Here is a 71,377-nt window from a genome sequence, read left to right as displayed (position 1 = left end):
CCTTATTTAACAGTGTAAGATCATAGGGAAGACAGCTAGTCATCATCACCCACCGTCAACTCTTAGGCTACTCTTTTACCAAAGAATAGAGGGATTGATCATGAATTTATAACACCCCTACGGCTGAAAAAGCGAGCATATTTGGTGTGACAAGGATTGGAATCTGCGACCCTCGGATTACAAGTCCTGGCCATGCCAGGCCTCTCTTCCGTAAGTATTATTATTTCATTCTAGACCCCTGGTGGCCACAAATTTAAGAATAAACTTTTCCATCATTTATTTTTTATCGCACATTTGGCAATCAGCAACTTCACTGTCACACGTCATCGCTAATGTCGTACGCTTCATCAATGCCACATACTCCACCCATTTTGTAACGTCAGCTTGGTTTGGCTTCGCATGGCCAGGTGGGTTAAGGCGTTCGACTCGTAATCCGAGGGTCGCGGGTTCGAATCCCGGTCGTACCAAACATGCTTGCCCTTTCAGCTGTAGGGGCGTCATAATGTGACGGTCAATCTCACTACTCGTTGGCAAAAGAGTAGCCCAAGAGTTGGTGGGGGGTGGTGATGACTAGCTGCCTTCCCTCTAGTTTTACACTGCTAAATTAGGGACGGCTAGCGCAGATAGCTCTCGTGTAGCTTTGCGTGAAATTCAAAAACAAAGAAACAAACAGTCTGGTTTAGATGTTTGTTATCGAGTGTGCGTTATTTTGCATGTGCTTGCAAACATATTTTTATCGTGCAACTTTCAAGTGTTTAAATATATTTTGTCTTTAATACAATAATATGAATAAGTGGATAATTTGAAAACCAAAGAATCCAGATAATGGTGAACACTCAGAAAATAAAGAGAATTTAGTTGTTTCTGGCATTACTGCTGAAAAGAGAATGGTGCGTGACTGGAAAAACGTGAAACGAGAACTTAATGAAAGTTGGGAGTTGAAATTTCCAGTGATTGAAGTAAAGAATAAACCAGTGTGTCTTTTGTGTAACAAAGATTTTAGGAATAATAAATCATACAACCTTAAGCAACACTAACAATTTTTACAACGAATTTGATGTAGAATTTCCAGTTGATAGCAAAAATCGTATGAATGAAATTAGCCATCTGAAAGCACAACTTCATGAACAAAAGAGAGGCCTAAAAAGACTTTTATCATCGATAGTACTAGTTATGTTAGCTAGTTATAAAGTAGTTTGAATTCTAGCTCAAAAAAAGAAATTATTTTTCTGATACTGAACATGTGAAAGAAATATTGATTGTGGTCATTAAAACCCTATTCGAGAATTATGATTCAAAAATAAAAGATGATATTCTTCAAAAGGCAAATAATTTGCAATTAAGTCGAAGAACAATTGTCCACAGAATGCTAGAGTTAGCGAAAGACAGAAAATCAGTTGCTTGAACAATTAAAAGACTGTTTATATTTTCTTTAGCACTAGATGAGTCAACAGATGTCAGTGAAACTACACAATTGATATTTTGGGTTAGATATGTAACTTGAGATCTTCAAGTGAGGGAAGAAGTGCTTGGCCTTTGTGGATTACGAAATCGAACATGTAGAAAGCACAAACTTGAAAAATTTCTTGAAATGTCAAAAAAATTCAACCTGGATTTTAAAACCTGGTTTCTGTCACAACAGACTGTGCTCCCGCCATGACTGGAGCGAAATTAGTATTTATTTCTCTTTTTAAGCAGCATTTAAATGAAAATAATGTAAAGTCCACGTTGCCATCTTTCCATTGCATCAGAAAAATTTATGTGCTCAGATGTTTAGAAGTGATGAATTGAAAAATCTGATGGGCACTGTCGTAAAAGTTGTGAATTATATTAGAAGTGGAAGCTCTCTCATCCATCGACAGTTTGTTCAGTCTTTCAAAAAAAAGCATGGCCAGGTGGTTAAGGCACTTGACTCATAATCCGAGGGTCGAGGTTTCGAATCCCCGTCACACCAAACATGCTCGCCCTTTCATCTGTGAAAGCGTATAATATGACAATCAGTCCCACTATTCGTTGGTAAAGGAGCAGCCAGAGGGTTGGCGGTGATGACTAGCTGCCTTACCTCTAGTATTAAACTGCTAAATTAGGGACGGCTAGCGCAGACAGCCATCGAGTAGATTTGTGCGAAATTCAAAAACAAACCAAAACTTGTCTACATTAAAAGTGCAATCTCTTGAAATTTGTTTTAGGAACTTCGTATAGCAAATGACACATAATAATAATTGATTAAATAAAATAGAGATAAGTTAAATTATAAATAATTAAAAGTGTTGATGAATCACAACTGGATGTTGTCGATGGGTTACCTTCCTTCAGTTTCAGTGGTTCGAAATTAGGAACGCTGTCAAAACTGCCATGACTGAAGACTGACAAACGTGACGCGAAAGGACTCCATAATTGTGGAAAATAGACCCTGTTTTGACGTTATTAAAGGGCCCGACATGGCCAGGTGGTTAAGGCACTCGACTCGTAAACCTATAGTCGCAGGTTCGAATCCTCGTCGCACTAAACATGCTCGCTCATTCAGCCGTGAGGGCGTTATAATGTTACAGTCAATCCCACTATTCGTTGGTAAAAGAGTAGCCCAAAAGTTGGCGGTGGGTGGTGATTACTAGCTGCCTTCCCTATAGTCTTGCACTGCTAATATCGAGATGGTTAGTGCAGATAGCCCTCATGTAGCTTTGCGCGCATTCAAAACAAACAAATTATGATCAAACTTATAAACATGATTAAGTCTTCTACCTGACCCGTTACTTAATTGTTATTTTATCGAGAGTTCACGTTCAGCAATTTAATTCTGAGATGATGAATTACAATTCATTTAGTAGGAGGTAGCTAGCCCTGCGTTCTTCGTTGACCAAATGCGAGTTTTTCACAGCTGAAGTTATATAATGAATTCGTAAGAATAATAATACCTAATGTCAATTCGCTAAAGTTAAATGGTTTGTGACATTTGAAAGATATAAATGTTTCCGGTCAAATGTCTTAAGTTCCCGATTAATAAGCGCTAATCACAGTTACAGCTGTAGAGGTTTATAGTATACCAACTATAGAAAACCAATTATATATAGTCTCTTGGTCCGTCGCATTGGTTGGATTTATAGATGTAAGGAGAGTTTCTAGCAATTTCAGCCTAATGGATAGGCAGGAATTTCGAAATACAGATTTAACAGTATAAGTAATGTAGATTTCTAAATATAAATTTAATTTAAACATCGACATTAAAAAAGATATATAATAGTAAATCCTTCACAATTTAGAGAAACCTCCATATTTAAGGATATAAACTAGCACAAACACAACCTATCCATATTGTAATGGTTCTTTTCGTATAAATGACAGCCAGAAAACATTCTATTGTCATTATATTAAATGCTGTATTCTCTTATTTGTTCCTCATGTATATTAAAGCTACATCTGCCTTTTCTTTAATAACCATACTTTGGTATCAGACACATACAAAGCTTTCTTTCTGGTTGGTTAAAAAACGAGTCAGAGGCTGGTTAAATGTTAAAGCCCAGAACTTAAAACTACACAATGCTATTAATACTGTTCCCCGAAAGGAACTGACAGTTCAGTTCGAACACATACACATATTTATTGATTTTGTGAATAATCGTTAATGCACATCTGAGTTATCCGTTCTGCTGCTACTAAAATCAAGCAGATACTATATGTGTATGTATAGATACTTTCCACTGTATTTATGCAGGTTAATACTGAATAATGCATACCACCATCTACCTTAATTGTACCTTGAAGTATTATCACAGAATAACTTGAGAACAGTATTAGTATATTTGAACATTTTTTCCTGAACATGTGTTTTCCATGCATTCAGCTGGTCTGCTAGCGCATTTTGCCTGTCTTTAAATATTTTATTACATGGATACTGTTGTCTAAAATGCAGTATATATATTTATTTCAGAGATCCCTACATTAGTGTGCTGTATGTGCTAAACATATAAATTTTATAAATGTACACAAATACTCACGAAATAAGTGAACTTCTATACAAACCCTATATCAGCGCTATGTAAATAATAGTAAATCGAATTTTAATGAGATATTACAAAAAAACTGCAAGTCTTAAATAAATTACGGTCCACTCTAGTTTGCTAAATTTGCAGTTCATTTTCTACCATCAGGGAATACGTAAAACGCTGTAAAAATACCAAAATCTTCAATTTAGTAAGATAAGAAAAATGGTAAAAGACCTCATGCACACCTAAACATTTATCTTTGTGAAGTAACTATTACTATGACGTAATTTATGTAGTTGCACATATTATTATATATTTGTTAAAAATCCAATATTATCAAAATACCGATGCGTATCATTAGCAAAAACAGTTTGTTTTATGCCATTATAGAAGTCACGAGAAGTTTACCGTTGCGATAAATCCGCTTATGACATTCACAAATATGCCACAAACTCCTTAATGCAAACACTTCTTTCAATACCACTGATGAGGGCACCATGCAAAAAGAAACCATAGGTTCTATATTACACCAAATTCTTATGAGCATTCTAGTAATCCAATGTAATGTTTAAACGTTTTCATTCTCTACGTTGGAGAAACTTTCAAAACTGGCAATTTAAGCTTCGTTACCGAAACATGCAAGTGAATAAACATTTCTGCAGCTATTAAAGGTCAAGTGAAATAAAACTGAACAACGTTTTGATCACATCTGTTTTAAAACCAATAATGTCATTGTAGTAAATAGACTTCGCAAGAATAGACTTGAATTAAAAGGTATTTCTGTCTATATGCATATAAATATAATGTGAAAGTACTAATAAAATAAAACAAACACTATTTTAGTTTCTCGTTGAAATTAAGCGCAATATTATTGTGCTTCCTGCATCCACACACACAGACATATTTTAGAATTACAGATTATCCTTTCTTACGTTTAAGCTGATATACTAGTTTGTTTTTATTGTGAAGCACAAAATTACACACTAGGTAACTTGTGCTCTAATACCGCAGCTATCAAAACCCGAATTTTCACATAATAACCCTTGAAACTTACCACTGAGATACCGTGAAGGGAGTACTAAATGAAAGGCAACTATAGCTAACATTTGCAACAACCTCTTGGACTACTCTTCTTTAATAATAGGATTTAACCGTCACTACTATAGCATATCTATTATTCAAAGGATTGAAGCGCATTTTTGATACAACGAGCGCAAAACGTGAAACTTCGAATTCACCGTCCGGGCATACTAAGTATACGTCACGTCCGACCCAAAAGTATTAATAAAAGAAAACGAAACAAAAAGCTCACAAACTCGAGGGTGAACGCCGTTTACTAATTATTTTCTGGAAATACTATTTTTCACACTCCTACCTGCAATACTTATCTGCCTTGGATAGTGGTTGGGTGATCCTACACTGTCCACTCATTATTTTCTACGAGTCTAACCCTGGATTTAAAAAACAAAACTAACATATTTTGGCTTCGCGTTAAAGCCACAAACAATCCTGTACTAAACTATCACGAAATATTTGTGGTGTTCATCTGAAACCTAACATTAAGTCAAGGTTTCTTGCAAACCAAACAATCATGTCAAAATGTGGCTTTTCCTTCTTTATGTTTCGTACTTGTCACCAAAGGAGGCTTTTTTGTCTTTTTCAGACGAAAGTTTTCCCGGCTGGTAAAATAACATTCAATGATTCAGAACTCACATTAAACGACAGTTTTAAATGCATATGCATTTAACTTATTATAATAAAATATAATGTGCGATTCTTAATATCTGCCGCATCAACAAACGAAAAAAACGTGAAGGTAACATTACATTAACCATTCCTACTCTTCCGAGTAACCTGCATATACGTTAGTAACGATTAGCGTAATGTCATTACAGTATACAACAATAGTAGTCACTTCCTAACAGATACGTTTACCGCACACTTTTATTATAAAAGTTATTACTTATTCATTAAATAATAACAATTATTTGTTAAATACACATAATTGACTTCAGATTTAAAAAGAACATGACTGCACCCATCATAAATCTAACTACTATCTGTTGTACAAAAATACATCTCTTATTGTTTGTTTATTAAGGAATAACGTATGATATTCTTAGTACACAAGTACGCAGCTTGTAACTACCTACTTATAAAGATGGCCACAAGTATAAACTAACGCTCATTCCCTATCTACAGTAAAGCTGATTGACCTCGCAAACTATTCAGTGCAAAATTACAAAAACTATTTTACATATATTATTTACACTTAATATAAAACAATAACCTACCAGTTTACAATATAGCTTACCACATGTCATAACTCATTTTGTTTAATAATTATATGTTTGTGAAGAAGTTGAACTTTAAATATAATTAGCACCTACACACACACACTCTCTCTCTCAATATATAGTTGTGTGTGTCTATGTGTTATATGTAAGTGTTCCACTTTATGTATTATTCTTGACGGCAATTAATGACGTCCGAAACCAAAACAAGCTAATACTAATAAATAATTCATTAACATCCAATACTTTATGTGAAACTTCATAATGCATGACAATCTGTTATGGATGGTGAAGTGTGCGGTTATACATAGAATTAAGAAAGAACATCCTTTGTAAAGGAAAGATACCTTTCATGCGCTTATCTGTAAATTGAAAACCGATACCCGTTTCTTATTACTACATGAAATAACTTATTACATGTAAAATAAAGTTTAAAAATAGATTATGTTTTGAAGAATGCTAATTAGCTCATGAAAATTAATATTTTACTATTTGAAAAGTATACGAATATGTTTCTTAGTTTCAAACACATCGCCTTCTCCAGGTGATCCATCATAAAATATGAACGTCAACAAAACTTTGGGAGTAAGTTTTCAACCAACATATCTCATAATATGATTCATGGGTAATATTTTCTACATTTTGTTTTTCAAACTATTGATATTTTCAAATACTACTTATTTCATAATCTGAATTTTATTGGCAAAAAAAATTATGTATAATGCAATTTAGCAGAAAATGGGATTCCAGCCATTAACTCTGAAGTGTGAATATTATTCCTACATTATATACCCTAATGTGCAATATTAGAATTTTATTTCGGGTATAGCAAGTTGGTCCGAAATTCTAACATCAGCTTTTAAGAATCGTGCAGCGTTAACGTTTTACAGTGTTCACACAAGTGTTTATTTCTTTATTTTTATTATTCGAGTTTTATGTTTAGCCATACCTTATTCTTGCGGTTAGACGTCAAGTAAAACATAAAAAAAATGTGTCAGTTAGAATTTCATGACTCTTGTCGTATGTAATAGATGTCGGAAATGTTCAATTCAGTGTAGACGATTTAGGTTTATTTTTTATTCTTTCGCTAATACTTTCACAAACCTCTTTGAGGACAAATATTTGAACGAACAAGGTGAGGAGCTGATAGGATAAAATCAGTTATCACAATATATTACTTCGTCTTCCTTAGTTTATACATAATGAACAACATACAGATATGCTTGCTGTTTATTTTTCTATTTTACTTATCAGTTTTATTATCTTAATAATCATGAACCGAAAATACTTATTCAAACACAAAGAAACAAATCCGTATTAATATAAGTGTATAATTCACTGTTTTTTCCTCATCTGCTTTTAATCGCGAACTGTGAAACTGGGAAAATATTTTGTGCATTTGAAAATTCACCAACATTAGTAAGTTCAGGTGGATAAACATAAAAAAACAACATATTTATGTTTATAAAATTCCATTCCGGAATTGATAAATAAATGCATTTATTAAAATATTCTTCATTTTTTATATTATTTGTTGCTAGGTCTATACACACACATACACACACACGAGGTGCAATAAGACGTTATGTTGAAACTCTGTAAAATGGACGGCAACTGCCTGTTGTGGAGAGACAAGTTTAGAGGACGACGTTTCGAAAGTCTTCCGCCTTTCGTCTTCATGTCAGTGTATGTGCAAAACGCAAATGAACTTGGCAGAGGTTTAGTTTAAAGAGAGAGAAGTCTGAGAAATTCTCTCCCCAACAGGGATGGTCAGGAACGTTGTGGATTATAAACAAAAGACCAGAAAACATTTCCAATAAGACATCCATCGAAGCAGAACGTCAAAAGATCGTAAAGAATTTTAAACAGAATGGTTACACCTCCTCCTCCATCAAAAACTTCTTGAAGAAAACCACGACAGAAAGAAAAGATCAGAAAGTCACCATCATTTACCTACTATACCTACAACATTTCAGTGAAAGCTCAAATGCATAGCCAAAAAAATTCAATATAGAAATCCGGTAGAAATCCTACAATACTTTAAGGTCCATTCTGGTAAAAACTAACAGCGACCTACCGAAGAGAATCTCCAAAACGTCATCTATGAAATTCCGTGTTCCTGCAATGAAACATACATTGAATCTATAGGAAATTTCTCCTCCGTACAGAAACAGTGATAATCCAACCAATCACAACACGCTCTCCAAAATCCACCAGGACACTATAAAAGAACTTCAACACCTACACACACACTAAATTGAAGACGAAAGGCGGAAGACTTTCGAAAAGTCGTCTTGTACACTTGTCTCCACAACAGACAGTTGCCGTCCATTCTACAAAGTTTCATCATGAATACTCTGCCTAAACAATCTATCAAACAAAAACGTTATGTATTAAAAAATAATGAAGTTAAAATACAATTTGCAGTTGAAGAAAATCTTTAGGAAGAACCGTGGAATAATTGTTCACTTAAAGGCTTGCGATTGAAATCATTTCGTCACGAAGGAGACTGGCGAAAATTAGGAGCACTAGCGTAAAAACAAATATAAAGTATGTACATCTTAAAGGAAAGCTTTTGGCTAAATACACTGGCCTATTGTTCTTCTGACTGTACAATCTCTACCTTTAAGAAAATGCTCCCCTTTTAAAAAGTCCCCCATTGGCACAACGGTATCTCTGCGGACTTACAAGGCTAGAAACAGAGTTTCGATACTCTTGGTGCGCAGAGCACAGATAGCCCTTTGATTAACTTTGTACTCAACTACAAACAAACGATCCCATTTTTAAAAAGTTACCATTATTGTTTCCTTGTAGCTAAGCACAATGCCACATAATGGAGTATGTCATGCCTTCCAGGGGTATAAAACCGGGTTTACAGTGTTACAATCCTTCTTACCCTAGAGCCACTGGGGGCGTTACAATATTTAAACTTTACTTTTTATTTTATTGTTTATAAGTTTATCTTTCGCGTTAATGCATGCTTATTAAAAAAACAAATAAAGATTGATTTTTTTACCATTCAATCAAAACTGCTAATTTCAAATTTGTATAACCTAAAAATGAACGTATCCCAAAAAGCATTGTCAAAAGTGACGTCAGATGAAGTTGAAAAAAGCATTAACACGAGTATCGAAACGACAACAAGACTACTGAGTCACAGTTATGCGCAGAACTTACCATTAGCTTATATATAAGAAACAATTTCTATAAAAAGAACCGGTTATCATGGTAGATATATCCTATTCAGAAAACTTTAATAACATTAACAAATACAAGAGCTTAAGCAAAGACGTCAGAAGTATCACATTTTACACTGTTCCCATCAAATAAACATTTCTATGTGGCGTGCAAATCGAAATCCAATTTAGCCAATTGCACTTGGATATGAAGGCTAAAAGGAAGAACGTCTGTCCAAAACGAGTATAGCCCACCTAGTAGGGAAGACACAATCTCAGGTGTGATGCTATGGTAAGGATCGAAGTCTAGTAGCATACTGCAAAGAATGTTGCAAATGGTAGAGATGGAGAGGAGGTTTGTGGGATCGGAGAAATGCAGAAAGCCCCTGTGCAGAGCCCTCTGCAGCTCCAGATGATGAATGGCGTCCAGTATTTTTGAGACCTAAGTCCTGGTAGAGCCATAGACCAGAGACCCATAGTTCAGTTTGGGTCAAATATGGGCGTGATACATCTTGAACGTAGGCCATTGATATTCTCCTCAAAAGGTAGAAGAGAGGACACGGAGGACGTTCAATACCCTCGGTACACTTAACACATAGCTACTTGATCTAAGGAAAGAACGTAATTTTACCGTCAAAGATAACCTCTACAAACTTTGCCATAGAGACCACGGTAAGAACATCACCAAGATAGAGCTTGTGATCAAGATGTAAACCTCACTGATGACAAAGACGCATGCAAATGGTTTGGGAGAAAGAAAACGTAAAACCGTTTGCGGTGGTCCACTTCAACAAATGATTGAGGGCAGTCTGAAGTCACAATAAATCTCATGTTCGATGACCGACGCAATATGTGGAAGTCGTTAACATAGACCCAATTTTCAACAGTAGGAGAACTGATTGTGATACTGAAAAGTGTGACACTCAAGACACAGCTCTGAGGAAATCTAAGTTCCTGTGTGAAAGAACGGGAAAAAATTGAACACATACGGACTTGGAATCGCCTGTCAAGTAGAAATTAGGAATGAAAATTCCACAAAACGCCATATCTCATGTAGTCTCATAAGAGTTCTCAAGATTGAAAAAGAGGGAAACAAAATGTTCTTTCTTGAAAAAGGTTTCCCTGATCAACGTTTCAAATCGAATCAGGTCGGCCATGGTGGAACACTGTCAATGGAACCCACACTGGGTAAGCGAGAGGAGGTTGTTTAATTCAAGGAACGAAACAAGACAAGCATTAAGTATTCTCTTTTATATTTTAGACAGCTAGTCAAAGTAATTGGACGATAATTAGGAGGAATCTTGAGATCAGATCTAGCATGGCCACGTGGTTAGGACACCCAAATCAGAAACTGAATTTCGCTTGTTCGAATCCCCGTCACACCAAACATGCTCGCCTTTTCAGCCGTGGGGGCATTATAAAGTTACAGTCAATCTCACTGTTCGTTGATAAAAGAGTAGCTCAAGAGTTGGCGGTAGGTGGTGATAACTAGCTGCTTTTTCTCTAGTCTTACACAGCTAAATTAGGAATGGCTAGATAGTCCTTGTGTACTTTTGCGCGAAGTTCAAAACAAACCAATTTTGGGATCCGTTGCAGGTTTAGAAAAAAAATAGCACAATAGTCTTGTCCCAAACATCAGGAAAAACATTCTCCTGCCAGATCTGGTTAAAAATAACCAGAAGAAGAGCGAGAGAGGCAAGAAAAAGATGGCGTAGCATCTCATAGTGAACATCATCAGATCTGATCAATGCACTGCCTAACTGATGAAAAGTGAACTGGTAGTATAAACGAACTAAAAGAAAATACGTGGTTGCTCTGCAAAGGAAGGGACAAAAGCGCTGGAAACATAAGCATGGTTCTCGCCAAGAATATCAATAATGCTCTGAGCATCAGTTACTTACTAACCATTGGAGAGTAAGGTGGAAAGAAGATGGTAAGCGTATTACCCTTTCGAATCTTATCCCACATTACTTTAGAACTGGTTTCAAAAGAGATTCTAGTAGTAAATTTAATTCAAGATTCATTTTGGCTTTGACGTCTGAACTACCAAATACGAGTATGGGCCTGCTGGAAAGCAATGCAGTTAGAAAGAGTGGGATATCTGTGAAAGGTATCATAGGCTCGTTTCTGAGCCTTCCATTCCTGCTGGCAGTTGGATACCACCATAGACGAGGATACCGTGAAAAATGTAACAGAATTTTAGATATAGATTGAATAGCTGTTTGAAAGATGCAACAAGTTACTGCTTCTATTCAATAATTAATAGATGACAAATGAGAGAGAGGTGAAAGAAAGCCAGTCGTCCTGGTCCATCTTGCACTGTGACACTCGGATCGGGTGGCACTGACCACAGACAATCTCCCTCAAAACGATAGGAAAATGATTACTACCCCATGGGTTATAGTCAACCATTCAAGAAAGTCGAGGGAAAAATAAAGGGAACAGACAGATAGATCAATAGCAGTAAAAGACCGACAAGTTGCATGAAAATATGTAAAATAACAAGTACTAACGAAAAACTGGTCGTTAAATGAAAGTGTGCTCCACAGAATGATCCCTCCCATTAATATCAGCACCACCACAAAGAATATTACGTCATTAAAGTCTTCTAAAATCAAAAAGGAAAATGACAACTGTTCTATGGGATCATCATGTCCGACTAATCATAAGTCTCTCCAAGAGAAAGGTGAAGAGAAAAAATAGTAATGATATGACCCAAGGAGAAACAGATGGCTACAGCCTCCAAGGGTGTATCGAGTGAGAGTGACAAGGTGAGCATGTGCTGCTCGACCAGTAGTGTCACCCCACAATGAACTCGTACATCACACAACCTGTAATTCTAGTGTAAAGAAAACTACCAAAAGGTAACAGTATCAGATGGTTTCGGGAAAGTTTTATGCAAGGAGAGAGACACACAGGATGATAGGAATCAACCGTTCTACATCTTGGAGTCGAAGATGATAGCAAGCACTAAAAGTCCAGGCCGAATGAGATGGATCTGTGCTATCAATGGAAGCAACGGTGGGGATTGAAACAAGAGTAGGAGTTGACATGTCAACTAGTTCATCCACAAAGGGTAAGAGATTATTCACATGCTGTGAACAAGACTCTGGTGGAGGGACAGAGAGATGCGTTTGCATACCTTCAGTAGCACAGTCCATGATACAGCAGGAGCCAATGATTTCCGAGTCTCGAGGTGTGAAATATTATTGCCAGTTTTCAAGCATTGTACCTCTTTCCTCTCTACTCACTTAAGACGAGAACAAAAGGGATGGAAACCATTAGAGTTAACATGGTAAGGGTCCAGTTGACACTCATAGGCGTTATTGTCTTTACCACCACAGCGAGTACAAATCACAGAAACACGTCAAGATGTCTCTGAATGACCGAACCACCGACAATAAAAACACCAAAGAGGATTAAGAATATATAGCCGTACCTTACAATTAAGATAACGTATTTTGATAGAGAGCATATGGACGAGGAGATTTAACATCAAAATAAGAACACTGGTAGATTGGCATAATCCCATTATTATGAATACATTGTAGTGCAGAAATACTTTGACAGGAGTAACCTGCAAGGATTTCCGACTCAGGTATGTTTTTAAAATTCCTATGAATAATTCAGAGTAGCACTGAAAGTAACGTCAATGGATATATTTTCCACGGTCTGTGAATTCGTTAGTTTAGTGTGTTTTAGTGTAAATGTTTCCACCAAGATGTCTCCAGAACATAACTCCTGTAATCTCTTTTAAATAAATAGGGATACATTTATCCTCAAGGTTTTTCAGACAAGAAATGCAAAACCAAAAAACAAGGTACACGACCAAAAAAAAAAAAGAGTTGATATTTGCTGGTCAGAATCTTCAAGTTTACCAATGAACTGCTTTCTTAACTATTTTGTTTTCTGAAGATTTGGAGGATCCATAATAAATGGAAAATGGTTCAATGCCCACTGACTCCACCCATCGTGATGTCCTATGAGAATACGCACTAAACTGCCAAATAAGGGTAATGTAGCAATGCCAGGTCTTTGTAAGCACTATAGCCAAACAACAGCAGAAATACAATGTTCACAACACCCGTTCATAACGCCCAACACTGGTACGACCAGCCTACTGACTCCAAGGCCATTTGTCTCTAGATATTGAAGGCCAATGTAGTGTATTGTGGTGCCCCAAACATCACTCAACAACACTATCCTCTCCTCCCCTTCACAGATCACCACGCATAGAAAACACAAGCGGATGTTTAGATGCAAGAAGAGATAAGCTCTTTTGAACATTTTTGGGGGCCCCTCACCTCGTACAGGAATTCACCTCGAGGGGATAATTTTAAATATCACAGTACACGACATACAGAAAAGGGGTTTTGTTTATTTTGGATTTTTTCCACAAAGCTACACGAGGACTATCTGCACTAGCCCTCTCTTTTTTATCAGCGTATGACTGGGGGGAGACAGCCAGTCATCACTATCTTCCCTCAGCTTTTGGGTTACACTATTTTACCAACAAAAAGTGGTATTGATCATCACATTTAATACCCCTCCGGCTGAAAGGGCGAGCATATTTAGTGTGACAGGAATTCGAATCTTCGACCCTCAGATTGCGAGTCGAGCGCCCTAACCAGCTGCATTCGACAAGAATATACTATAAGCGCAACTTTATCATTATCATGGCCATAATGAAATCTGTAAACACTGATGTGATACAAAGTACATTCTTTATAAATATAGTCGGTGTTCGGAGTATATTTTTAGAAACAACAGATAGGCATTACGAAAGGATACCACTTCCACAGAAAGCTTTTACGTACAATGTTACAAGTCATATTTTATATCAAAATATTAACATACTGAACAATAGAAACATAAATCAAGAAATACAGATGATCCCATGAGTATAAAAAGTCACAAAATGTTTTAATATATCCCCACTGTTTACCCAACCTTGAAAAACGTACAGACACACAAATATATATATATATATATATATATAGTTTAAAATATCAGGTCACTACGATAACAAAGCACTAATATACATAAAATAATTTCGTCAAATACACAGCTTCTATAATATCATTTAATTCCACAAAAGAAAGTGTCAATGGTTTATTAATACCTTTTCTGATAAAAAAAACCTAAAGAAGTCTTCAAATTTCTACGTGAAGACTGAGGAACAGCTGTTGTGTTAGGCAGCATTATCTCTCTTTATTAACTTAAACCTTTTGTTTTGGTGCATGAATAAAAACAAAATATTGTACATATTAAGTATTTGCCTATTCTACACACACACACACACACACACACACATATATATATATATATTGCACATTAAGTTTTCATAACTAAAGGTTAAGACAGACACAGATTGCAATTTTCCAAAAATATCAGCGAAATGTTTTACATTTTACTAACTGGCTAGGTATTGTCATATTATACTCACATCTCATGAATTTTATTCTAATTCGCAAACTCCTGTGTTATATGTTATTCTAAGTTAGTTTTAAAATAAAGAAAAATTCAGTAACTCATACGTTTTCTGTGACAGACATTACGCACATTCAAATTCAGCTTAAAACTTTCGGTTACTTCTCTGTTGTCTGGCACATAGTAACACGTTTCACTTTCATGCTTATCTCTTCATCTTACAGATGTATATCCCCTAAAACCTTTTCATGTTTATTTCTTATTTGAGCGTTAAGTTACACAATGGACTATTTGCGATGTCCCCACAGCGAGTGTCACACCTCAGTTATTAGCATTAGTTCTCGAGCTTACCGCTAAGCCACCAGGGTTTGGTTTGTTTTGAATTTCGCGCAAAGTTACACGAGGGCTATCTGCGCTAACCGTTCCTGTGTTTAGCAGTGTAAGACTAGAGGGATGGCAGCTAGTCATCACCACCCACTGCCAACTCTTGGACAACTCTTTTACGAATGAATAGTGAGATTGACCGTACATATAACGCCCCCACGACTGAAAGGGTGAGCATGTTTTGTGTGACGGAGATTCGAAGCCACCAGCGAAAGAATGGGATTTTTCAAGGTTTGAATATTAACGTGTCCATTTAAACCATGTAAGTGTATACAGTGAATATATTTATTCATCACCATGAAATAATCTTTGGCACGTATGGTCAATATATAATTTTTACTATTTTACAGCCCGCATGAAGGCTTATAACGCTAAAACAGGGTTTCGATAACCGTGATTGGCACAATACACATAGCCCATTGTGTAATTTGTACTTAACAAAAAAAAACAAACAAAACATATCTATTTGGTTTCTTAGGTAAGCTTTAAAGCTAATTTCCGCACCTTGGTACACAGCATGTCTAGGGGTGTTGAAAATACTCATTACAAAACTCACTGAATCATGTCATTCACTTTCAATTACTGTTGATGTGCAATGACATTAGATAAGATGCAGCTAAACATACTAAATGTAAATATGTCTGCAACCCATTTTGAAATAATATTAACAAAAACTCAGGTTTAATGTCCGTGAAGGCGCCGTAATGCTCGTAACTGGTATAAACATTATCCATATTACCAGACTTATGACATACTTTTATCTTTTCTCCATCCAAATATACCTTTCGCTTTTCTATTTTTGTCGATTTCTGCTAGTTCGCTTGTACGTTATTTATACTCGACATGATGTTCTTTACACCATAACGTGTTTTACCGTGTTTTATTATATTTTTGCATAGGAAATGGAAGTTCAATAACATTCATAATTTAGTGTGTATACAATACCATTAAATCAAATATAATTTCCTGTATGTGTTATGTAGTGGCTCAGCGTTAAACTCCAGAACTTATAACACTGGAATTAGTGTTCGATCCACACAATAACCATAGCGCAGCCAGCCCATTTTGTAACTTCTTGTGGGTAAAAAAGAAACAAAAAAGATACGTATTTTAATTCTATTGTTTGAAAAAAAGAAAAATATTAAAAGAACGAAACATCAACTCTGTGTCACAACACTTCAGTGAACATGAAATATATGCGACAACACTTCATTGAATCCTTCACAAATGACTGAGAATCAAACTTTTAAATCAAGTGGAAATTCCGGTTAAAGTTCTACAGCAAATAAAGAAAACTTAACAAAAGTCATATATAAAAAAAGTTAAATATACAGCAGTAGATGGCATAGATGCAAGACTTCTCACTACTTGCCGACATGAATAGGTAAACGTGCACACAACATAGCTAATTTACTTAAAATAAAAGAAGCGTAAATTAGGAAGTATTATATATAACTAGCTCACTAAAACTGATGGATCGATGAAACAGTTCCTAAAGTCAACATGAACTACATCACGTGCACACTAAAACAAACTCGATCGTTCTGTATAATAGATCTTGGAAGATCTAATCAGTACTAACAATTTTTTTTTAAATACAAAAAGCATTTTCAATTATGGAAGGAAAATAAAACCTTTATTACTGACCATATCTGTTCAAATGATATACTACAACAGTATACGTAAAGAAATTTCAAGATTACTTTTTTACTACAGAAAAAAGCAAGCATAAGACATTGTAGACAGACTACAAAATACTCTCTCAATATTCTTCTAAATGTTTAACATATTAATAAAAATTTAATTTCCGTACAAAAGGATGTAAGGTTGAAATATAGCAAAATAATACTAAAACAAAAATAAAAATCTAAAGGGCAGATTTTTGAAAACAGAATATTGACACCATGGAAGTTAATACAGAAACGAAAACCCATTATTTCCTTTTTGAAAAAAATATTTGAACTGTCATAACAATAAAAAAGTTGAAAATATTAGTAAAGTAAAAAAAAAAACGAGAAAAACAAAAGGCAGTAGTGAATTAAAGAGAGGGAATCCCATTACACTAGTCTATATAAAAACAAGATATCGGTTGAAACCACAATTCGTATTTATGTTCACTGCGCTTTTTGGTGGCAAATTTCACGTTTTTAGTTTCCACAATGTACTTTAAAAAGTGTGTATTTTCTTCTCCGTAATCTCTGTGTAAATAGTAACTACCAACGAATCCGCTTGAAATTTGGAAACGAAAGTTTACAAACATTTTCAATATACCATTAAATTTTCTTAAAAGTAGTATAAACACGTAAATTGTCAGAGACCGACAAAACATTAAAAAAATCTTAGATAATTATGACCTCTCACGTGATTGTTTGTTTAGAATTAAGCACAAAGCTACACAACAGGCTATCTGTGCTCTGCCCACAATGGTTATCGAAATCCAGTTTTTAGCGGTGCGAGTCCGCAGACATACCGTTGTGCCACTGTAGGTCACCTCTCACTTGACTTTTATTACTTAACCTTTTCAAAGGCTTAGCTCATACAATTGCCACTAGATTGAATAAGTTTTTATAAGGCAGTGAAAGCTGTACTGCCATCCTCTGAAAAGGACATAAATAAAATATAAAAGAATGCCAATTATGTCTTTGTTGTTTTTTGTTTCTGGTGGTATTTACCCATAACTACTTAGTTCAGTTTTTTCAATCGGCTTTACTGTCCGTTAAATATTTTAAATAATTTTTTCTCAAAACTGGATTTAAAAGTAGGCCATTATATAACAAATGGTTATTTTTCCATAACACTCGAAACTAGCGTAATACATATTTCCACGTTCTCAACTAATGCCCAGAACGATCTAGAATTATAGACATTCTTTTCATAAAAGTTTCCAATGTTACTCTATATAATTTTGTTACAAGTTGAAGTAACACGAGTTTATAAACTTTATTCAGATAAACAACATACTTTAGTCTTCTCCCTTTTCTCTCTCTTATGAACATACTTTCGTACAAATACAGAATATTCCAATGAAGCGTGGAGGATAAAACAGTAAAAGTATCTGATATTTACTCACACACGAACCATAATTACACGCGCTAAAACGCATTTTTAAAAAAAAAAACGTTTTCCAGATGACATACTGTGATTACGCGTTATTCTAAGTTTCTTTTCAGAGGCTTCAAAGAAGAAATCTACTAGTAAATAATACATATATTTCTCAGCCTAAAGATTGCATTAATCTTCATATGACTACAACTCATCATCTGTTATTTTCGAATAGAAATCAAAGTTTGGTTTAACAAAGTGAACCATCCTATAAAGTGTTCTAAGGTTTTATTTTTACAGGCTAAAAATTATTTTGTTTTGTTTGTTTTTGAATTTCGCGCAAAGCTACTAGAGGGCTATCTGCGCTAGCCGTCCCTAATTTAGCAGTGTAAGACTTGAAGGAAGGCAGCTAGTCATCACCACCCACCGCCAACTTTTGGGCTACTCTTTTACCAACGAATAGTGGGATTGACCGTGACATTATAACGCCCCCACGGCTGAAAAGGTGAGCATGTTTGGTGCGCGGGGATGTGAACCCGCGATCCTCAGGTTACGAGTCGAACGCCTTAAGTATACGATTATACACGGACTGATTTTTGTACTCTTTAGGGATATGTTTTTACAGATTTGAGCTTCAGTTCATTTAGTACTCTAGATATTTGCTCATTGAAATGGTCAAAGTGAATCATTTTCGATCAGCAGTTTACTATAACTTTAAAATTTTCATTTCTGAACTTTTTTCACAAAAGTCAATGGCAGTACCAACTCGTCCATCTCCCACCTTATTTCGTGGTGATCTAATACTTATATCCCAGGTAGTATCCTTATTCTATATATAATACCGGGATTTAATCTTATCCTGTAACCTTTGACCAGTGTGATTATCCTTTCACTAATTTAACATTCTGCATAACTACTTTTTCATTAGTATATATTGTTCCTGACAACTGATAATTTACAAATTTTCAGATATAAATAACCTGCACACTTGCTGTGTGGTAGATCAAAGATACAATTATCTTTCAGTTTTCTTCCCTTCAATTCGTTTAATATTCACGAACTTACACATAAATCTAAAATAAAGTAATAATTAAGAGCACGCAAAACTGTTATCAGTTTGATATCGAACTTTTAAGCAAGTTTCGTTATTTATTCAAAATTACACAAAGTATATATTAAAGAAGATGGATTATATTTCTATCGTATACGGATATTTTTTATTTAATGGTCGTCTTATAATTTACTGGGTTTCTTATAAATTACGATTTAATATTCGTATACACACTTTATCAATAGTATAAAACCATTGATGTTTTTATAAAGCACACATGCTTAAATTCAGGTTTTCTCGCACTTATGTAACAGTCGAGCGTTGACTTAAATATTTGTGTAGTGGTATTGCATTACGATGAATGTATCTTCCCATTAAAATAACCTGTCCCGAAATGATGAATTTTAATACACGTTACCCAGGCCGAAGTTGGATTCGTTTAGTTTCAATTATTATACATCATACGGTTATATAAGTATTAAATACATACGTGACAAAAACAACAAAAACAACAGCAGCTCATTCGCTGAGTCACGCTAAAAATTACAGATGAAACTGATTATTTAACAACAAGTGTTGGAATAATCACTTATGCATTTTACCTGAGTTACGTAAGTTAATTTAATTACAAAAGTGGGTTCAATGTGTCACACTCCTCAATTATTAGTTAAGACAGCATCAGTAAAGACTTAACATTTCCAACTAAAACACAATATTCTATAGGAATTAAAAATATAAATTAGTGAAGTGACTAAAAAAACTGAATTATCTCACCTCTAGCTCGTGCAATCTCGTATTTTTAAACGTGAAAAAACAAACGACAATAACGTGGAATTAAATGTTACAAAAATATATAATTATGTACTTAAGTTTTGATAGTCTAATTCCTTTAGAGTTGATCGAAATTAGAGAATACAATTATACATGTTGCTCAGCTGATCGTGCTCGAAAACAAACTGTTTAATACACACTGAACAGATATATATTTGATATTATTGTTTGCTTGCAGGTAAATGTTTTTCCAAAAAGTTAATGGTGATCCCTCACTTTTTAAGATGAAGAACAGTATTACCATCAAATTTGATTCTGTACTACTGGTATAACTAGTTAGCATTATGCTCATCATCATAAATTTTATTGAAATATACTACGTTATGAAATACAAAATTTAAAGAAAGAAAGTAGACTCTCCTTTATATAACGTGGGGTCGTTGCTTTATGTCTGTCAAACTTAAGGCAGGCTTCCATGTATTAAACGATAGTACATTCATCACATCGTGAAGGTGCGTTGAACTGGTTATTCAGTGACATAAGTTCATCTGTTATTTAAAGCATATAAACAGCTTTTCGACTTCGATGTTGTTTCTTGTATTTCCAGCCAACCTGGTAAGTTCTGGTAAACAAAACGAAATATTTCGTCGATGCAATGGTATGCAACTTGTGCGTTCGAGATGTTATCATTCGTTGTTTTTAAATTTCGCGTAAAGCTACTCGAGGGCTATCTGTTCTAGCCCTCCCTAATTTAGCAGTGTGAGACAAGAAGGAAGGCAGCTAGTTATCACCACCCACCATCAACTCTCAGGCTACTCTTTTACCAACAAATAGTGGTATTGAGTGTCACATTACAACGCCTCCACGGCTGAAAGGGGGGAATGTTTGGTGTGACTGGGATTCAAACCCGTGACCTTTACATTACGAGTACAGCAGCCTGACCACCTGGCCATGCCGGTCCCCTATTAAGTTATTAAAAAAAGATTTGTAGAAAAATATTCTCTATCTTTTCCTTATGTAATGTCAAACAAAATACCTTTCAATACATGACTCTTTGTCAGCATATCGCCTTATTAGAGTGTACTACAAGATTTAAAAATCACCACCAGTTTAAGTTTGCTTAATATAAAACTGGTATTGAAAGTAATCTTCTGACATGTACAACTTTTTTTGTGATATAATTCACTGCTTTAGAAACATGTACTTCTTAATTGTGTGTTTGTATTCATAGATCAGTAACCTTACATTCAGTGAATACGACAACAGCTTATAATAATCCGCCTCCCAGTGGTGCATTGTTTGTCTGAAGACTTGTTACGCTAAAAACCAGGTTTTGATGTCTATGATGGGCACATTACAAACAGCTCATTGTTTAGCTTTGTTCTTAACAATAAACACATTTCCTGTCTTTGCATTTCACTTTAAACCATTCCTTTCTCGTGTACTTATATTGTGATTAACAAACCCGACTAACTTGAAGGTGAGGTAAGTATTACATTAATTACGTTCATAATTACCTTACGTAATTGTTATTCTAATCGTTTTAGTACTGGTCTACTGTCACGACAAGTTTGGCTACATTCTCTGTACAAATGTAATGTCAGAGTCAATAGATATATGTATATATATATATATATAAATAGACAGTTAAAAACACAGAGGGCTGGTAATCAAATAAACTGGGTTGAATTATTGATAAATAATATTGGAATACCTTTTCACTGATTACTTAAACGTGTGTGTGTGTGTGTGCGTGTTTGGTGCCCAATTGCATGCTAATATTTTATTTGCGGAATTTTTTTTAATCCAACCTCCAGAATAAGTAGTAACAGTATAAGAAACATACCGTGTTTTTTTTCTCAATTCCAGAGAACACTAAAATAAAAACTTACCTCAGTTTTAGGATGAATAAAATATGCTAATGTCGAGTTTCTATTCAGATTATCCTAAACCCGTTTCTTCCACGTAAGAGTTATTTTTTGACACAAACTTACATAATAGACTACCTGCATTTAGTCTATCGTGAGGAATTAAACCCCATATGTTAGCATTGTAAGTCCGTAAACTTACAATTGAACTAAAGGGAAGAGTATATTTATTGTCAAAATACGCGAAAAAAAACTGATATTCAGTGCAAAATATTTATTTAGTATTTCAGATCAGAGACGATGCTAATAAATATCAAATATACAGCTCATATAAACTGATAAGTTATATACAAAGTACTGTGATAAATCGTGTATTTTAACTTCAGTGAAACAACAGTTTCGTAAATATTGAAATACATTAGTCAGAAGCTCTTTAATCTACACCAATGTTTTATTTAATAGTGGGCCCGGCATGGCCTAGCGCGTTAAGGCGTGCGCTTCGTAATCTGAGGGTCGCGGGTTCGCGCCCGAGTCGCGCCAAACATGCTCGCCCTCCCAGCCGTGGGGGCGTTATAATGTTACGGTCAATCCCACTATTCGTTGGTAAAAGAGTAGCCCAAGAGCTGCCTTCCCTCTAGTCTTACACTACTAAATTAGGGACGGCTAGCACAGATAGCCCTCGAGTAGCTTTGTGCGAAATTCCAAAACAAATATTTAATGGCACAGAAAACCTACAGTTACAATATAACTTCTTACGAATACGGGAGAAGCTTGACCACATCAGACGTATACAAGTATGTGCTCTTACTAACTGTTTTACAAACCCACCGTTACTGTAATACGAGATATGTTATTCTTGCTCATTTTATGCTGTATATGTGCAACAAACAACTGATATAAACACATAACTATTATACACTTTCACCCATGAAAAGCATTAAAAAACTGTATAACTGCGCATAGCACTACAACACCATTACCAAAGTATACGAAGTGGTAATCTGATATTTTTGTAAATAAGTATGTGAGAATTAACGTAACGTATTTGCGTGCCATGAAAATAAAATTAATATATTTACAGGGTAAATACTTGGATTACTTAAACCGACATCTAACTTTAGTTTCAGGTTTAGTAATCGTTTACTCTGAATACTTAGTTGAAAACAAATGTTAAAAGCTTTAAAAAATCATGATATATAATTGAACAAACAATGCAACGAAGTTTAACTGAAGAGACCCCATTAATTTCGTTTGCTATGGAAACACAAATTTTAAGCAAATTCATTTTACTAATGTTATATTTCCTGTACAGATCGAAAACACGCTAGACACATATAGTAGTAGGTCTCAAACTATGGTACACGTATCACTTGCGGTACATAGAGCTAGTGTCAGTGATACACATAGGAAATAATATAAAATTACAGAATTTGTAATACGCCTAATCTGAGCTTTCCGTGTATATACACAAAGTATATCTCGCTTCTTATTTGCCTAGATTCGGCAGTGATTTATTCCCTTCAGATTGGCAAAAATTGCAAGATGTATTTTTAATTGTGCCATGGAAAAATAATCACATCATTTTACCTAATGTGTAAATGCTAAAATATCAATTTTTTTCCATTAGATTTTCTCTGTCATTTTTCTTAACACTAGGCCTGGACTTGTACTCCAAAAACACTTAAACCAAACGTGCTGGAAAGTTTAAGAACCACTAATCTCTTATATTTTACTCTTTCCGACGTTTCACGTTATATAGAGCTGTTTAAAGATTTTGTTTCTTGCTTCTTTTAACAATATAAACTGTATACTTACTTTTCCTTGTCTTCTTTCGATAATACTTCCACGTGAGTGTTTAATGTTAGGTATAGGTATCATCACAGAAAAAGGAATGTTAATTCCAGCCCTCCATTCACTACTGATGGAGATTCTTTCGAATTACTATAACTGCTAGTAATGGTGTTTGAACACATAATAGGCTTGAATTCAAGAGTTATATTTTCATCGTGAATAGACAGAGAGGTTCTTACGGATTTCCAGTCTTTGTCTTTGGAACGCTGTCTAGACTTTTGAATATCAGTTTTGATCTCTCGATTGGGAAGATTGGCTGACATCGAATCACAAGCCTCGGCAGGTGGTGAAACCAACAAGTTCAAAGGGTGGATAGTCCCACTTTCAAAGTCGTTTGAATTCTTAGATCTTGAAGCAAGTCCAATTTTTTCAACTTCTGTCTGAGAAAGAGACACATTACTTTGAAATAACTTGTCCTTGTAGAGTTCTTTCCAGTGTTCGTCAACTACTTTACGTTCACTAAAGGTACGTACTGAAGCATCTTGAGCTGTGCCATCTGGAGTAACACTATTAATATTTTCATTGTGAGATTCGCACTCGATACCATAAGGGTTTGTATCAATTTCCCCTTTAATACTAACATCTAAACGTGAGTTTGTTGAAACCTGATCTGGGGTTGATTCTTTTAAATCATCTCGTGGGCGTTGTTCCTCTTTGACTCTGTGTTCTGTAAAAGAGTCGTCGACATCGATCCATTCGTCACGTTTATTCAAAATCCTTGATACGTGTTCACAACTGTTGTTAAGGTCTTTACTCACAATCAAATTATCTGCATGTTTATCAGATTCTGTGTCAGCATCACAATTGTGCTTCAAAATAACATCCTGGTGATTTTCTTCATTTTTAAGAAATTCATGAGATGTTACAGAAACTGACGACTTAGCCCTGAAGCTATCAGGATGATCATAAGGAATGGTTCTGTAAGATATTTTAGGACTAGTTACTACTTGTGGAACCGTTATTAACTTCTCGTTTCTCTTCGCTTCAACTAAATCACCGCTAGAATTTTCTGTCACACGTGGGTAAACACTTATCTTTGAAGACTGTGAATCACATGAGGTATTTATTTTGTCAGATGATGAAAGTGTATCCATTTCAGATCTACTGTTTTTATCAAACTTTCTGTTTCCCTGAATATCGGAATTTTTCAAGTGTTTACACTCTCGAGATTTAACTGTAATTTTGCAAGTAATGTTTTCAATACCTACTCTTCCATTTTCATTGCTATAACTATTTGTTTTCTCGAAATTGCTGGTCGATTCTTCTTGTGTAAGGTGTTGGAACTGTGTTTTGTTCTTGTTTAACTCCTCATAATCAGATGTATCAGCGTCAAAGTGGTTTTGAATTATGATACATTCCACATGACTTTCTTTGGAAACAAAGGTTTTAAGATTATTAACTTGTCCACCAACAGAACGAACACTTTCTTTTATGCCAACATTGTGCCCGTCAAACAGTGTGGGTGAAAATGAGTCATCGGCCTTGTTTTCCTGTACTAAAAATCTCGGTGCACCAGAATATCTTGCATTTTCTGTGTACGAACCCTTAGAATATTCGTCATCACAAGATGAATACAAATTTTGTGACGACACAACTCTGCTTGAGAAAGGAATTGACTGAATATTTAATTTTCTTGTAACGATTTCAGCACTTTCATCACCTTGACTTATGATCTTACTTTGAGGTTTGCAGTTCAAAAATTGTTTGTTATAAGATACTGATGCGGGAATGTATTGTTCTTTATCAGTAGCGAAATAGGAATCTACATCATTTTCTGCGCAGTTTTCCACATTACAGGAGATATTAACAGATTCACTTACTGGCGGAGATGAATAACACAATTCAACTTCCTCTTGATTGCAAAGAAAATTATTTATATCTCTAGATAAAGTTTTATTATTTTCTTGCAACGAACATTTTGTACTAAAGCAACTAACTTCTGAAGCACTTTTAATATCAAACTTAACTACTTCTGATGAAACTACTCGAATAGTGTTGCTGTTTATATTTCTTACCTGAAGAACGGTATTTTCTTCTGTCGAATCGTTACGTTCAACTGAGCATGGGCCCATATGGCCACAATCAGATAAAGATCCACTGCATAAAACAGCATGGTTATTTCTGAATTCGAAAGAAGGCCCATTCACATGTTGTTCGTCTGTTGGTAGTCCAGTAGCACTGGGTGGCAAGATACTGACTGTCAAATCCTCGTCATGGACTGTGCATGGACGGTTTCTTAGAGGAAATCTATCAGCTGAGGTTTGTATATGCAGTTTCCTTGTGTTATGTGAAGAAGGCAAGAACACGAGAGCGCCTGTTCCACTTTCTCTTGTGTCGGCATCACTCACTGTTTGTTCTAAATGTCTGTCAGATGTCGGTTTTGTACAAGTGGCGCCATCTGTTGGCGTTACGTGAAAAGTTTTATCAGGACAACCGCAGCCTCTCGAGGAAGGAGAAATCTTGTAGCGACTCTTACATAATGATTTAACTTTGGATGGATTGTTGGACGGAACTTCACAAAAAGAAATGACCTGATTGCTACAAACAGCTGTTGAATTAATACGATGTCGGTCGTTTCGGCCAAACACTAAATGCTCAATATTAGTATAAGCAGGATCATAGGTGAAATCGTGTACCTTTTTTTTGCTCGACTTCTTCCTGCTTTTAATACCTTCTGCAAGTCGCATCAACTTGTTCCGATTCCTAGTGAAACTGGCCAATGTAGCTGCATCCACTCTGTTGGAAGCCATCATAAATGGGGTGGACTACAGTCACACTCATTGGTAACTAAACGAAAAAATGAAAGTCGTATTTGATTATGGACGCTATATAACCTGTATACACGAAAAGCGTGAAAGCTAGTAACTATATATATGTTATGAAAAGTATTAGAAAAAGAAACTGTGGATATTTTGCTGTCTTAAAAAAACTGGTATGTTTATTTTTAAAAATTCCCAATTTGTTTCGTGTTTCTCTACAATCGTGTATCGGTGTTTATACTTCTATAGATGGCCTTATAAATTGTTAACATGAAGTGCTGATAACCTTCGCTTTGATATCGAAGGCATTGTGCCAATTTAGATGAAACAACAACGTGTACTATAGGTTATAACAAACATTGCAACTCCAAAAAACAAAAAGGGGGGTGGAGTATCCAAATTGTGTGCTGTATTCAGCACATTCGGGTACTGAGTAATACAACTAAAGTCCATTTTTCATCCATTTATTCACATAAGTTAGGTACACCTCAACCACCAAACACCTCAATATGTTATAAAATGGAAAGTATAACTAATAAAATGTTTTTCACTTTTCTATACCAACTGACTTTCTTAAAGGAGTATGAACAAGTACTTAACTTTAGTCGGATTAAGTACACAAAGTAACTGATTAGTCTGTGCTTAAACTAAATATGTTCCTCTGTGAGCGGAGTGTTTGCAACTTCTTTGCATGTATATATCAAAACGCATCAAAACGTTCATTACGACTGTCTTATACCATCTTCAAACAATGATCAAAAGCAGAACTCGTAACAGGTATAATGTTGGTTCAATAACGTCTTGTGATATTAGCAGTTTCTGAAGAAGTTTAGATCATGCAGGATTTGAGCCCGATATTTTGTTATAAGAGCAAGTGGTTTAGCCAACTAACTTGTCGCTGCTCAAAGGCTAGAGCCCTCATTTTTTACCTCACTTATATTATTAAAGGCATAATTTGGCATGCCACTTGAGTCACGTGAGTTGTCTTGTTAAGCTCACAATATGTTTACTGTCTCAACAAGTACTCCGAATGATAACATCTTATTCTAGTGGATTAGAAAACATACATTAACCTCTCTTGTACAATTTTAATAAAAAGCACTTTTCTAACACAGTTACTTCGTATTTCTAAAGACAAGTTCTTGCAATTCAAACAGCCACACCTATATTTCTCAATCTAACATAAATTGAGCTGGAGTGCTTTTCTTTTTAATTCTGCGTAAAGCTACACGAGGGCAACCTACGCTAACCGTTCCTAATTTAGCAGTGCAAGACAAGAATGAAAGCACCTATTTAACACCAATTACCGTCAACTCTTGGGCTACTCTTTCATTAACGAATAGTACAATTGACCATCACATAATAACGCCATCGTTCCTGAAAGGGGAGCATGCTCAGTGTGACAGGGATTCGAACCCCCAACCCTCAGTTTGCGAGTCAAGTGCGCCCTAACTGACCGGCAATGGCAAGCTTATTGTGAAGTGGAATAAATAACTGAGCACCTCTTGAATGTGAAATATTCCACGAACTATAATCAACAAAGGAGCAGACACATCATATAAGCAGCGTATAAATCATGCAGCCCCGTCCCCGGTGGCTCAAAGGCAAGATTAAGTGATTCTAACGGTAAAAATCATTATGAGCACAGCACAGGTACTGCTCTGCGCTTAAATACAAACAACTCATATACGATGTCAAAATTTCGAGAATTAATTATAGGAGAGAATGCATTTTAGGCTCCTGAAAAAATAGAACATCGATATGTGAAATACTCCGTACCTACTGCACATGATAATGGTTTGTTTGTTTGTTTTGAATTTCGCGCGAAGCTACTCGAGGGACATCTGCGCTAACCGTCCCTAATTTTGCAGTGCAAGACTAGAGGGAAGGCAGCTAGTCATCACCACCCACCGCCAACTCTTGGGCTACTCTTTTAGCAACGAATAGTGGGATTGATCGTCACATTATAACGCCCCCACGGCTGAAAGAACGAGCATATTTGGTGCGACCGGGATTCAAACCCGCGACCCTCAGATTACGACTCGAGCGCCTTAACCCACCTGGCCATGCCGGGTCTAATATAATATAATGGTATCGAAAAGTGGTGTCAATCACAAACGTAACAAATTCACAGTGACTTCCTACTATGAGATATAACCCTTCAGAATGTGAATCTCAGCGAGTGCTCATAAATTTAGTAGACTAGTTCACTCAGTTTTGAGGAGGTGCCCTATCAGAATATAAGTGACTATTTTGACTGTGAATATACTGTGCTCTCTGTGAAAGATCGTGGTTGGATTGTTATGCATTCTGCACATTTAAAACGAACACATCTTAAGGGATATGGCAAGGTATTTGTGTTAGTAGCTTGAGTTATTTCATAATGATAAATGTCCCTGCCACAACATGCACAACATTTATGCTTGGTTTTAAAGTATCAACATACAAGAGTCTATCCTTACAGAGAATCTTTGGATTTTTCTAACGGCCTTTTATTATTATTTTAATTGGACCACAACCTTCTAACTGTCATAAAGTGGCAAAGTTTTTGACACAAGAGTGAAAAGAAATTGTAACAGGCATTTATCTGAGAAATTAGTAGAAAGCATGCCTAAAATAGCAACTATTGTTCAAATCAAGGACAGTGGTACATAGTGTTATGACGGCGATTTCTAGAACTTCTTTGAACATTTCTGACAATACATTGCATAAAGACGCTTGAACTCTACATTTTCGTCAGTGAAATGTTAGGAAAATACAAATAAGTTCTTACTATATTAATTTTATTCAAGCTTTTGACAACAAAGACGCTTTAATGTGTTTAAAACCTCAAATATTTACAGTATTAGAGTAGTCATACGATACCTTTAAGGTATTTTCAACAAAGTAATTATTTCATATGTACAAAAACAATAAAGTTAGAAAAGGAAAAAATCACATTCAAAATATTTTAACATCTATATAAAACAGAAACAAATTCAGATAAAAAACTGTAAGCTCAGTTGATAGGGGAGTGCTGGAGTTTGAAAAGTAAAGGAAGTAAAGCAAAAATAATCTAATGAAAAACATCTTAGATGAGAAAAAAGTGTTGACAAAAGATGAGTAAATGTGTGATTTATAGGAATGAAATTAAAATGAGTGGACAAACTGGTAGCTACACTTATAGCATTGATAAGAAGTTTACAGCAAATATCCATTCATTAATTACTCATGCCACGTTTTATGTTCAACTTGAGTAATGATAGCGAGTAAAACGATATTTGTATTTTGTGAAAAGCTACTAAGGTTATCAGCCGTTGTCCAAAATTTTGAACTATTTATCAATCAGCAGCACCCCACCATACACACATACGTAACATTAAAAGACGACAGAGGATCTTTTGGTCCATCTAGGCCATCCTAGCTACTGAATAAAACTAAACACTAAAAGAAATTAAAGCCAGTATTTATCAATCAAATATTTATCAAGTTTTCCCTTAAACTCTTTCACATTAATTGCGTTCACGACATCTGAAGGAAATCTGTTCGAAAGGTCAACTATCCTCTTAGAAAAATAAAGCTATCTTAGCTTAAAATTATTCCTATTCTTCCAAAATTTATTTGTAGGCCCCTTTATCCTATTATTCTTACCATTAAAAACAAAGAAGGATGGTGAATCAACATTATCAATTATTTTAACAGTCTTAAAGAGCCCAATCAAATGGTTTAGAGATTTTAACCTCACTCGTATGACAACCTTTACAGCATATATATCATCCTAGTAGCTCTCTGAACCTTTTTTGACAATTCAATATTCTTTCTAAGGCATGGAAACTAAGACAATGATCTACAAAACAATGACATTATTCAGATTTGTATTAATTATTTCTGTAGATACAGCCTAAAATCTTATTAGCCTTGCCACTAGCAATAGTATAATGTTTGGATGGTTTAAAAAAACAGTACAAAAAAACACCCAAGACTTTAATGTCATTAGCACATTTAAACAATCTATTGACTATTTTTTCATCTAATGTAACTGATGTAAATCAATATGAGCAAAGGTTCTAAAACTAAGCCTAAGCCCTGAGGTACCAACATGAGACATTAGTCTAGGTTGACTGAACTCCATTTATAACAACCCTCTGCCTTCTTTCATCTAGCTAATGTTCTTTCCAATGAGCCTATCTATCCCCCACATCTAGAGAGATAACTTTCACAAGCCTTTTCTGTGGCGTGCACTTTTTCAAATGCTTTCTGAAAATCCAGATACACCAAATCCAAACCCATACTACATCTACATAAGTAATAACGTTTTCAAATAATTTCAAAAAACAAACTAGTAACGCAAGACTTTCCCCCAGTGAAACCATGTTGACTATGCAACAAAATTTTAAACTTCATTAAATAACTTTGTAAAACATCTTTTATCAAACATTTTGAACTGTACGTGTGCAAGACTAATAAGGCTGTGATTATTGGTACAGTTTTTATCACCTCCCATGAAAAGAGGAGAAACATTAGCTAACTTCTAACTGCTACCTGTCTACAATTCAATGACTCAGAAAAATAACAGTAAGTAGCTAGTAATCCCTTTCTAAATCTTTGGGTAAATATTAATTGCCCCAAAGCTTTGTCACTCTTTAAAACTTTGCGATTTTTCCTTAACAAGCCCAGAATTAATGTGATGGTCTTGTTCAATCTTGGTTCCATCTAGCAACTGTTCAAGGTGACAAATACTGCTTAAACTTTCATTCGTAAAAACTGGAGAAGACTCCATGACTATCTTATGATATTGAATACAATTTTGAAGCTTATTTTGAAATTTTAGCAGTATTTCTACGCTAAATTATTTTGATATATTGCTATCTTTTTTGAAACCTTGGCAAGCATTTACAATTACTACTCTATGTTATGAAAATTATATCAAAATATCACCGTATGGTAACAACTCATTAATCCAAAATAAAGCCACAATATAGTATAAATCTTCCTAAATACAAAATGTTTAGGCTATAATTAGGCCTAGTTAGGACATACTAAGATGTAAAGTAGGGACGAATGTTCCTTCATTTCGTCTGAAAATGGCTCGTTTAAAGATCTGAAAGCTTTAGCATATTCTTTGATAGATTGTTTAGGCAGAGTATTCATGATGAAACTTTGTAGAATGGACGGCAACTGCCTGCTGTAGAGACAAGTGTAGAGGACATTTCGAAAGTCTTCCGCCTGAAGATGAAAGGTAAATGTCGTCCATTCTAGAAAGTTTCATCAGCTTTAACATAGTTTCCGAAGTGAATGGTTTTATCTTATAGTTCGTAACAACAAAATATAAATAACTATAAAAATCCACCAATTCTATGATTTTTCATCAATACAAGTGTAAGGTCATTACAACACGAACATCATTCTTAAAGGATACGTAAATAATAAACAGGCATATAATATTCGCATCTTTAGTGATTCATCACCACGTTTAACACAAGGGTTTTTACCTCATATTGCGACACTAATCTCAGGATATGCATAATAAAGAATATATAATAAACACAGTCATGAAGTTTATGGAACTGCATTACATAATATCGGAAAATGACTGATTCATGCACTTTACTACCTCGATTATTTCTTAGAAATAAAATGAGAAAAAATAGCACTTTGTTATTTCAAGTATTCCAGACATTCGAATAATTCAAAACTTTAAATTTTGAAAGTTTTGGAATAACTCGTACATTAATAAACATTACATTCACATTAAGCTTGAATATATTTGTTCTGTTTTTGTTTACTAAAACACGAAAACAGCTGATTTTAGTCAATCTTCAGTTTAATTTTATAACATTTATATCCAGACACCAATGCACGTTTTCCGAATTACTTTCTCATGTAGACAGCCTTTGTCGTTTTTTCAAACACGTGCATGTATTTGATCATTAACTACTCGAGGACTATCTGCTCTATCCATCCCTAATTTGGCAGTGTAAAACCAGAGGGAAGGCATCATCACCCACCAACACATTATAACGCCCCCATGGTTAAAAGGGCAAGCATGTTTGGTGCGATGGGAATTCGAACCCGCGACCCTGAGACTACGAGTCGAGTGCCTTAACCACCTACCTGTCCACGCTGGGCCTTTAAACAGATCGTGCAAATGAATGCTCGACCATCATAAACTCAACTGCTAAGTTACGCGTCTCTGTGAGCCTTAATAGACATTTAATACCCAAAACAATTTCATCTCCTTCAATTCAACTTGGGCCCGGCATGGCCAAGCGCGTAAGGCGTGCGACTCGTGATCCGAAGGTCGCGGGTTCACGCTCGCTTCGCGCTAAACATGCTCGCCCTCCTAGCCGTGGGGGTGTATAATGTGACGGTCAATCCCACTATTCGTTGGTAAAAGAGTAGCCCAAGAGTTGGCGGTGGGTGGTGATGACTAGCTGCCTTCCCTCTAGTCTTACACTGCTAAATTAGGGACGGCTAGCACAGATAGCCCTCGAGTAGCTTTGTGCGAAATTCCAAAAAACAAACAAACAATCAATTCAACTTATAAAGTACACGTTTTTGTGGGTCTCAACAGATATTTAATACTTTTAATAATTTGACCTTCTTTAATTTAACTTCCAAGTTATACGTCTTTGTGGCCTTAGTATAAAAATAAAATAATTCTCTACCTCATCATGTAACACAAAGTCTTTATTATTAAGTTTTCTAAAGTTTAATAGAAAACACAAAACATTCAAAATGTACCAAATTAGCTTTAATATCATCTGGTTTGTCAGTCGAAACAAAATGTCAGGTCTTTTTATATTATTTAAAACTGAAACAACATCATTAATTTCTTAATGCAAGCAAAAATATATTTAGGGGTCTAAATGGTAACAGCATTGTATATGATGATATGTGTACCAGTATAGTATCTTACACTATATACACATACATAAAATAAATATCTTATGGTACATGCAACTGATGTGGTACTGCGAATGACTCCTGCCATAATTTCCCTTTTCCCGTCATATTTCCTCTGCTCTTTCCTTACAATCAAATCTCAAGCCCAGTATTATTTAATCAAATAGAGTCAATGAACGTGAAAATAACTCAACTAAAAATCTACGCACGCCCTTAGTTACAAGGGGCTGCAGTCCAAGATTGTGTGCTTTGAAATGAAATATTTTGATTACATTTAGAAATACCCATTCAGCTGTAAACAATTAAAATATGAAGAACTATAAAAATTATTTCTAAGATTACACAATGAGAAAGTAAAAAACAAACCATGCTCTTACACCCAGCCTAACAAACATTCTAAAATAGCTGCGTATATGAATGCGTTTTAACAAAAAATATTTCAATGATTAATACACTGAATTGAAACTGTGTACAATTACCAAATTATATATCAAAAACAAAACGAAAACGTGCCATACATTTTGTATGAAATAATCACACTTGCCACTAATGTCTTTAGGTGTAGACGTGAACAAAACATGAAATACATTTGGTGAAACTGAAAATGTTCAGTAAAAGTGTTTCACTTCAAACCAAACTCGATCTAACAAGTTTTCCCACTTAATACACTGTTCCACTAAATCTTTCATACTTAAAGAAATATATATCAAAAATAAATATATGTGACAATAATACTTTATAATGTTAGACTGATTTACAACGTAAACATGCTGTATACACACATAGATAACCAGCACTGAACTTAAAAACAATTTCATTTAAAAAGTAAATAACTAATTTAAATCAAACAAGACTAAATTAAGTGCTCAGTCACGTTTCAGATTCTTACTTAAATGCATAAAATGTAAAACAAAGTCATGAAAATTTATACCTGACGAATAAAGAAAATTTATCAAGACAATGGTTTGGTTTGAATTTCGCTAAAAATTACACGAGGGCTATCTGCGCTATCCGTCCCTGATTTAGCAGTGTAAGGCTAGAGGGAAGGCAGCTAGTCATCACCACCCACCGCCAACTTTTGGGTTACTCTTTTACCAACGAATAGCGGGATTGACCGTCACATTATAACGATCCCACGGCTGAAAGGGCGAACATGTTTTGTGTGACGGAGATTCGTAACCGCCGCATAGCGGATCACAGAATGGCTCCGAGTTTGTTTTCCAAGTACGCTTTCAGCTTATTACTCCGTCGTCTCTCGTCTCCTGATCGATTTGAGATCTATTCACACTTTTCAGCTCAAAAGGTCAAACCCTTTCGATTAGCGTACTTAATTAAGCCCGAGAGCTCATAAGTTAATTGACTTTAATCCCGCCAAAAAGAATTTTAGTTTGATGGTAGGCTGGCCGAAATCCTGATGAGTAGTGAGAAACGAACTGGATACACGTGCCACACACTTGGTATTGCTGGAGCACAAAGATATAGCTAATAAAAAAAAAGTGATGTTTGTTTGAAATTAAACACAAAGTTACGCAATTGGTTAGCTGTACTCTGTTCACCGCGAGTATTGAAACCCGGTATCTAGCGTGGTGAGTACGCAAACATACCGCTGTTCCATTGAGAAGGGAGGAAACAAAAAGAAAAAAGTCTCATAGATTAATTTACTCTAATCTTGCCTGAAAGTTTCGAGTGTCGCGGCTGTTGTTTGTTTGTTTTGATTTTTGCGTAAAGCTAAACGAGTGTTATCTGCGCTAGTCGTCCCTAATTTAACACTGTAAGATAAGAAGGAAGGCAACTAGTCATCACCACCCACCGCCAACTCTTGGGCTACTCTTTTACCCACGAATAGTGGGATTGATCGTAACGTTATAACGCCCCCACGGCTGAAAGGGCAAGCATGTTTGGAATTACGGGGATTTGATCAGGCGACCTTCAGATTACGAGTTAGTGCCTTAATCATCTGGCCATACCGGGACGCGCGACTATTGAAGATTCCCTGTTTTGCGTAAAGCTAAACAGTGGGCTATCTGTGCTCCATTCAACAGGGGTTTAACGTTGTAATTTAGCAAGTTTACAGCTGACCCACCAAGGTCCTTGACCGTTGAAACAAGTAATATAAAAATTAGTGAATGACATAACTACACACTTATGAACTGGTTTTCGAATATCAGAATGAGAATTAGATAATCCAGAATTAAAATATTTGAATTACGAAACTTATCAAAAATAGAAGAAAAATATTCACTTCAAAAGGTGAATATTTAAACACGGACTATAGTATTTATTTGACATAGTTTACATTGTACGAGATAATAGTTAAGTTTGTATCAGTTTTGTTTTATAATTTCGCGCTAAGCTAGCCGTCCTTAATTTAGCAGTGGAAGACTAGAGGGAAGGCAGTTAGTTATCAAAACCCACAGCAAACTATTGGGCTACTCTTTTATACCAACAAATAGTGGGATTGATCGTAGCATTATAACACTCCCACGGCTGAAAGAGCGAGAATGTTTGGTGTAATGGGGGTTCGAATCTGCCTTAACCACCTGACCATGTTGGGCCTAAGTTGGATTTAGTGACATACTGATTTACATCAAAATACTATTGTATAAAACACTGAAACCGCACTTGCATATGTTGTTTAAAACATATTTAAATTTTTAAAAGCACAAGTACCATTATAGTTACCCCCCAGTGGCTCAGCGGTATGTCTGCGGACTTACAACGCTAAAAACCTGGTTTCGATACCAGTGGTGGGCAGAACACAGATAGTCCATTTGAGTAGCTTTGTGCTTAATTCAAAACAACAACAATTTTAGTTACGTGATCGTAAAAATGCAAGAACGCCCATAAAAACTGTAAAACATAAATGTAAACCGCAAAATTGTATATATCTACGCATGCACCCAAAAAAACCTTCGTTTACAATTTGGCGAAGTAGTGGTAAAAAAAACAAAAAAACACCCATAGAAACTGCAAAACGCAAAACTGAAAATCTGTATCTCGCCATGGGCCCAATAAACCTCCACACCCTCTGAAGTAGTTACATGAGCATACAATAGACAGCTCTATTATATATATATATATATATATGTCCAAGTCTTTAAAAACTCACTGCTAATGGAACAGAAATTTTGAATAAAAAAAAAGAAATATACAAAACTCTGTGTGCTTTTATTAAAACAATAATATACTTATATTCTAGGTCTTGTGGTAAGTGTTTATTGTATTTTATGTAATTTGATTTTCTTTCATTATCTGATGTGTTTCATTTATTCCCATGCACTATTTGTTTCTTCAGCAGTTAGTTGTTACTTTTTGATTAACACTTTGTACAGTTTTCAATTTAACCCGCAATGTCAACATCTAGTGTATATTTACAATATTACACGACTAAAATACATATTGTAAAGAACTGCTAACTCATTTCGTTTGTTTGTTATTAAGCACAATATGCTACCTGTGCCGTTTCCACCGCAAGGATCGAACTCAGGATTTTAGCGTTATAAGCCCTCAAACTTACCGCTCAGACAACGAAGTGTAGTCACCTTTGGCTCACAGGAACGTATATTTTTGAGCCTGATTCAAATTATTTTACTGAAATTTCGACGTATGTTTCACTGTCTGCAATTTTCCGCGGCTTTACAGACGTATCTTACCACCGAACATTATGTAAAAGCAATCTGCTGACTCATTACTACACCACGATACTGAATACACCTGTTTCAAAACCCTAGTGCTTTTTAAAACACTGCATCACCAAACACGTGTTATTTAAAAAAGACGGGGCAGTAATTTTGTCGTTTCAAAAAAACAAAGAACCTTTATTTCCCCTTGAAAGGTAATGTGGCCGTAAAAACTGCTAGATCATTTTAATAGGTTTTTTTAAAATTAATAACTTTTTCCAATAATTTCATTCTGCAAATGGAATGTACATGTTTTATACAGACGTTCTGGTATTCGTAACTGCTTTTCTAACAGTCAGTGTGACGTACGTCCATGCTTTTAGTCACTCTCAGAACTTATGTAGAAAAAGATAGAAAATAACAGGATAATTATTTTTGTTTGCTTGAAGTTAAGCACAACGCTACACAGGAATCGAAAACCGGTTTCTAGCGTTGTAAGTCCAAATATTAAATGATATTCCGGAAATAATCTTTAGCTGGAGGGGAAGGAAAGTTTTAATAAATCGTCTTATTTACATTTTATCTAATTTTTGTTTAAAAACAACATATTTTAAAACAAACTTAAACAAGACTAAGTTTGTGTGTGTGTGTGTGTGTGTGTGTGTGTGTGTGTGTGTGTAAGAGAAATCTTTTCATTTTCACCAGAGGTAAAACTGAAAAGACAATCTGTTACGTAGAGGTCTAATGCATTATTTGATCGCCCGTACCATATGTTGGGGGCTGTAGTTTCACCAATTCAAGGCTTTTCTTGAATAAGTATTCAAGAGAAATGGAAGAGGTTGGGGGATACATTAACTACGTGAGAACTATTAAGTTAGTAGTTCTGTTTTTACGATAATGCAGTTTTATTTAACTACTTTTGAAAAGCGGAGATTGAAAGTTTCAAATTTTATAGTTTAATTTCTACTTCAGAAATGTCAAGAACTTTTAAGCTTTCCCACAACTGATTGCACTCAGCGAAGGGCAGTAGGAATTGAGACGTTGCGAGTGCAAACACTCAACTCTGTACTCTTAATTGATTTTCCATGTTAACTGGCTAGTCTAATATTAGCGTTTGGATTTTGTCTGATAGAAGGAATAACGCCAACACATCTTGGGGCTATTACCACAGTCATTATCAGCTATTACTTTAAAGGTAACAACAACGTCTGACAATTGGAATTATATCAAAATCTCGTTAATACTTATTATGTATACATATATATATATTATAACAGTTGGACCGCTGTATAATATCGAATAATGAATTCGACAGTGTCATAAAATTATCCACATTCCTCAATTAATTTAGGATACTATGTGGTGATGTAAAACAAACTCAAAATCCCACAGATTTTTATATATGCTTTAAAATTCTGATGGGTGTCAAAAAATTCGCAATGAGGCAATTGCGTTTATCTCGGATTAATTCATAAATATTTCTCATACATTTAGTGAGAAATTTAATCGAGCATACTGAGCTGATACACTTACCTGGTTATATGGTGAAACTAAGTTCATTAGAATTAAATAACGCCACTTTTTTGTTCTAGTTCAAAAACTAAATGGAAGCTGTGTACTTGAAAAATTGAACAGAACAAATAATTTCACATCAAATGAACCTATCTGTTCACTGTTAGAGTTTTAAATATTCCACAAAAGTTATAATGATATAAACACTACTATATATCAAATATATCTACATTATAATATATCAATAAACATTATTTCTACCCGGTGGCTAAGAGGTAAGTCTGAAGGCTTATAACGCTAAAAATCGGGTTTCGATACTTGCGATGGACACGTCACAAAAGGCCAATTACTTAGGTTTGCGAACAACAAAACAAATATATATTAGTTTCTAAACAATCACTGGCGAGAGAAAAACATTTACGGCCGTTTAGTCTACAGATAGATAAATGCATTTTTCTGCTGTTCGTTCAACTTTACTGGATTTAAAACCTAAGTAAATAACTAGAAGAAAATAATTACAAAAAAATGTTTATTTAATTATTGTAACCAAACGTTGTACATAATAGCGAAATAAAGAGGAAGGAAAATTACCTGATATATTTTTTGTGTTATCTGTATACCTGGTGATCATACCCAGATGACAACATTTCTCTTATTACAATCAACTGCATTCGAGTTCAAATGCAAAACTAAGCAAGGGTCAGCAAGATTACAAACCTTATTAACACATACAAAATGTACTGGCAGAGAGCCAAAGTTATTAAAAAATATTTTGTTAGAAGCACTTCTACAGGAAACATACCTGCTTGGAGTACACTGTGCTCTTTTGAACACATAAAATGTGTTAATACTTAATGATATGTATTTCATTCTACTGTTATATACTAAATACAGTTTAATTGCTTCATTGTTGAGCAACCGCTTCTTTATTCTATTCTATGACGAAAATAAATGCTATTTTTGAATTCCCAAGGTTATTATTATGTATGTGATTCAATATATTTCGATACTAGTGAAACAACGCAGGAAAAACAATTCAAAATGTCACAAACAGGTAAGGCTGTAAACTTAATTCTACAGTTAAAAGAAAAAGCTCTTCATAAGATTCATTTTCATACAAAAGTTGTTCGCCAATCCGCTCAGTCAGAATTAAGTCAAATTGATTTTGGTTTGATTTTTGAATTTCGCGCAAAGCTACACGAGGGCCTATCTGGGCTAGCCGTCCCTAATTTAGCAGTGTAAGACTAGAGAGAAGGCAGCTAGTCATCACCACCCACAGCTAACTCGTGAGCTACTCTTTTACCAACGAATAGTGGGATTTACCATCACGTTATAACGCCCCTACGGCTGAAAGGGCGAGCAGTTTGGTGTGACGGGGATTCGAATTCGCAACCCTCAATTACGAGTCGAGTGTCTTAACCACCTGGCCATGCCAGGTCATTAAATTAAATAAATGGACTATTTATGAAGGGAAAAATATTTCTATCACATAGTACAGTTTCGCCAATCCATATCTACTTTCAAAGTCCAATTCTACAAAATGACTATTTCAGAACAACCTTTCTGCATCCACTTCTTAGAACCCAAGATCACAATAAAAACAATTCAAAGTAGAAAACTTCAATCACAAGTCTTTCATCAATCTTCCCAGCCTTGAATCTCCAAGGTAAAAGTGGTTTATTAATGAGGATAAATTATCCATCACAATAGTGTCACCTGTTTGTCAGATCCCGAAACAATAAATAATTATAAACACTGGCATCTTAATTCACAAAAAAGTGTACCAATTCATTCAGAATCAGAGATCAAGAAAACGACTCGTATGTTTAGTTAATTTTTAAAAGCAAAACTACATAATTCACTATCTACACCTTTCCCACCGCAATGAATCAGACCTCGGATTTTAGTGTTGTAAGTTAATTCATTTAGCGCTGCCTACCAATGATATTCGTTGATGTAGTGCATCAAACACTCCCCCTATATAAATTCACTTGAAATTTGAGTTCAAAAAGTTAATGATCAATGTTGCCTTAATTTATACCACACGTGTTTCCCCAGACCACATATTTAATGATTTTAATCGCATGATAAATGTTTCACAATAAACTTGGCCATTTATCATCTGGACTTGAAAACGTGATCAACATCAGTGAGTTCAATTTAACCATTTGCCCTCAGTCACTCAGCACACACTCTTAAGTTCTAAATAGTAATACATTTAATTCCATCATACACATTCAGTCGGTTAAAGGTCATCATCCTTAATACATTCATTTCCGCTTCAGTTGTCGACCACTCAATTAAATAGATTCGAAAATGAAGCAAGCAATCCACAGTAGTTTTCAATATCACCAAATTTTTCTTCACTCTGCATTTTAAACATCAGTACCTTCAACTTTAACGAAGGCTTTTCCACTCAGTCACTCAAATCCATGTTTAAGTAGGTGTTTTTCTCAATAGTTAATTAAACTCCATCCGAGATATTACCCAAGTTCAACCGTTTTCAAGTAACTTCTCATAAGTATGAAGAAGTAACTTAACAAAAACTGACAATAAACATTCGAACAAAAAATTTTGCAGTAATTGCAACTTTGGTTGTTCGGAGAACTTTTTGTTTTGCCCCTTGAATGGAGAGTCAGTTAAGCTTAAATAATCTAAAACAGACTGCCAACAAGCATAATGCAAAAGAATGCTAGATAATCCTCACTGTAAAAGTTCTCCACATTTGACGAAAATTACAAAAAATAAAAAATAAAATTGAACGACATAATTTAAATACGAGGTACAATAGAACATTGAAATACATTTATTAACTATTTTTTCCAAATTATTAAATAGTAAAATTTATACTTTAACCGATAAAGAACAATGTTCGATGTCATAACGCCCATATTTTGTTAGACTATTCTGAACAATAAACCACAGTGATAAAAAAGTTATAATGTAATTCCCTTATATATGTGTGTGTGTGTGTGTGTGTGTGTACTTAAGTACAAAGCTACACAATGGGCTATCTGTGCGCTGTCCACCACGATATTAAATCTGACTGCTAGCGGTGCGAGTCCGCAGACAATCCGCTGTAACACTGGGAGTCAATTCTTTCATCATGTCACCAGGAGGTCCATGAACAACTTATACAGCACTTTAACTAACCATGTGACGTTACAGTGGCTGAGGAATGGGGCAGTGTCCTTTAACGCTGTCTGCTAGATATAAGATATAAGTAGAGACTATATTAATGACAACGAGAAACATCTACTACCTAGAATGTATTAGATGTTGGTTTTTTTATGTTTGAAAGGAAATTTTCTGAAAACAAAAAATTAATTACGGCTATCTTTGATGCTTTTGAACTTAACGGTACTCATGTTTGATGGATTGAAAACAGTGATATATTTTCCAAAGAAATACGCACTAATTTCAGTTCTATTGTTCATTTACTTGAATAACAAATTAAATATAATATATCTATCCTTAAATGTTTGGAATAAACGGGGAAACCCAAATCAACTTTCTTAATGCAAACCACGCTATTATACAGTTGAAGTAGTGCATTTCGTGGCGTCATAATTTTTAATGGCAAAAAGCCAAAGCACTTTTTTAACTTTTAACTACAGGCACTCTGATCAGGTATTGCAGAATACATAAAACGAAAAGGTTTACATACTATAAAATAAAACAACGGCTAACATTGTTCTTAATTTTATACCTGATAATTAATTGATTTGTGACATGTATTAATTAAACATCACAATAATATGAAATCTGATACTTTAAGCTTAGCAGTAGTTGGCATTTTTCAAAATTAATTTGTTGAATACAGTTATGAAAAAATTGTTTTTGTCATGAAATTAATTTTAGAAACTGCAGTGTAACTAACCCATAACTACCAGTTGGCCTTTTAACCTCACATGCATTAAGCAAGAACAATATCCTGGTGTTACCTATTAACGTTGAATAGTAAGTTTAGGTTAATTTTACATCATCTCTACCCAGGTAAAATGACCGACAACGCAATGTGAATACCAATCTCTTGCTACCTGAAATATAAAGGGTTGTTCGTTTTGAATTTAACGCAAAGCTATACGAGGGCTATCTGCGCTAGCCATTTCAAATTTAGCAGTGAAAGAATAGAGGCAAAGCAGCTAGTCATCACCACCCACCTCCAACATCTGGGTTGGTTGGTTGATTTAGTGTTTCATGGCACAAAGCAGCTAGGCTAGCTGCGCCAAACGTCCGGTAAAAAAGTAAAAGTAAATTAAGGTAAAACAAAACAAAGTTAAACATTAAATAAATAAATAGAATAAAACCAATCTTTACATCTAGTCTACAACGTCAAGAGAAAAACTACAGTGATTCAAGGTGTAAAGGACTTTCTGTAGCGTGACTGTAATAATCATAACTCACCAGGAAGACAAAAAGGTAAGTACAAAAACCACCGCCAGTCACATGAAGTTGGCCTTTCCAGTCCTGGTTTCGAGTTACTTAATGCTACGGTCGGTTTCTAATTGCAAATAGAACTAGATGAACCGTGATTCTTAAAAGGGAGCCATATTAAAAAGGTGTAAAGTATATATTAAAAACACTTAAATGGCATTAAAAAGATTAATGACCTTTAAAAAAACTAAAAACGCTACCAAGGTGAACAGTGTCACCATCACCAATAACACTGTCTAACGTTATGGACAAACCTTGGGACAGAACATGCTTAAAATGGTGCCATCGTTGTGAATCATAACGATGACAAGAAAGTACAATGTGGCTTATTGTGATCTGAGTGTTACACAAACTACAAACCGGTGCATCAATTCCAGATAAAAGAAAACGATGAGTTAAAAAACTGTGACCAATGCGTAGTCTAGTTAGAACAACTTCCTCCTTCCGATCCCTACAGAAGCAAGACGGCCAAAGTGCAATATAGGGAAAAGCTTGTTTTCGCGTTGTTCACTCCAAGTCGACTGCCACCTGGCACGGAGCTGAGCCTTGAACAAAGGACTATAGTCCATGTATGGGACAGGCATAGCGGTGATAGTGCCAGAGCAGATAGACTTAGCTGCAATGTCGGCGAGCTCGTTCCCGCGAATACCAACGTGGCCCGTTATCCAGAGAAACTGGATAGAAGTAGATGTTAAAGATGTCAGTCGGTTTTGAATATTGGCGAGAACAGGATGTGAACCAATGTGAAGCGATTCCAGGGCCAGAAGAGAACTGAGCGAGTCAGTATAAATCGTGCAGTTTGAGCACTGCTTAGCTTCTATGTGATCAAGGGCAAGAGGAATGACGTACAGTTCAGCAGTGAATGCAGAAGCTGTAGAGAGGATTCTGCGCACAACCAACGAACCACAACAAACCATGCCAGAGCCCACAAAGTCATCTGATTTCGAACCATCTGTATAAATAGGAATGGAATGATGGTTCGATAAATGTTCACCAAATAGCAGACATTATTTCCAATAAGGAGTGTCTACTTTTGTCAGACGACTTAAAGATAGGTCGCAACAGGGGACTGTAAGAAGCCATGGTGGGATGGGCTGACCAGTGGATACAGCAATGTTATCCAAGGACAGACCCAATTCATCTAACTGCGCCTGAATGCGAAGGCGAAAAGAAGCAATGGCATACTCTCTGATCTGAAAAAGCATGGCCCATTAAGGAAGGAAAGCACAACCCCAGGTGGGATGCTTTGGTAAGGAACTAAGTTTCAAAGCATATAGTAAAGACAGTTGCAAACGGTGGAGATGCAAAGAAGGTTCATGAGACTCTATGTATAAGTTCTGAACTGGGGAAGTGCAGAAAGCCCCAATGCAGAGCCGAAGTACTTGATGATGAATAGGGTCCAGCATCTTTAAGGCCGATGATCTGACACAGCCATAGACCAGTGATCCATAGTCGAGTTTTGATCGAATAAGAGCACGATATATGTTTATCATAGAACGTCGATCCACTTCCCAAGTGGTGGTAGAGAGGGCGTGGAGGATGTTCAGTGCTCTTGTGCATTTGACCCGTAGCTGTTTGATGTGTAGTATAATGGTTAGCTTACGGTCAAAGATAAGTCTCAAGAACTTAGTCTCAGAGACCACAGACAGCACAACTTCACTAATACAGAGTTCAGGATCAAAGTTAATACCCCATTGGCGGCAAAAGTGCATGCAAACGGTTTTAGAGAGAGAAGGTAAAGCTGTTTGTTGTGGTCAACTTCAGTAAACAATTGAGGGCATTCTGTAGCTGCTGCTTAAAATACCTGATGTTCGACGACTGACATCAGATGTGAAAGTTGTCGACATAGAACCTGTTTGCAACAGTGAGAGGGAGTTCTTCAGTGATGGCATTAATTTTTATACTGAAAAGTGTGACACTCAGAACACAACCCTGAGGGACTCCATGTTCCTGTAGAAAAGAACGGGACAGTGTCGAAGCCCCACAAACTCGGAATTTCCTGTCCATTAAAAATTTTAATAAAAATGAGTAAATGGCCACGTAACCCATAAATATGGAGGTCTCGTAAAATGCCACAACATATGTTGTATCATGAGCCTTCTCAATGTCAAAGAATATTGATACAAGATGTTGTCGTTTGAGAAAGGCTTCTCTGATTGACGTTTCAAGTCGAATCAGGTGGTCCATGGTGGAGCACTGTCATCAGAACCCACACTGGAAGGACGAGAGGAGGTTGTTTGATTCGAGGAACCAAACAAGGCGAGCATTAACCATCCTCTAAGAGGTCTTACAAAGACAGCTTGTCAAAACAATTGGACGGTAGTTTGAAGGAATCTTGGGATCCTTTCCAGACTTGGAGAAAGGCATGACAATAGCCTGCCGCTAGGCATCAGAAAAAACATCCTCCTGCCAGATCCAGTTAAAAACAACCAGAAAGATAGCAAGACAAACAGGAGATAGATGGCACAGCATCTCATAGTGTATATTATCAGGCCAAACCGATGTACTGCCAGACAGATGAAGGGCCAGTTTGAGTTCCACCAGTGTAAAAGGATGATTATAGTCATAGAGACATCAGCTCGAAAGGAAAGAGGTGTTGCTCTGCCCGAGTCTTGATGGCTAAGAAGTTGGAAGAAGAGGCAGAAGTGCTAGATACCGACAAAAGCTTTCACCTAGAGTATCGACGATGCTCGGAGTATCAGTTACTTCCTGGCCATCAGAGAGCAAGATCGAGAGGGGGACAAAGTTATATTGTCCACTGAATTTTCATATTTTGTCACAAATGTCTTTGGAACTGGTGGTAGAGGATATGCTGGTTGTGAATTTAATCCTAGATTCCTTTTGGCTTTGACGTCTTACCCACTGAGCATGTGCACGGGTCTGCTGAAAAGCGATGCAGTTTGAGAGTGTGGGATATCTATGGAAAGTATCCCAGGCCTGTTTTTGATCCTTCCGTGCCATGTGGCAGGCAGAATCCCACCATGGACGAGGATATAGTGGAAAACGTGTCGAGGTTTTTGGAATACATTGAACAGCTGCTTGTATAATACAGTCAGTTGCTGCTGCCACACAGTTTGTCTATTGATGGCTTACAGACAATGGCAGGACCAAGTTTGCGAGAGCAGTAAAAGAGGGCCAATTTGCCTGATCCAGCTTCCACCGGGGCACGCGGGTCGGGTGGCATAAATCATGGCCAGTCTCTCTCAAGATTATAGGAAAATGATCACTGCCTCATGGATTATTGTCAACCCTCATGAAAAATGAAAAATAACGAAGGGGGCAAATTGAGAGATCAATAGCAGTAAAGGACTGACTAGGCTCATGAAAATGAGTAGAAGAACCAGTATTAAAAAGAGAAAGGTTGTGATCAAGAGCATATGCTCTACAGAGCGACCCCTCCTATCAATACCAGCACTTCCCCAGATAGAATGATGTACATTTAAGTCCTCCAGGATGAAAAAGGGAGATAACAACTGTTCAATGAGAGCATCAAGGTCTGAATAATCATATGTCTCTCCAGGTGACAGATAGAGAGAACAAACAGTTATTGTATGACCCAGGGAAACACGGATGGCATCGACCTCCAAGGGTGTGTCGAGTGGCAAAGTTAGGGTAGGCACATGCTGATCAACCAACAGTGCCACCAAGCCATGCACTCGTTCATCACACAGCCTGTCATTTCTGTACAAAGAAAACTGCCTAAAGGTGACTGTATCAGCAGGTTTCAGAAATGTTTCCTGTAAGGAGAGACAAACAGGATGGTAGGAAGCAATCAGTGTTTTCATGTCATCTAGATTAGAACGTAAACTTCGACAGTTCCATTGTATTAGGGTGGCTATTTTTATTTACGTGTAGGCGAATTGAGCGAAGAACCCTTCTGTTTACGACCACCTCTTTTTTCCTTACTTTCCTTATTCGAGGGAGGTCTATCGACCTCCATGGATCCTGCCCTAGGTCGATTCGACTGAGCAGGTCTTTGCTGTTGGAAGAAGATTCCAGAGACTGAGGACGTAACCGATTGATTGTTTTGCATATTGGGGTGAAAAAGAAAGATGGATCCGGGAAATGCCTGTACCTAGAACCAAAGGATGTGGATATTGGGGTTTGGTGGAATGTATATAAGGTGTCGAAATTGATTCATCAACTTTTTAACCATGGAGATCAAAAGACATTTCATTTGTTTGAAGAATGATTCTTCAGGAGGCACAGAGAGATCTGTCTGCACTCCCACAGTAGCTGTGGAACGAAGTGCAACAGCATTCGTCCGAGTTGAGGTGGTGGACAGCAACTTTTAAGCCTCAGGATAGGTATTGTTATGAATCGTTTTCAAATGCTGCACCTCTTTTTCTTCCAACCATTTAGGGCAAGAACGAAGGTAGGATGGGTAAGAGCCATTGCAATTGATGCAATGAGGGTCCGTTTCACACTCACAGGCATCATGGTCCTTGCCACTGCAACAAGCACACGTCAAGGAACCACGACAAGACGTCTTCGAGTGACTGAACTGTTGACACTGGAAACATCAGAGAGGGTTTGGAACGTATGGTCATACTCTGCAATTAAGATAACCTGCCTTGATGGTGACAGGCAGACGTAGTGATGTAAACATCAGAATAAGAACATTGGTCAGCACCATAATTTCATCCTTGTTGGTGGAGATACGTTTCACTGCAGAAACTCCTTGTTTGGATAAACCAGCGAGAATCTCCGACTCTGGGATGTTCTCCAAATCCCTCTCACTAATAACTCCTCGTGATGAATTCAAAGTAGCATGAGGTATAACCTCTGTCGGTATATCCCCAATAGCTTTGAATGCAACATGAGTTCACAGTGTTGAGATGTGGATGTTTCCACCAATATGTCAACAGATCGAAGCTTTTTTACAGACTTTGGAGAGCCAGCAAGTCCCTTCTGAGTGAAAAAGGGAGACATTTGCCCTAAAGGTTTGTCTGAAAGTGAATGCAATATAAGAAAATGAGGTAACAACAGGTCGTACAGACGGTAAGGATTGCTGCTCAGAATCTTCAAGACAAGGTTGTTTACCTATGGACTGTTTTTCCACTATTTCATTAAGATTTTTAATTGAAGTATCCATAAAAAAGAAAGGGAAATTTCAGTGCCCACTGACCCCACCCACCATGGAGCCCTACGAGGGGACGTACTATAATGTCAAACAAGGACATTGCAGCAACGCCAGGGTTTCGCGAGCATTATACCCAAACACCAGCATCAGACACAATGTCCACAACACTTGTTGAGAACATTCAACGCTGGTATTTGGTTGACCCTAGCCCGAGTGGACCAGGCGATTGACCAAAAGAGGGCCACCCCAAGACCGCCCGTCTACAGGAATTCAAGGCCAAAGTGGTGTGTTAGGGTTGGACCCCTCAACCAACAGGATCCTCTCCTCCCCTTCACGGATTGCCACGCACGGCAAACACGTGGGTGGGTGTTTAGATTCCAGAGGAGGTAAACTGAAAGAACAGAACCTTGCCTTGGAGGTCTCCTCACCACGTACAGAAATCGATACCGAGGGCCAACATCTGGGCTCCTTGTTTATCCTTGTCCCATTATAACACCTCCACGGCTGAAAGAGTGAGCACGTTTGGTGGGACGGAGATTCGAACCCGCGACCAGCAGATTACAAAGTCACGTACCCTAATCTAAAGGGCTATCTGTGTTGTTTGCTTGGAATTAAGCATAAAACTACACAATGGGCTATCTGTGCTCTGTCCACCAGGGATATTGACACCAAGATTTTAGCTGTGTGAATCCGCAGGCATACCACTGTGCCACTGTAGAGCTGTTTAGTTTGTGTCTTATTGGTCTGCAAGTTCAAGAGTTCATGGTTCGAATTCTGTTGACACAAAATTGTACTTCGTAATTTGGTACTGTGAACGCGTTATAAGACCGACGGATAAATTCTAATATTGAAACAGCGGTAGGTGCTGTTCAGTAGTTGTTTTCCCTGTCATCTGTCGCTTCATAATTAGGGAAGAGAAACGCAGAAAACCCCCTATGTAGCTTTGCATGAATACCCGAAAGAAATAAAAGTAAAGCCAAAATTGTTAAAGTGATATATTAAGTTATCCTATAAGTAATGTACAAAAATTTAATACAGAAAGTGCATCATCATCTCTGTCTTTGTAGAAGGCTTTAAAGACTACAATATTGTAGTAGAACGTGCATAAAAATGTTCAGACAAATAAAAGAAACTAACCCAACTCCATTTTTTCATAGCATTGATCAAATAAACACTTATGAAGATTAATGTGTCTGAGGAGCACGTTAGCCATATAATACTTTATGACTTTAAAAAAGGGAATATTGCAGCAGCAACTACACGAAACATTCAAGGTGTTTATGATGCGGAGTCTCTCAATGAAAGAAAACGTCGAAGGTGATTTCAGGAGTTCATATCTGGTGATTACAGCTTAAGTGATGCGCTAATTTCAGGTCGTCCTGTTGAGTTTAATGATGACTTGCTGCTGACTGCACTTTATGAAGATTGTGCTGTAGCTGTTATAGCACAATCTTCATCAAGTGCAACTAATTCAACTCATTCAACAGTTTACCGTCATCTGCGACAGCGTGGAAAGGTGTCAAAACTTGGAAAATGGGAACCATGATTTGACAGAAGCCAATCTCAAAGCAGGAGTGGACATTTGCACTTCTTTGTACTCTTGTGAGCGTAACTCACCTTTTTTGGACAGGTTAGTGACTGGAGATGAAAAATGGATATCCTATAAAAATGTTAAGCACTGCAGACAATGGCTCAGTGAAGGTAAACTGGCTAAAGCAAAGCCTAAAATGGACTTCCACCCTAGGAAAGTCTTGTCAAGCGTTTAGTGAGATTTTGTTGGTGTGATCTACTTTGAGTTGCTACCACTCAATGTAACGATTATATAAAACTTCTACTGTCAATAGTTATAGTTATAGAATGTTGTACCGAAAAAAAAAAAGGCCTGCTTTGATCAATCGTAAAGGTGTTGTGTTACACCAGGATAATGCACGGCCCCATACAGCAAGGATCACATCTGCAAAGACTGAAGAGCTGGACAGGAAAAACTTCCAAATCCTTCTTATTCTAGAGACCTTGCCCCATCTGATTATTATCTATTGCGAAGTTTGCAGAACTGTTTTGATGGAAAAGAGCTTGGAACACATGCTGATGTCAAAACTACCCTCTTTACATTCTTTTCATCCAAACCCCAAGAATTTTATAAATGTGGCATTCAGAAGCTTGTGAATCGTTCGCAGGAAGTAATTAGTAATAATGGAATATAAATTATTGATTAAATAACATTAAAAGCGTTTGAAACACTTTCTCTTTTTCTGAACCTAAAATCGGACATTATTTAAGGGACGACCCGATAATAATCACAATTATATAACAATAAATTTTCAATATTCTGAGTATAATCGTCATAAATATGCCATTAAAATATTATTTAAATACGATTTTCCATATGATATATATTTAAATCAAGGATATCGTGCTGCACTTAATTAAAATGTGATTAAGAAAAGTTACATTTTTTAAAATTACAAAAAAATGGTAAGAAATGATATATTACTAATCTGTATTCATGACCGAATTGTTTGTAAGAAATAGGGTAAAAAAAGATATGATAAAACTTTGTAATTCTGTTGGTTATCAACATGAAGAACTGTGCTAGTGCTGCTATATGTTTAGAAGCGACAAGTGGATCGACGCTACACACGCGTATGTATGTATGTATCACTGTTTCGTACTTAATTTGGCTGTGCTAACCAACATATTCGGCTCATTTGATCTGCAGCGATGTCCGCGACGTGTTGTTTATTTTGTTTGTTTTTTTAAGTTCTCACAAAGTTACACGAAAGCTATCTGCGCTAGCCGTCCCTAATTTAACAGTGTAAGACTAGAGGGAAGACAGCTAGTCAGCATCACAAACCGCCAACTCTTGGGCTACTCTTTTACTAACGAATAGTGTGATTGACCACACTTATAACGCCCCTACGACTGAAAGGGCGAGCATGTTTGGTGTGACGGGAATTCGAACCCGCGACTCTCGGATTACGAGTCAAGCGTTCTAGCCATCTGATCATGCCATATCCGTGACGTAATACAACGTCAAGATATAAATATATATATAAAGCGTTTTTTGAATATGTTTGGAAAATTGTCATATTAATGTTATGTTGTATTAATTCAGAAGGTTTATTAATTCATTTTTTATGCAAAAATGTAATTTAATTGTACTGTTAAATGCTTTATTAAATTCCTGAACCGGATAATTCTAGTAGAAACTTTTCTTGGTTAACGCGTTTCAATTGATAATATAAGATATTCATACGAACCAGTTAGTTTATATTTCATGTCGGATAATTAATTAAGAACATCTTAGACATAAGTGTTCTTATATATCATGTTTCATAATATGTATTACCTTCATATATAAGCACCAATCTCTCTCCCCCTCTTTCTCAGTTGGTCTGTTTCGTATACACGGACATATCTTTAAAGCTACAACCTCCAAACTTGTGGTACAGACACAGCTTTGTGCGGGAAGTAATATGGGTTAAGTGGCCGCGACCTTAGAGGCCAAAGTGACCAATATAACCATTGCTGGCATATATCACATTTTTAAAGCTACAGACTCCAAACATGAGGTACATATACAACTTTGTACGGGAAATAATATGGGCTATGTGGCTGCAGCGTCAAGGCCATTTTCAGACCAAACTGACAAATGTAGTAATCTTTAGGAAAACATGACGACAAGTTGGTCTCAATTTGAAAAGAACAGATTTGTTTGGAAATGCATGATCATCAGGGCTTTAATTTACGTTTCTTCTGTATGAGAGGACTTCTAATAACTTTATCCATGATCAATTGTGTGTTAAAACAATTTAAAAACTTCACGGAGCCTTCTCTGCTCGTAGTAATCCGTTCTTCTTTGTTCCTGACAGCAAGATAGTAGATCAAAAAATTAGTATGTAACTAAACAACTAAATCAGTTAAAGACATTTTCATCTAATCAACACCGAACACTATGCTAGTTATTAATAAGATATTCTTTTACTACATATAATTTATAATAGCATTATACAATTTTGTATATTGTGTTTTGTATAATATATTGCATTCAATCAAACGTTTTACGTGATACAATTGCTGTCGTGATCAGTTCATTTATTATTATTTCTGTCATCACATTAATTTTTGACGTTGTGTTCTTTAAGTCTATCACTGGTTGTGAGAAGCCTTTCTCTCATTATTAACACACGTATGGATAGGCTGTTCTGAGGAGTATGCATCATGTTATTGTAACAATAAAGTATTATAATTTACCATTAAACTAGAGGTTTTCATTCTTACATTATCCGTTGAAAAAATATCAGTCTCAAAAGTGGTGGTAGTAATAGCACTAATACATTTATAAATGTATGGTAGCAACAGTAACTCCAATGTATTTGTTTTTTCTTTGTGCAGTTGCAACAGTGATGCTCCATTAAAAAGGTAGCATGCACAGTTATTTGAACATGTTAAGTAAACTTTTTCTAAGCCATTCTGTGGAGCCTCGTTTTAATTATTATTATTGTTTTAAAAAAATGACTTTTCCATGAATAGTTTGGTCTGTGCTTGCTGTACCTGATTTAGTAGTGATAGACTAAAGAGAAGGCAGCTAGTCACTATTTGAATCTGAAGAATAGAGCAGAGCAAATAAGTACACATTCAAGTCAAAAGGAAAAAACAAAACAAAAGAGAGAATATCACAAGTCTGTGAAATTCAAACATGGTATGAAAGGACTGGTTCAAACATATGTGCCTACATTTTTCATATGAAAGGACTGATTCAAACATAAGTGCCAACATTTTTCATATGAAAGGACTGTTTTACCTATTTTTCATAGAGACTGTTTGTGAAGTATCAAAGGAAAGTGGTTTCTATTGTAATATGTTTCTCATACAGCTTATAAACTAATTCAAAGAATAAAAACAGTAAGTTTGATGCCACAGACTCTTTTGATTCTTTAGGATGCTCTTATATTTACATTCACATTTTTTTTCTAGATATTAAGGAGCACAGTAGTTTGTCTCAGAATCAAAACAACTTACAGGACACACCATGTGTCACTAACAGGAGTGATAGTTTAGTAATTTTCCACTTTCTACAGCTTGAACTGTGGTAATACAAACTATTACATATTTTCAATGTATGTGCTCTATCAAATCTTTACTTCACATACAAAATGTCAAGGCAATCCATTAAAAAATATATGATGTAAAATCTCTTATTGTAATTGAAGTTCTTACTTTTTCTTTTTGTCCTTGTACTGAAATTATAGAAACTTAATTTCATAGAAAAATATACTTACCTTTTATGGGTTTGTTTTTTTCAAATGTGGTACACTGACATATCTTTACAACCTACAATTAGGTGTTGAGGTTAGTGTAAATATAAGTTGTATGTGCAAGGTTATTCAACAAAACTTGCTCACTTTGAACAAAGTTTTTGTACATGTCTAAGCAAAAAGTCATGTGATCTATCTGTATAAAATTTTTATTACAACTTCATCTAGAAGTAAAAGTGGAACATTTGTAGTTTTTTGTCATTTAGATTAAAGATGGCCAATTTAAAGCAGCAAAACTACAGGGTGAAAACACCTGCAAGTTCATAAGTATTCATTAGGCCAAACAAACTAGATTTGCAGTTTCTAGCTCAAGTTTGCAAAAGAATCATACAGGTGAATGATTATTATTCATTACCAATTTATAAGTACAAATGTTCTAAATTTTATGAAATTCTTCTAATTAAAGAAAATTTAGCATCACATGATATTAGCTTAAGCAATTAAGACTAAATAATGATGCTGTACTGAGAGCATGCAGGTGATGACAAAAAACTGTTAATCTAGATTTCATGGCATTATTATATAAGAAATTATTAACATTGCTTTAGAGAGGAAAAACTACCACCATGTATTTTAAAGAATTAGGTTGTTCTGTAAAGCAGAGGCTGTGTTCTGAATAATAGAGTTGTGATCTTAAAGCCAGTATTGGTTACTATTGAGTGTCACTTTCTTATTTGTTGGTATGTATTGATGTCATTATATTCAATCAAAAACATCTTAGGTGTTAAAAAATTTATAGCTAAGATAAAGCCCCATCATACAAAAATTGGGCTTGCAAAGTTGATGATCTCAGTCAAGCATCTCATACACACATGATGTTGGATCATAATGAAGGTATCTGACTATATCTGAGGATTGTTTGGTTGAACTTTATGCAAAGCTACAGAAGGGTTATCTGCACTAGCTCTCCTTCATTTAATAATGTAATACTAAATGAAGGTAACCTAGTCATCACCACCCACCACTAACTCTTGGGCCTTTCTTTTATCAATGACCATAATATTATAATGCCTCCACAACTGAAAGAGCAAACATGTTTGGTGTGATGAGAATTTTGCTGAAACTGGCGAGTTATTCAAAACAGTATTAATTTTAAATGACAAATATGCGAGTTCTACTTTGAAAACAGAAATTAGACCACTAACCAAAAATGCATTTTGTGCATTTTAGGAATTTTTGTACAAATTCATGAAGTGTGTTAATATCATGAATAAAAATTTTCTACTTTTACTTTTTTACTTGAAAAATCACATGATGCTTCAAAGCTGCTAATATTTTCATAAATTGTTTTACATACAGACAGCACAGAAATTAAAGCTGTAGAAATATTGTTTATAGTACTATCAAGAGACATTATGAATCAAATACAGGTTAGACTGCATGACATGGTTCTATAGTGACTCACTGGTAATTTGGAGGCTTATAATGCTAAAAATCGGGTTTCGATACTACTGGAGGGTCCAGCAAAGATAGTGTAACTTTGTGCTTAATAACAAACAAAACAGATTAAGATGTTGATATGTTTCAGTTTTAAATACAAAATTAATTTTAAAATAATATGAAGTGTAAAAAAATGTCTTATAGATATAAAGCATTTTTTATTTGCACACACTATTTCATATAATTTCTTCAACACCTTCCTAACATTAAGGTATGTAGCTGTTATAAGATAAAGAATGAAAACTACAAAGTACCTCAAAACAGAGAACCAGTATAACAACTATTCATTTGTTTTACACCCTCTGCCTTCTTCACAGATAAAATCTGTTGAAACAATACTGTTTGTAGAACCATTACTATCTGTATCTGTTTCTAATAACTCTTGTTAAAAATATCCTTATCCAAAATGAAATTTATTTTTTAAATCTTCATTCGAGTGAAAATGACTTCATTCATGTTTCCTGACTAATAAACACTCCCTCCACCACTAAATTCTATGTATTTCTGTCTTTCAATAAAACTTGTAGAATCATCTTTTAATTGCTCTTGAGGCAGCAGCAAATTAGCTTTTATTTATTATTATGAACAGAGTGCTCTTTATAACCATACAAAAACAACAACTTCTGTGAAGGTTTCTTTGATGTTATTAGTATCTTTTAGTTGTGTACTGCTGACTGCAGTCCTTAACACACTAAGTACCCAGTATTTTCACTTTTTAAAACAATTTTCAACTTGGGTAACTTTATTGGTAAAACTTCACATTGAATTTGTTGGATTAATGTCTCTGTCAGATTTGTACACTCTTGAGAGCCAAACAACAAATCAGTATAACTTGGTGTACTAGTTCTGAACTACCTATGAGTCTATTTAATGTTTCCAAACCTCACAACAGTACTTCTACCACAGATTAAGTGGATGACGTTTCATTTCAGAACACGTCTGTGTCTTGTGAATTGATAATATGTCAACAGATTCATAGCATCTTTAGGCACCCTTTTTTTAGTGCAAATAAACAAGATTCCACATGTTATCATGCACTGCTAATGTCTTCATTATATTCATGAACCCCTTTCATAAGCTTGTGAAACCCCTTTTTAATGACTAATGATTAACTACTTGGCACGACTGATAATGGTTCGGACTTTCTTTGGGTAGGTTTCGTGGTGCTGTTTACATTAGTAATTTCAATCAAGCAGCAGAAAGCTCAGATTGATGTTTGTTTCTCCATTAACTTGCATGTGGAATAATATTCATTTGGATCTGACATGCTTCCCCACGTAGTTTACGATTATATTTATTGATTTAAAAAACGAAAATTGTATCCTAAATCATTTGGCTTCACACAGAAGTGACTGCAATCCCAAAAGGTATTGCTGACTATCATACGAGTTCCTTCAGCTACCGAAGACAAGCCTATGGAGAAGTCTGAAAAACATGCAAGCTACTACAACTGTTAGAGTCTGCCAACGTGTATACGTGACTTCCAAGAAAAACTTAGAAATGAAATCCACATTTGCTTGTACTAAGTTAGCTTGACATATATCTTGAACTACTGAATGAATAGCTTCCCTTAACATCAATGGTTTCTGTAGATTTTAATATAACACGGTTTATCCATACGTGTTATGCTTGTTAATGTGTTTTTCCTTCTAATTTTCATTATACGTATTCAGTGCATTAGACAAAAATAAATTATACAGAAAAAATTAACCCAGAAAAGTTGGCAAAATCTACTCTGGGTGTGGAATAAAATTCCTGCTCTTCAATGATGAATAAATGAAACACCTTTATGAGCAAACGCAGAAGCATGCTATATAAGGCAAAAGCAAACAGAGCTATATACCCGCATATCTACTTAAGTGTAAAATACACAATGAACTATCTGTGCTTGCCAATCGCGGAAGAAATCCCTCAATTTTAGCGTCCAAAGTCATCAAGCTTATTGCTTAGCCATCATGAAACAATTTTAACCGTAAAAATAGGTATCTATTTTTACCTACCTACCAAAATACCTATTTAAAAGGTTCTTCATTTTTTTGTGATTACTCCACCTATCTCAGTATGTCAGTAGTAACACACGTTTTAAGTACGAGTGGATAACGTATAAATTTATAATACCATTGACATGTACGACCGAATGTAAAAGTAAACATTATTTTAATATGTATCCTGATTCGACTTAGCCCATGACAAAAGTACAGTCTAAGACGTCTAACTTACTGTGAAAGGTTATACTGAGTGTGACGCTTACGTTGCTGTTAGTCACGCTCTTTCTCGCAACAATACACGATAAACACCGCGAACAAATGTTTGGTGACACGTGAAAAATAAAAAACGAAGCACAACAAACACATTAATATCAGAAACGTTGTTATAACATGTAGACTGTTTTGATGAAATTTTGTTTAAATCGATGATAAGACGCAAACATTATTATTTCGTAGTTTATTTACAATAATTGTCCCTTGAATTCTATTTTTTTTTCTTGCGAGTTAAATACAGAATTTTAATAGTAGGAAAAAATGTATTGTTTTCAGTTGCAAAAATATAATATACAGTTTTGTGGCTGTGTTATTTCAATACAATACTTGCAACGATTAAACAGACAGAATATATAATCCAACATAAAATTTCGTGCAGTGCATAAGTAGAATTATCTGCTAGCTGGGTAATTAAGTACCTGATAAAAGAATTACTGAAGTAATTTTCTCCCATTGATGCTGTGGTTGTTTAACCCGCTCTACAAGATGACTTGCTTGATGTTTCACTGGTTCATCTGTGTGATTTTCAAGTTTATTCGTATAACGATAATACCAATAAATATTGTTGTTAAAAACACACAATTAAATAATATTGTGTTATTAATCCTTGACGTAAATACAAGTGATAATAATTGTAATTCACTTTATCTTGTTCACATAACTGATAATACAAACATCACCTAGAGCACTTACTATATCTATCATATGCTAGACGGCTTCGTGCATCGGTACTGGACGAAAAGCTTCGAATGCATTCGATATTACTCGCATAGTATAGTTGACATTACGAAATATACTTCTCTGCTTTCGCTTAAGTTTTTACTATATAGATTGCATGATTTGAACGCGTAACACGTTGACATTTCAAGAAACTCGTTTTTCGCGTTTTACACGAAATAAAATAAAATCGTAAGTCAAACGGCACAAAAGCGTGAAGTATGTGTTATCTTTACGATGAGAATGATATATAAATACATATATGCAAACAAAAAAATACGTAAGTATTAGCGTACTGGACATACAGACTGCTGTTGATTCGCTCGTTTCAAGAACTAGCTATAAAGTGAACTTGTCAACTGGTTGAACTTGTTCGCTTTTTAATGGATAAAACGTGAGGAAAATATAATTTATTTCTTAAAATTAGCTATGGAATAAGAAATGTAGTAATTTTATTCTTTTTCTTAACTTAAAAAATGTATATTTTTTGCATAGCTTAACTTTTTCAAGCTCAGATACTTAAATCTAAATATATTGACCTATGTTTTAACTTCTATTCAATTATGTTTAACCCTCAGCAATGCATAGTATTATTTTGAGAATCTGTATCCTCATTTTTTTTTAAATATCATGATTAATGATATAATTAAAAGCTCTGACTGTTTAATTACAACTTCAGATGAAAGATAAATATTTTCTTCTTAAGGTCAACCGTTTTTCTGGTAATTTACAGCTAATGATTAGCAATCTTTCAATGTTTTAAATTTTGGAAAATAGAAATGTCAGGGAGGTTTATTAGTGATTCTAATACCACAAATAACAATTCATTATCACAAAGTTACTTATATTTCTGTGCATGATTTCTACTGTTAATCTTAAACTGAAACACAAAATTAGTAGTAATATGTACAGAATGTTGTATAAATTTTTAAATAGTTAACCAAGATTACTTTTGTATTTCAATCAATTTTATAACAGACTGAGTAACAGCAAATACAGAATTACTCCACATTTCAATTTAAGATATATATATATATATATATATATATATAAGAGGTGTTTCAGGGAGACAAATTTCAAACAAAACATTCATTATGATATCCAAGTGATAATATCACCAAAAATAAAATAAACTGTTAAAAGTTGGGACAACTGAAAAAAGTCCTCAATTTCATTAAGGAGATTAAAAGAAATACCTCTTTCACAAGAAAAATCATTGGTAATTAAAATATATATCATTTTAAAATGTCAAACAATAAAAATTTCAATAAGGTTTCTCATTATTTCTCTTGCTTCACCAATACATGTGTACATATATATATATTGTCATTGTATTAAAAATATATCAATACAAAAATGATGGATCAATCACTTGAAACAATACAAATTTTTAATATTAACCTCCAAATATTTTAAATGTACACATTTTCATATATGCCTATAATTTCTATTATTAATCAAAGCAAAATAAACTTGGCACAATATCTGACTTTTTATTTTTAAAGAAGTGATAATTACCAATTTTAAGATACATTAACTTAAAAATATTTCAATGTATAAACTTTAAAGAAATACTTGCACTGTTTCAAGAAAAAAAATTCATGTACTTTGAAAGTTAAATTTAACAAGTTTATTACCTGTCCACAGGAAGTGAATAATCCCTTTAAAATAAGAAAAATGTACAAATGTTTGACAAAGCTTCTAACCTACATTGCTCAAACTTATTTATTACTTTTCAACACAACAGTAGGTTTTTACCAAAAATGTTATATATTTTATATTATTTGTAATATTACAAATTACATTAATTCTTATAATCTTAATTTTTTATCGAATATAACAGTTTTGTTTTTACTATAAGTGTCAAATTACTTTTTTGCTTGGTTGGCTCTTTGTATTTTCTACAACACTGCTTATCCACCTTTTAAAAAAATATTGTGACTTTTCAATCAGTGTCAGGTCACCTAAAACCTAACTTAAAAACATTCATAAAAGACTATCATTCTGTGCATTAAGTTTGATAAAAATCAGCATATAAAACACTATGCAGTGCTTCCAACTCATAAGAGAAAATAGTAATATCTGGATAATCATCAAATATAAAACTTTTCTATCAAATTCTACCAGACTTAACTCATTAATGATAAACTAGAATTGTGCTGTATGTAACTTTAGTCTTTAATACATCAGAAATAAAACTACTTACACATTTGTAGTTAAATCACAGACATAAAATGTAAGTTTTTAAAATCAATGTTCTAAATGGTTTCTTTGCTTTGTTTTTGTTAGAAACTACATAATGAAAAAATGACATGCATGCCACAACTGAAATATTAAACTTCATTCAAAAACTATAATTTTCAGGCTATATTATCTTTTTTATTCAACTAGGATTTAGGAAGTAAGAAAGACCTATATGTTTAAGAAAAATGTTGATGTTGTGGAAAAGGATTCTGGTTTGTTTGAGGGAAGAGCCTAAAACTATCAGAACAGTGTGTGAATGTAGTGACTGGAACAAATCAGAAGTGATATATTTTAAGAAATGTTTCTTTTAAAAGTAATAAAATTAAGATTATTTTCACTTTCCATTATGAATACCATATTTTATTTTTGATCTTCTTTATTTAGGAACAACATCAGTAATCTGTTGTACTTTTGCTTTCTTACTTTCTTTTTATATTAGGCACTGTAATACTTCTAACTTACAAAATTTTGTTATTAAGTCTTCATTTAACCTTATTATCTTGTACCACAGCTCATTTTCAAATATATATAATTATTATAAATGTTTTAATTACACAGGTAAAATTAAAACTGGAAGTTTAACCTTTTTCTTTTCAAAAACACACAGAGTGGAGCTACTATAATGGTACATTTCAAAAAGTAAAAAGTTAGTATACATCCTCACAGTTGTGTCTATTTGGGTGTGCAAAATTGTTAAGAACTTGCTTTGTTTGCTTAATTTTTTTTTCTGGTTGATAGAATTAAAAATGTTGACACTGAATCTGAAAAAAGTAACAAACTTAGGTCTTGGAATGAAAGGTTCTAACTTCTTTTTTAGCAGAAATAGTTCTCCTAAAACTGTTAATTTTCAAAAAGATAGAATATACACAACAGCTTGGACTATCTAGAGTTTTTAATACAAGGATCCAAAAGTTTGCATTTAATTAGGTTATATTTTGTTCACCAGGGAAATCAGTACCACAAGTATAATGCTGTTATCTCACTTTTAGCCCTGTTCTTGTCATTAATTTGAAGAAATAATAAAGCAATATTTTTACTATAAATTAATTTTAGAAAATTAACTAACTTTTTCTCAAAATAAATAACTTATGCCTAGTCTCATAGTTATTAAAACTAAAAGACACAAGTCTAATTTTTTTAAAATATATATTTGTGATATTGTTATGGGTTACTTATTTTTGAAACATTTCACTAACAAAATAGGTAAAGTAAAATTAGCAACAAAAACAATGTTTTGATCCAATATCTCAGTCGTAGTTGTGTAACATATAAAACTTGCTGACACAGGATACAATGATACAATAATTGAATAAATAACCATGCTTACATTTATTAACTACGCTTTTAACTTTTTATGCGTTATCACAATCATTTTAGAAAATAAAAGTTTGGATACAACTTAACTGGTTAATGAAGAAAAAATATTATAAATGTACAACTTGAGGATGGCAAAATCATGTCGAAACTTCGTACATTTCTATTATAATAAAGTTGTCTTGATAATGTTCATCATCCAGTAAAACCGTCTCCAAACTATTATATTTACGGTGCAACAACTATACAGTTATTGCACCGTAACTATAAAAGTACAGTGACGTGACAAAACTATAAGTGAATTTCGAACAGAATAAATTATTAGTATAAATGGAGAAGACATAACACTTACTGTTTTTTTATGCTTTCAGTTCAACTCCATTCGTAAACATAACACTCCACTGAACTCCATTCATATACGATAGGATTTTATTACATCATCAGATGTTTACTACCGACTACTACAGCCGTCGTAAGTCAAACCTATACTAACGCCATCTGTTTTGTGGAACATATTTAGGAATTTTTATTTTACAAGAATATTATACATTTCTCATTACCATAGGAGGTGGTATATAAAAGCATGACAAGTTCGGTGAAGTTTAAATTTCTTGAAAAGCATTTGTTTTTAACTATAATTCATCACTTTTTATTGATTAAAAAATAACGCGCGATAAAACACTGAGTCATATACTCCAATTCTGAAAAAATATTATTTATTTTAATGCATTTGAAAGTTAAAACGAAACACAAAAAATCTACAACATAATACACAAACTAATAGTGAATTTTAAGGTTTAGTCCTTGCAAGCTGTGTTCTAAAAGGTGTACTTCTGTATAAAAATGTGTTTTTTTATGTATGAAAAATAATTATTTGTGTCAGGTTATTCGCGGATATTACTCAGGGGCTGTCTGCGCTAGCTGTCCTTAATTTTAAATTGTCACACTAGAACAGGGGTGGGCATCTCCATGATCACTGGCCACATGTAGCAAGAAGATGGCACAGTTGTGACCAGCTCGAGTTTAGGAATGAACTTTTTTCATCATTTATTTTTTATCGCAAATTTGGTAATCAGCAATTGCACTGCCTCACGTCATCGCTAATGTCGAGCGCTTCATCACTGCCACAGACTCCGCCCATTTTGCAAACACAATCTGGTTTAGATGTTTGTTATTGAGTGTGCGTTGTTTTGCATGCACTTGCAAACATCTTTTTATCGTGTAACTTTCAAGTGTTTAAATATATTTTGTCTTTAATCCCATAATATGGAAAAGTGAATAATTCGAAAACGAAAGAATCCAGATGATAGTGAACACTCAGAAAATAGAGATAATTTAATTGATTCTGGCATTACTATCGAAAAGAGAATGATACGTGATTGGAAAATCGTGAAACGAGAATTTAATGAGAGTTGGGAGTTGAAATTTGCGATGATTGAAGCAAATAATAAGGCAATGTGTCTTTTGTGTAACAAAGTGTTTAGGAATAATAAAGTATACAACCTTAAGCAACACTTTAACAATTTTCACAACAAATTTCATATAGAATTTCCAGTTGATAGCAAAAATCGTATGAGTGAAATTAGCTGTCTGAAAGCACAACTTCATGAACAAAAGAGAGGCCTAAAAAGATTTTTATCATCGATAGAACTAGTTATATTAGCTAGTTATAAAGTAGCTTGGATTCTAGCTCAAAAAAGAAATTATTTTCTGATGTTGAACATGTAAAAGAAATATTGATTGTGATCATTGAAACTCTGTTGGAAAATTATGATTCAAAAATAAAATATGATATTCTTCAAAAGGTATATAATTTGTAATTAGATTAAAGAATGTGTATTTTTCTTATAGCAAAGTCACATCGGGCTTCATGCTGAGCCCACCGATATGTAACTTCAGATCTTCAGGTGAGGGAAGAAATGCTTGGCCTTTGTGGATTACAAGATCGAACATGTAGAAAAAATATATTTGAAAGATTTCTTGATATGTCAAAAAAATTCAATCTAGATTTTAAAAACTATTTTCTCTCACAAAAGACGGACGGTGCATGATCCGTTTCAATTTAACTTAGGAAATTTCAGTAAGGAAATTATATCATTTTTATCTTTGGATAAGTGTGAATTTGAAGACTAGATGTTTACCCTGCAAAGTGTAGAACACATAAAAGGTAAACAAAAATATTCTATCAGAGAGATGTGGCTTACTATTCTGATAAATAAGTTTCCCAAATTTAAAGATAGCAATTTCAAAATTATTTTCCATGTTTGAATCCACATGGGTGTGTAGGTCAACATTTTATACGCTAGATTTTCTCAAGTCTAGCTACAGATCTCGGCTTACTGACATAAATTTAGAGGCAGAGCTAAGATGCTCATTGAGCATAGATATTAAGCCAAATTTCACGATAGTTGTTCATGAAAACCCCCATCAATTGTCACATTGGAGGTTAGTAGAAATGCAATTATTTTGATTAAATTTACATCTTTCTTTTTTTTTTAATAGTGTGACCAACGTTGTTTTCATTACCCACAGTTGTGGCCATTATGAAAAATAAGTTGCCCACCCCTGCACTAGAGGAAAGACAGCTAGTTAATACCACCCATCGTAATTTATTGGGATGTTTTTGCCTCACTGAACAATGTCATTTGACTGTCATCTTATAACTCATCCACGGCCCCAAAATGTATAGTTATTATTATTGTCTTTGGTAACAGGACCTGTAGATCCAAACATCAGCACGCTTACCACTGAGTCACCCATGGTTCATGCAAAATAGCAAGTTTTCTTGCATATGTATCACCAGATACTCTCAAAATGCTAAAATATTTTAATTCCAATAACGTTATTCCTGTCATTGAATGGTAGACTTTAGCATTGACTTAACTGGGCTGATGGAAGTTCATGTTGCACCAAACTACATTTTACTGGTTATGATACGGAATACATAACAGAATTTATTTATTTAAATTTCACAATTTACTCTGTTGAAATGCTAAAACAAACAAGAACTAAATGCTTAATCTAGATGGAACATTGAATAATTTCCAACTCCAGAAAATTGGATTAAAAGGGAGGCGATGATTGCAAGAATACTAAGGGAGAATCACTTATGAACCTCATCTTCATGTCATACTTAGATCTTGTTAAGTGTTCTACAATCCTTAGGTTAACGATCATCCTAAATAAACATAATCAAAAGAAATAAAACCCTAACATATACTAAGTTGTACAAATTACTTTATCTCCCCTTGTAATGAGTTTAGCCCAGGGAATGACATATAAAATGGGTCAAGCAAGTATGAAGCCTATGTGTAATATAGGTGTCACGGGGAAAGGGTTTAGGGTGTGAATGAACCTCTTTTAGACCATAAAGAAACAATATTAATTTCACGAGTCCTTATATCTACTTCCAGCATTCTTATTTCTTAGTGAAATGTGAAGGAATAAGCCACAATTTTCTATACCACACTGTTTAAGTAAACGATATACCGTAAAACCTCATTGTGGCTCTGAAATTTTTTCATATTTTCATTTGTTCTTGGTAGTTAACTATGCTTTAGAAAGGTGTGATTGTTTTGTTTTTTTCACACCTATGTACTCCCGACCGGTTCGATACGATGTGTTTGAACTGAAGAACTAAAATTATAGCATTTCTGTTTTATGCTATATGATAAGGTAAAAATATTTATTTAAAAGGCATTTATATACATATAATTATGATGTACATAGAAAAAACAATTAAATCAAAATATAGTTTGTTTGTTTTCTAAACTAGCAAGATATTAATTTCCTCACAACTTGTTCATGATTGAGTTATTGTCATAATACGTGTAGTTTTACGATTAAAAGGTTAAAAATTACCCAAATAAAGAGATATTTTCGTTTATTTGTTGAATTTTACGAAAAGCTACACGAAGGATATCTACGGTAACCGTCTATAATTTTTAAGGAAAGCAGCTAATCAACACTTCCCAACGTCAACTCATGGCCTATTTTTTATCATCAAACAGTGGGATTGAACGTAACATTATTACGCCCTCACGACTGAAATGGCGATCATATTCGGGAAGGGAAATGCATTCATTCACACTTGCGACCCTGCAAATTACAAGTCGGGCGCCCTAACCACCAACCAGTGCGAAGTCTTGTTATTTATCAGTTATTGATGGATGAAATTAGCAGTTGTTTAAAAAACTACAACAACCACTCACTTCCTTACCTTAAATTGTTTCTATATTCGAAGCTTAAAACATATGCTAAAACCCAACTAAGAAAGTCGTTAGTTTCAATAATTATCTTCGTTCAAATACATGCATGATACAATTACACCTACATAAAGTCAACAAAATATAATTCAAAATAAATCTCAAATTAAAAATTACAATATAAATTCAGTAAAGTTAAATAGGATGAAAAACAGTAATGAAATAAAAATCTAATGTTGATCCATCTACGTTATATAATTAAATCATATAAAAGAATTTGAACATTAAAAATTAAAACTGGAAGTATATAAAATAAAAGTGAACGTAAATGAGACAGGATACATTAAAACATAAAGTTATATTGAAAACACAATATGAACTGGATATCAAATGATATTCAAACAACTGTATAGTGTAAGTTTATCGTAAAAAAAACAATAAATAAATTGGAGATATTAAGATACAACTTCTTACAGGTACCACTTACGTAGTGTCTTTCCAATTTGGAATAGGCGTTTCTTAGGCGCCATCTCTCGACAGTCAGACAATGTTTGCTATTCCCCATTTTGTTTATGGTAGGCGAATAGTACATCTTTCATTGTTAATAATGCAGACCTGTTGAAAGCTAGACAATTTTCTGTCACCCATGATGTTATTTCGTGTAAGTAACGGGTTGAGCTTCAGCTCCTCGCGTCTATGTGGCAGTTTACAAGTTATCTTAGGAATGCATTAGATTGTCAAGCAGTTCACAAGGCACGTAGCTCCATTGATACGTTAAGTTCGAAAATGATCAAAGTGTTTAGCAACAGTTGGATCAAGTCAGTAACATACGACTAAAGTTACAACCAGGTGGTTGCAGTAGATTCAAGGTAAAAATAGGTGAATGGTTTTCTTACCTCCATAAAATCCTTATCTTCAAAACTGTATCTTCTCAACTTAAAAGAATCGTTACTTTTATTTGGTTTCTTAAGAGTCAGTTTCTCAATTTTTAACAATTCAAAAGTGTCTTTTTTTGAAGAGGCAGGTGCTTTTTTGTTTTTTAATTTCGCGCAAAGCTAAATAAGGGCTACTTGCGCTAGCCGTCCTTAATTAGCAGTGTAAGACTAGAGGGAGGGGAGCTAGTCATCACCACCCACCGCCAACTCTTGGGCTACTCTTTTATCAACGAATAGTGGGATTGACCGTCACATTATAACGCTCCTAATATATCGAACATCTAAGCACGTCCTCTACATTCTTACACTCAATTACACAACTGCCTTCAAACATGTGGTCAGCTACCGTTCAGTAACCCTTTCTTTCTTTGTGAACCTGACGATGACCGAAGAAGGTCAAAACGTTGTTCGCTCCTCAAGTGCTTTCTCTACCCATACCAGCCGTTTTTAAATATTAAATATATACTTTTCTCTACATGTGGGTTTTCTCGTCATCACCAATCCTGACTTGTGATATTTAAGATCAAATTTTTGACTCTTCTGACTATCTCGAATTTTATCCAGGCAGTTGTATCTTACACGTATGCCTGAATCTTCAAGTTAACCTGAACGATTGCAAATTGGGAAAACACTACGTAGATGACTATGCACAGAGCATTTTATTCAGTAATGCTCAGGACCTGAAGATTATGGTCATCCCCAAACATATCTGTCAATAAAGCAATGGTTCTAACTGATAAGATACTCTGTTGAAGGATAAGGAATGTTTAAAATGCTCAGGTGTCAAGTGTGTATACACCTACAATGGATTGAATTACTATATACCAAACTCTGAAAGATTTTCAAAGAGCTAAGGTCTCCTTTAGGATCAAACAAATGATATCAAGGTCGTGAACAGTGACATTACTCATCTTGGTAAGCAAAAATGCCTTAACATTGAGTACCACAAGACCTGCTCCACTTAAGAAGTCCCACGATCCACCTCTGAAATAGCTGAAGATAGAACTTCTCACCATACGTGATGGCGAATAGGCCATCTTAGTAAGGTAATTAATGTTAACTATAGATGTTTAAGGGTTTTTCTTTATTATGTGCTGTTTGTGAAAGTATTTTTCTATGTGTGGTATGCTTATCACTGTAACAGAATGTTTTGCAGGAGTAACACTTAAAAGTGTAGCCACTTTTTTTTTCTGCTGGAAAAAGGTTTCAGTTACGATTATTGTAAATGTCTTTGTTAAACAAACCTGAAGTCGTGAAGTGTAAAGTGTATTCTGTTTTGATTCCTTTTATTTTTTTGTATTCTTTATTTGCTTGTGTAAGTGTATAATATCTTCCTTGTATCTGTGTATGTGAAAGCTAAACTTTTGAGTTGTAAAGCATTTTCAGCGTCTTGTATGTCTAAACTGCAGAACCTAGTTTACATGTAATGTTTTTTTTGTAAAGTGACTGAAAAATTAATTACCTTTGCTTAAGGGTCTATTTATCTCTCTGTGTTTATTCTCGAAATTAGTTATTTCATTTTTCAAGTGATATACCAGTTTTAACGTTTATTTTCGAGTTCATGTGATGTGATAATTATCTTATGTATCACCATTACAGATAGTTTACTTTGGTTAATTACAAAAGGTATTTAAGATATTTTAACTAAACTATTTTTTCTTTATTAAAGGGTATTATTAAAATGCGAATTTTTAACTGTGTCTGTGTTAAAATATTTTTATTTAGGTATTGATTCCTTTATCACAGAGTGTTATTGTGAAAACTAATTAACAGTATGGATTGATTTGCCTTAAGTTTTATTTAGTATGGCTTAACAATTGTTCGTAATTACGTATAAAGCTACACAACGAACTTTCTGTCCTTTGCCTACCATGGATATCGTAACCTGATTTCTGGCAGTATAACTCCGTAGACATGTCACTGAGGGGCTTTACAGTAGCAAAAGAAAGTTAAGCAACTTACTGACCAACAAGCTTTTGTACATTTTATTTAACTTGAAGTTAAGACTACAGATGACTTGAGGACAAATTTGAAGTAAAGAGGTCTGGAGAAATATGATATATAAGCATATCACATGTTATCCGCTTCTTTGTATTAATTTAAGAAATTTGTTCAGGTATATGCAGTTTCTGCATTACACGTTTGGTCAAACAAAGTTAAGTTCTTTAAAACTTAGATACCTATTATTATGTGTCATTAACCTTAAGCAGCACCTTGTGGAATTCCACGTGAAAGATATCTGCAAGGCCACTCTTAGTATGGAAAGTTAGACAGGTATCTTTTCTTCTGGCAGTCAGGTAACCCCTTGAAGTAATGACCTCTTTGTAATTAATTAGGAATAACAAGTCACGTGCATAGTGCTAGCCACTCTAAATAAATCCGACGTTAAAATATTAAGCATCTAATGTGAGATTTATTCAGTCTAGAAAAATATGTTGATATATATAGTCTGAAATATGTGATGACTGGGTTAGTTTACTACCTGATTCATAGTACTTTCAGAGATAACTCTCCAACGGAAGGTGACTATATCTTGTAACACGTGAAGTACACATTTTTGCTGTGTTTCTGGTTTTAATAAAGATTGTTCATTTTAATTGTGTATTTGTGTTTGGTCGTGTGTCATTTCTTACAAATTAAATTAATTTAAGAATATAGGATTATTTCACAGTAGATATTTTAATGAATTTCCCGTTATTAATCGGATCAGCCTTGTCACTCTTATGGGGAATTAGTTTCACCTGAAAATACCACAATATTAGTATCCAATCAGAGCAAGCTACCTACCAAGGAATACATTTTGTCACAAACTCCAACTAATTCTTCAAACTTTCTTTCTCTGTTTCACATTTTGGCATAGGCTACAACAAAGACGGTAACTAACTGTTCTTAGAACCTCGATTTTCATAATTTGTGTTTGTGTGACCTACTTCTTATCACTTAGATTATGTTGGCTTGTTTAATGTATTGATAGGATACGTCCAAGGCAAGAACGTTTGTTGTAGAAGGCTTTTTTTTGTTGATTTCCTTAAAAGTAATATGAGCTTGGATACCGACAACAACAACAACAAAAAACAGCATGAGAAATGTTCATGTAATTTAACTTTCTTTAAAAAAAATAAAGTATTGCGTTCTTCATACCCATCTGCTTTTAAACTTGAAGTTTAGGCTAAAATTTACCTACACCAGTGGCATATCTGCAGGTTTACAATACTAGAGATAGGGTTTCGATACCTGTGATGAGCAAAGCACAGATAGCCCATTATGTAGCTTTGTGCTTAACTACAAACAAATGAAAGTTTACCATGAAAAAAACAAACAAACAGATATCAATGAAAACAAACAAGATAGCCATAATTCCAGTACAAGGTTCCACTAGATGAAGGAAGGGTGCCCCTCCAAAGGTTAAGAACCACTGCACTAGATGAAGGAATGGTGCCCCTCCAATAATGAGTCACACCTGAAATACGTTAATAGTGGTTGCTGAAAACTGGGGCTTCTTGTGCAGCTGAGAGGGGTAAGACTGTTCTCAAGAAAGGGTAGCTGGTTATTTTTCTTGTTTTGTCAAAGGCAAGGTGGTGTAGAGGGAAATTTGTTATTGGGTTTGTTCACTGGCAGTGAAATAAAAAGGAGTAGTGATGAAAAGAACTGTTTTATATATATGATAAGATGGGAGGAAAACACCCAACGAAGTCGGTACTTATGTGGCATCTGAAGATGCATAAGCCGAGAAAGAAAGGTGACGATGAACTAAAAAATGACTATGATGTTGCCTTATAAAACGTAGTATTTATAGACTAAGTGCGTGGTGTTGTGAGTAAAGTGACAATTTACACAATTTTCATGTTATTTATCTTGTTTTGAAAAGGCTATGAAAATATTACGATGTGAAATGTTGTTACTATTGTTATGCACTATATTTCTAATAGTATAATTTGTTTGTTATCTAGGAGAGAGCTTTGGGTCTTAGATAATGACGGTAAGATAAGCCTAGAGAATTCTAGGTATTTACTGTCAAGTATTGTGGTACATTCAAAGATAAATGATATAAAAATAGAATAGTTGTTTCAAGAACGGAACGACTTATTTGGCTTTTGAATTTCGTGCAAAGCTATAAGAAAGCTATTTGCACTGGCTGTCTCTAATTTAACAGTGCAATACTAAAGAGAAGGAAGCTAGTCATCACCACCCACCGCCAACTGTAGGGCTACTCTTTTCCAAGAGAAGGAGCGAGTTGAAAGATAGTCAAGAAAACAAAGTACCTGGATCTATTGCAATTTTTAAATTTCTTTTAGAACGCAAGTTTATTTACGTTAGTCCTAGTATTCTTAGAAGTTTTCAACGTCATTTGTAACGTAGGCCTACAATTAAGAGTGTATACAATGTGTTTTGTAAAGTACCTGGATCTATTGCAATTTTTAAATTTCTTTTAGAACGCAAGTTTATTTACGTTAGTCCTAGTATTCTTAGAAGTTTTCAACGTCATTTGTAACGTAGGCCTACAATTAAGAGTGTATAACCTTTCAAGCTTCTCGAAACGATAAAGGGAGTAACAAACTTGTTTTTGATTGGATATTAAGTTATTTTCACCAAATAATAAAAACAAACCACCAACAAAAGAACGAAGTTACAACAATATCTTGTAACAATATTTACTATTACCGGATTTAAATATTGGTTCTGCAACCGAGTATCACACAAGCGACAGTAGATAAGTCAATATATATATATATATAATACTTCCTATTACTATTTTGTTGATAAAATAGTACAAGATTCTTTTAGACGAATTACGAA

At 34.8% G+C, this 71,377-nt stretch overlaps 1 protein-coding gene across 2 annotated transcripts; it reads right to left on the bottom strand.

Annotated features, from left to right (window-relative positions):
• Window positions 1-23,812: 23,812 nt before the first annotated feature.
• Window positions 23,813-61,947, bottom strand: LOC143256896 (uncharacterized). Of its 2 annotated transcripts, none has more exons than XM_076514727.1 (2): window positions 61,793-61,947; window positions 23,813-26,637 (listed from the first exon to the last, which is right to left on the bottom strand). In XM_076514727.1, the coding sequence occupies exon 2, from the start codon at window positions 26,601-26,603 to the stop codon at window positions 23,877-23,879; it is 2,727 nt and encodes a 908-aa protein (XP_076370842.1). In that variant the 5' UTR covers window positions 26,604-26,637; window positions 61,793-61,947; the 3' UTR covers window positions 23,813-23,876. The 2 variants fall into 2 exon arrangements, with proteins under 2 accessions (XP_076370842.1, XP_076370840.1); XM_076514725.1 differs by lacking the exon at window positions 61,793-61,947 and adding an exon at window positions 39,218-39,302 and having other exon boundaries at window positions 23,819-26,637.
• Window positions 61,948-71,377: the final 9,430 nt, after the last annotated feature.

The sequence above is a fragment of the Tachypleus tridentatus genome, chromosome 7, assembly GCF_004210375.1.
Source record: "Tachypleus tridentatus isolate NWPU-2018 chromosome 7, ASM421037v1, whole genome shotgun sequence".
Taxonomy (NCBI): Eukaryota; Metazoa; Arthropoda; class Merostomata; order Xiphosura; family Limulidae; genus Tachypleus; species Tachypleus tridentatus.
Note: the sequence above shows the minus strand (reverse complement) of the source record. Positions and strands in the feature narration are given on the sequence as shown.

Excerpts from the sequence above, each read along its gene's own strand:
- LOC143256896 (XM_076514727.1), bottom strand. The coding sequence starts at position 26,603 with ATGATGGCTTCCAACAGAGTGGATGCAGCTACATTGGCCAGTTTCACT.